This window comes from Ceratotherium simum, chromosome 29, assembly GCF_057802395.1.
Source record: "Ceratotherium simum simum isolate JZ-2026a chromosome 29, ASM5780239v1, whole genome shotgun sequence".
In the NCBI taxonomy this organism is placed as follows: Eukaryota; Metazoa; Chordata; class Mammalia; order Perissodactyla; family Rhinocerotidae; genus Ceratotherium; species Ceratotherium simum.
The window spans coordinates 1,008,449-1,072,244 of NC_141928.1; the positions used below are offsets into that span (position 1 = coordinate 1,008,449).

The window sequence follows — 63,796 nt, forward strand, 5'->3', positions numbered from 1 at the left end:
ATTGGGGCGGGGAGTCAGAGCCGACAGGCTGGGAGCCAGCCCAGCACCTACTTGTAAACATTTGTAATAAAGAGTTTTTCCTACAGCAGTGGAGAGAATGTTCACGGGATGGGGCCTCTTTGCTGTTGCCTGCCTGCCCTCCCCACAGTTGTGCTGGCCACGCAGGCCCACTCCAGGTCCCAAGGGTGGACCCGGGCTCTTCCTACTTCCTTCCTCTCTGGTCCCAGACCTGGGGTGGTTCTGCCCCCCTCGCCTGCTCTGCCGTGGTGGCCTGGAACTGCAAGATGCCTGACCTAAGAGTCCTTGAACCCCTGGAGTCTTCTCTGGCTGGCAGAGCCCCGGCAGCACCCCAAGATCTGCATCAGTGACGGAGGCCAGACTGGAGGCTGGGCCCTGGCCTAGAGCTGGCCTGGGGATGGGGGCACAGAGGTGGCAGAGGGGGGAGGCAGTGCGCAAGGCAGCTGCCTAGGGTGCAGTCTGTGCTCAAAGAGACTGGGGGAGGGGGCAAGCCCTCAACAGGCCCTCAACAGGAGGTGGTGTGGGGGGGATGCCGAGATCAGGGCCAGGAGGGAGCAAGGCCCATTGCTCAGAGATGAACCTTGCAGAGCCTGGCTCTAGAGCCAAGCCATGCCATCGCGCGGGGACGCCACTCCCCTCCTACTTCGGTGCTGTTTTCTGCATCCCCAAGAGACATCAGTCTCCCCCCACCACCACCTGCGGCTCCTGCAGCCCCTCCCCTAAGCACTGTTTCCTCCAGGGCGTGAGGAGTGGTATTGGTTGCATCTTCCCCACCCCCCACCTTTCTGGAAAGTGAGCTCAGACGCTATTACTGTCTGGCCAGTGCCCCACGGGGGAGGATGGCAGTCCTTGTTCTCCTCACCCCCTGCCCCCTTCTGCGGGTTTCTGAGCCATTTCACAAACCTGAGGACACCCAGCCCTATCTTCCGAGTTCTGAGACACAGAGAGCTGAGAGGAAGCACCGGATTGGGAGCCTCATCCATGTTCTCGCGATGACGTGAGCCAGAGGGAGGTTTCCAGGTGGGATGGGGTTGGTGTGCTCTCAGGAGGCAACAGGTCGGGCGTAAGGGGGTGCATGGTAGGTGCTTGTTGTTTTGGCGCCCCAGGGAGCTAAAAGGGGGACACCTGGGGACCGTGGACAGCTCCCAGCTGGCTCTCCTCAGCAGCTCCAGGTCCCTCTTGCCCCCTGGTGGCCTCCCTGAGAGCGGCCGCCCCATTCCAGCCACAGAGGCCACCAGCACCGGCCGAGTTCTGTGCGTGTGTTTTTATCCCAGTGCCTCGGAGTGCCCAGTGGGTCTTTGGGCACACCTGTGTCTCCCTGCGCACCTGCCCATCTGTGTGTGCCTGGTCTCCCTGTGTTCCTGGGTGCTCGCGGAGGGGCCCAGGCAGGTCCCCTGCTCCAGTGCGGTGGGGGGTGGGGTGGGAGTTGGCAGCCCGACGGGGAGCGGGCCCTGGGGAAGCGCATCCCGGGGAAGCCCACCCCCGGCCAGTCCCTACCCAAATTTATGGAAACAGAGAAAGTCCCCAGCTGCACAGGCCGCAGAGGTTCAGGCACCCTGAGGCCTGGAGAGGGGGTGATCAGCACTAGAGGGAGGGGGAGGGGGCGTAGCCTGGGGACGCCGGCCCGCCCCCGCAGGAGGAGCGCGCAGGCGCACTCCCCGTGTGCGCGCCTCTCGCCGCCGCGCTTCCATCCCGGATCCTTTGCCGCAGCGTCAGCGTAGCTCCCGCCGCCTCTTTCCCTCCTCCTCCTCCTCGGCCTACGCCTCCTCTTCCTCCTCCGCCTTTTCCGCCCGCTCCTCCTCCTCCGCCTCCCCAACACTACGCCCGCAGCCCGCGCCGAGCCCCGGGCCGCGCGGTGCCATGCTGCCCCGGCGGCGGCGCTGAAGGATGGCGACGCCCGTCCCTCCGCCCTCCCCGCGGCACCTGCGGCTGCTGCGGCTGCTGCTCTCCGGCCTCGTCCTCGGCGCAGCCCTGCGCGGTGCCGCCGCCGGCCGCCCGGGTGAGCGAGGGTGCTCGGCGCAGGCCGCGGGGCGCCCCGGGGCCGGGGATCGCCGGGCGGGGGTCGGGCTGCGCGGCGCCGCCGTCACCCTCCCCGCTGGCCCCGCCTCGCTGGAGATGGGATAAACAGGCCCGGCCCGGAGGGCGTGGGAAGGGCTCCGCTGGAAGGGTCTTCTCCCAGGTTCTTGGGGGCGAACCTGAAGTTCATGCGCTTCTTGCCTTTGTCTCTGGCTCCGTGAGCTTGTCTGTGTCTGTGTCTCTGGAGCGCTCTGCGTGGGCCCGCCGCCGGGAGTCTGTGCGCCTGTGTGCGCGCGGGTGCGGGCCTGGCCCTAGGCGCCTGCCGGCCTTGCTGCCCGAGTCTGTCCCTCTGTCCCAGAGTGGGAGTCACAGTGCTGGTCTGCCTGTCCCCATGCCTCCGGTGGTGTTGGGCACGCGCCTCGCTTTGCTGCCATGGCGGGGTCTGCAAGTTCCGGGGGCATTTGACGGCTTGTCTCGGGCTTAGGGGCTTGTTCTGGCTTCAGTGGGGGCAGGACCAGTCTCAGAGCTCCCTCCCTCACCGTCTGCCCTGGAGGATGCTGCCATTCTGTCTTTTGTGCTAGGGGCCGAGGGGCATCCCCAGGATAGACTCCGGCAGAGTGCAATGAGCCCAGGGTCCTGGGAGACCCTTCCTGCCTCCTACCTGGGTACTGAGGCTCCAGGCAGCGAAGGTCTACAGCAACCCAGGATCCAAAACGCACCCCCCCCCCCAGGGGAGACTTGGTGCCCATACCTCACTCACTTCTCCTGGCAGCCCCATAGGAGAGGTGCTATTCTTAGCCCATTTTACAGACGAGGAAACTGAGGCACAGAGAGGTTAAGTGAGTGGTACGTAGTGCTGCTGGGATGCCAACCTGGGCTATGTGGTTCCGTGTGTGTGGCCTGGAGAGGCCAGAGCAGGGCAGGCTTCCGCCTGGGCAAGCATCCCTGGGCAGGAGGCTGGCATGACCAGGGGAGTCTCCTGAAGAGGCCTGAGGGCCTAAGCATGGCTGGTCAGGGATGGTGGAGACTGCCTACTGAGAGCCTTGCTCCAGGGCATGCAGGGTGGGGCCTCCTGACGAAATGGGCTGGAGGGCTGTGCTGAGCCCCTGGCGTGGGCAGGTGCCATCCCAGCTGCTCATCGGCTTTATGCTCATCCAGATGCAGGGTGGGGTGCCAGTCACTCTCCAGCTGCCATTGTTCCTGGGCCCTCTTCCTGCACCCTGAGGCTGGAGTGCGCGCTTTCCTCGAACTAAACAGGCAGCAGCACTTCCCCCTGGGCAGGGGGGCTGGGGGTGCAGAGAGGCCCCTGGAACCCAGACCCCCCCCTTGGCCTGGGGCACTCTGGGTTCTCAGCACCAGGGGTGGGGACTGCCTGGCTCCCCAGGCGCCCAGCTGATGGGTGGGGTCCAGACTGACCTGCTGGCACAGGCTTAATGTTTAACTAGCCCCAGCCCCAGGCCCAGCTCACTGATACCAGTGTCTGCTGACCCAGATTGTGCAGGATGGGCGTCCCCGGGATGGGGCCACTGGAGCTTGCTCACAGGGGTGCTTATAGCCAGGAGACTGTGAGGGTCAGGTTACTAAGGAAACCAAGCCAGGCCAGCCAAGGTCCAGAGAAGGACAGAGCCATGCATTCCCTGACCCCCCATGTCACCCTGGGCCCCAGTGGCCCTCCTGCAGTGTTGGGTGGGGGCTGGGCTGAGAGGAAGGGTCCCAGTTCTGCAGAGACACCCTCCTCCCAGCCTCCCTAAGCAGTACGGGTGGTCCTGCTGGGTATCCTCCTGGCTCCGCTGGCTCTGCTGCCCCGTAACTGGGGCCAGCATCCCAGGCCTCAGGACATTCCCTAGCTTTGAAGCAACTCACCTTCTGCATCCCAGAGGGGAAACTGAGGCAGAGAGGGCCACTGTCCTCCATTCCCCAGCATCAGGATGGGACACCACATTCTGGGCCCCAAATCAGGAACCGGGCCACCCTGGCACTCCCTGGTCCCTGGCACTGTGGCTGTGGGAGTGACCCCAGCCTGCGTTCTGTATCTGAGGCAAATGAGACCGGCGGACTCCATCCCAGGTCTCCCCAAGCTCAGCAGCACCTCTGTGCCCAGGGGACAAGTGGAAGTCAGACATGGGGAGTGGCTATCTTCCTGGCCGGCACATGTTTTGTCATCTTCAGCTCAGCTCTCTAGGGCTGTAGGATGGCATGATGGGGTTGGGGGCACAGCCCTGATATAGTGGGAGGGGTGGGTGGCCAGCATCCTTTGCTGCCCCTGAGCCAGAGAGCAAGACCTGGGCCCCACCCTCTGGGGCTCCCAGTGTGGACAGAGGCTTGCTCTGGGGCATGCTGAGACCAAAGGGCAGACTTGGAGGGCTGCAGGCTCTGCCCAGGAGAGCTTGGTGCTATCTGGACAGTGAGGGATAGTTTCAGCTCAGAGGGCTGGCTCAGGCCTGGAAAGTAGACTCTGGGGAGTGGGTGGGGCAGAGGAGTTCCGATAAATCTTGGGACTGTTTGTCTTCCTGGTTTTGACCCTTGGCAGTAGGGAGGAAGGGCCTGCCCAGAACAATGGCCTGAGCCAGGCCTAGCCAGCTCTGTGGGGGAGGGATCGAGGTGGCCGGCAGTACTGCCGCTGTGCAGGGGCTGAGTCAGGCAGGGACCTGACCCTGCACTGCCTCTGCTTCCTTCCCAGATGTGGCCGCCTGTCCTGGGAGCCTGGACTGCGCCCTGAAGAGGCGGGCACGGTGCCCCCCGGGTGCACATGTCTGTGGGCCCTGCCTTCAGCCCTTCCAGGAGGACCAGCAAGGGCTCTGCGTGCCCAGGATACGCCAACCTCCGGGTACGGGAGAGCAGGATGTCCTTCCTCCATCCCCTGCCTGATAATTTATCCCAGAGCCTCAGCTCCCAGGTCCCCTGAGCTTTGTGGGGTGCCAGGGACTCTCCTGTCACCCTCCGAGTGGCCCGGTGATCCTTTCCAGATGGCACGGGCCCAGAGCCTGGCAGCGGCTGAGGCCTGGGGCACTTAGCCCCTCCCAGGGCAAGGGGTATCCAGTGTGGAATGCTGGGGTGATCTTGGGAGAGGCGGGTCCTGGGTCCTCGCAGGGTCTGCCTTAAACCCCTCGGGCACCCACTTCCCCACCCCTGGGGCCACTCCTGCTCTTTGCCCAGCACACCCTCTCTTTCCATCGCTCCCTCATCCTGTCCACTCCATGTGCACTGGGGGTGCCCCACCCACTGACCTAGGCCCAGAGTCTGTGGGGACAGCCAGCCAGATGCTGAGTGACTTCAGATGTGATGGGGCATTACAGAGGGGTGCTGAAGAGTCTGGTGGGGCGGGAGAGGCTTCCTGGAGGAGCATGTTCCTGGCAGTGAGTGAGGGGGGGGGACTGAAGAGTGGGCCTGCTGTAGAGGGCAGTGGGCTCTGCCCTTTTGATGTTGTGCGGGGCTGTCTACTTGGAGCCTCTGTCTGGCCTGTGGAGCCCATGGCAGGGACAAAGGGGGCCCAGCCCATAGCCCCCCACCCAGACAGCTGCTCTTCCTTCCTCCTGATGGCCTGAGGGAGGTGGGGGGACAGCAGAGAAGGTGCTGGGCAGGGTGATGCTCTGCCCACCCCTTTGTGGGTAATGGGTGGGATAAGGGGCACCGCTGCCCTCCTGCCTGGCCTCTGCACATTCCCTTAGCACCTCTGCCTCCTTGCCCCCATCCCTACTCTTCCTGGGAAGGCTGGGTTCACAGGGAGCTCCCTCAGTTGTCACCATGGCAACCCTGGGGTGGCCAGGGGCCACAGGCTGGTACCTGGTCCTCAGGCCACCAGTGTGTGGAAGAAGCCTGGAGGGAGAAGGAGGCCTGGGGACTGGCTCCAGGGTGGGCCCCTCCCTCTCGGGAGGCCACCTGCAGCTGGTGTTGCCAGGGAGGGGCTGGTGGCCTCTCCAACTGAGGGCCCCTCACTCTTCTCAGCGGGGGGCCCACCCCAGCCCAGACTGGAAGATGAGATCGACTTCCTGGCCGGGGAGCTAGCCCGGCAAGAGGTGGGGCCCTCGAGGCTCACGGCCCCGCCCCAGCCTGGGGCGCGACAGCGGCTCCTGGAGCCTGGTGAGATCCCCCGGCCCATTCCCCCGCCCCCTCCCCACAGCCCTGGACCCCAGCCTGGTCCTGCTGCTCTGATAACCTGCCTTCTCTCTGCTGCAGCCGCCTTGGGGCTCTCAGAGCGCGGCCAGGGCTCCGACCTGGACCTCCCTTCCACTCTGGGAGTCCCCGGGCCCACGCCCCACACCTCTTTGGGCTCCCCCGTGTCGTCTGGGCCAGTGCACATGTCCCCCCTGGAGCCCCGGGGCGGGCGCGGTGACGGCCTCGCCCTCGGTAGGTTTCGGCGGGTGGGCAGGGAGGCAGGGCCCCGAAGGAAGGCTGCCCTCACCGCGCCCCTCCTCGCAGTGCTGGTCGTGGTGTGCTCCGTGGCTGGCGCGGCCGCCCTCGCCGTGGCCGCTCTCTGCTGGTGCAGGTGAGCGCGGGGCTGGGCGTGCGTGCGGGCGGGCAGCGGCGACCCCGCGGGTCTCACGCTCCACTTCCCGCAGGCTGCAGCGGGACGCCCGCCTGACCCAGAAGGCCGACTACGCGGCGCCGCCGGCGCCCAGCTCCCCGTCAGCGCCAGGGACCTCGGTGCGTGGCCCGCCCCGCCCCCGCCGCGCCGCACCGTACCGCCCTCTCCCGCCACCGCGACCTGACCCTCCCTCCCCACTGCCCCTGCAGCCCGGGGACCAGCGGCTGGCACACAGCGCCGAGATGTACCACTACCAGCACCAGAGGCAGCAGATGCGGTGCCTGGAGCGGTGAGAGGCCCTGCCCCGGGCAGGCCTACCTGCCCCAGAGCCCCCGCCCCCCGGCGGCCCACCCACCGCGGGCCCCCCGCCACCCCCACCCCAGAGCTTACCGCCCCAACCCCGGGCTGGGGCCGAGGTGCGCTGGGCGCCCACTTGGAGTCTGGGCCCCTGGCACCTGGAGGGTGTGGGAGGACGCAGCCATCCCGCCCCCCGCCCAGGCATAAAGAGCCGCCCAAGGAGGTGGACTTGGCCTCGTCGGACGAGGAGGACGAAGATGGCGACTTCACGGTGTACGAGTGCCCGGGCCTGGCCCCGGTGAGTGCCCCGGGGTAGGGGGCTTACCAGCTCCTGGGGATCCCTCCCGGGAGGGTGCCCCTTTGCCGCTGCGCCGCGCGCCCCTCCCTCCCCCCGGGCCCGCATAACGCCCGCCTTCACAGACCGGAGAGATGGAGGTGCGGAACCCGCTGTTCAACCACTCCTCCCTGTCGGCGCCCCCGCCCTCGCTGTCTGAGCCCCCGCCGCAGTGACCCGAAGGCTGGCACCCACCCTCTTGGACCACGGGGCCCACCGGTGGGGAGGGGCAGGGCCCGGCGTTTACCATTAAAGAGAGCGCGTTCTGACACTCGCGTGCTTGTGGCTGGGCCCGGGGCCCTTGCTGGGGAGACCTCCCCCTTCCTGTCCCGCGCGGGGACCTTCTGTCTCCCTTGCACCAGTCCTTTGAGTCCAGGTCCCCAAGTGAGGGCGTGGGGGAACCTGAGAGACCAGGCATGGATGGTGAAGCCTGGAGACAAGCCAATTCAAGTGTGTTTCAAACCCCCGCGGTGGTGCTGGAGGCTGCCCCCCACCACTACCACTTGGAGCCATGATGAATAGATTCCTGAGTGAGGGCCTGGGGTTTCCTCCCAACACCCCCGAGAGAGGTGGCATTTCTGTCCCCTGCTTGAGGAGACCTCCCCCTACCGCCGCTGGGGAAGAGAGGCTTGAGTTATCACAGACACAGAGGACCTCCCTCTCCAGACCTCACCCCACACACTTCTGTCCCCCGTGGGGGAGGGGAGGGGTGCAGTGCCTGCCCAGGCCCCTGTGGAGTTGGTGCCGCTCCCTGAAAGACCCCATCCCAAGGCTAAGAAAAAGGGCTGGGGAGCAGGCAACCGCCGACACGCGGCAGTGGGCACCCAACGCCTCCATTCCTGCCCATTGTCCACCTGGGCTGCAACGTTGGGAGGAACAGGATGCAGGCCCTGCGCGTGGGTTACAGAGACCACACAGTTCCCTGGGCCCCTGAAACACATATGTGGGAGCAGGGGTGGGCATGCCAGGCAGAGGAGCCTGAGGGACACAGGCTACACACAGGTGGGTAGACCCAGGGGGCCCGGTGCGGGCAGAGGTGGTAGGGACCCTGCATGTTATGAGCTGGGTCTTGGCCCACCCCCAGGGAGCAAGGAGGCAGGGGGAGGGGGAGGTTGACCTTCAGCTGAAGGCCCAAAGCAGCCGCCCTGCATTGTCACAGGCGCCAAGACTGGGCCGGGGAGAGGGGTTTCTGGGGCTCGGAGCAGTGGGGCCTGGTGCAGACGGGGGTGGAGGAATCGGCCCTGCCTGCCCCACTGAGGCTGGGGAGGGGGAAAGGGTTGGGTTTAGAAGCTCCTTGGTGGTTTCTGAGGTTGGGGGTTCTAAAGAATACTGGACTTCTGGCTCCTGGATGGATGGAGACAGCCCTGAGAGGGGAAGACAAGGCCTGTTTGGAACGGATGGGTCCCTGAAGAGACGCGGGTGGGCGGGGCTGGGGGTGACGGCATTGCCCTGCTTGGAGTTAATGGCTTGTCCTAAAGCAGTATGTTCCTGGGGCTAGAGCTCACCCAGGCTGGGAAGTCCCTCCCCCCAACTCCTGTGCTGTGGCCTTGGGCTGGCCATCAGCTGGCAGCCTCAGTTTCCCTTCTGTGCGCTGATGTGAGAGACAGAAGAGGCGGGTGCAGGGAGCTGGGTGCCTGTGGGATGAGGGCAGGGTGATGAGGATTGCCTGTCCACTGTCATTTAATCTGTCATTAGGGGAGAGAGCCACAGAGAAAACGGGAGTAGAGAGATTAAGGCCTAACTCAAGGGCAGAGGCGGTCTGGTGCAGGCCAGTCTGTCTCGCTGGCTGGACCCTGCAGACCCAGTGCCAGGAGGCTCCCATGGAGCTCTGGGGGCCATTCCTGGGGCCACCACACTTGCCTGTCCCACCTCTTGCTGGCCTGACCTGGGCAGAGAGCAGCCACGTGGTGTGCCCTATCTTCTCTCGGGGGTCCCCAACCTGTCTCCAGGGTCCCCACTGCCCATTCCCCAGGGCCCCGGTGAGAAGGGTCCCCTTCCAGTGGCAGCTGCAATGAGATAGGGGCCGGCAGGTCTGGGCCAGGGAAGGGTGGGCAGGCGGCTGGAGTCCTCCAGGCAATGGGGCCTCCCTTGGCCCACTTACCTGGCAGGGGACCCTGAGCAGTGAGCACTCCACTCCCCACCTGCCTTTTATAGCTTCTGTTGGCCCCAGTCTAGCTCAGACAGAGCCAGCCCCTGCTTTTGTCCAAACTCCTACAACCACTCTTCGCCCATAGGCCCTGGGGGTGCAGTGGGCTGCCCAGGGCTTAGGGCCCACAGAGGGCCTGGCTCCACAGGGACTCTGGAGACCCCAGTCCTGGGCGAGGGGCCCATTACTCTCCTCTGCTCCCCTGCAGCCTCAGAGCCCCAGGCAGCTGCCCCTGTCCCCACTCCAGGGCCCTGCCCATGAGCACCTTTCCTGGTGTAAAAGGCTGGTCTTGCCTCTGCCCTCTGGCCAGACCCCCCCAGAGCCCCAAGCCCAGCTGTGCTTCAGCTCCTTAGCAAGCTTCCCCAGCCTGGTGTCCTCCCCAAGCATAGGTGACAGATGGTGACACCCCCACACCCCAGCACGGACCCTGAGGTGACACCTCGCTGTTTGGAGATGCCCCCACCCCAGCCAGACCGTGGGGTAAGACCACACTTGGCACAGAACGTGGAGTGGTGTGGTCCCCTAGCCGAGACCCTATAAGGGGGAACCTCCCCAGCTGCAGACCCCAAGAGATAACGTCCTCCCACTCAGTTCAGACCCACGCCTCCTGTCAGCACGGGTGGCTGGCTGGGCTGGTCCAGATTCCCAGTCCCCCAGCTGAACCCCCGGCCCAGGTGCACAGCTCAGAGGAGCAGGTCTCGGAACAGAACAGAAAGGGATGAGCCAAACGGGTGCAGTGCACAGCTTCCTGGCGGAGCCCTGGCAGATCCTGGAGCTCTTCCTGGACAAGAAGGTGGTTCCCCCCAGAAGGTGGGAAGGGAAGGAGTAGAGGGAGAGGGGCTGGCCAGCGCTGGACTGCACCTGTGCCCTCTAGGTGGTCCAGGGCCCCTCCTGCCGCTGCTGCATCCAGCTCCCGGCTTCCACTCCACCTGCCTCGGCTGTGCCCCCAACCTGGGGACCCCCTTGGCCACCTGCCAGCCTCTGTGCACCCACCTTCCCAAAGGGGTTCCCTGACCCCCCCCCCCCTTGAGAATAAAGTGTGCCCTGGCTCCCCTCTGCTGCCTTCACTGACTCGGAGCCAGGTGGCTTTGGAGCACGGCCACCAGGGGGCCTGCTGGGCACGTGTCTCAACTCTCCCCTGCTCAGGCCAAGCCTTGGGGCGGGCAGGTGGGCAGCTAGGCTCTGCCCTTCTCTCCTTGGGGTGTCCCTCAGGCTGGAGCTGGATGACTCCCCTGCTGCCCTGGCTGTTGTCTGCCAGGCCTGCCCTCTGGCAGGGGCACGGCTCCCCAGGTTGCAGCTTCTTCAGTTGGTGCCCACCGAGGGGTTGGCCTTGGAGCAGGCCTGGGGCTCAGCTGCGGGAGTGACAGTGTGCGCCTGGTTCCTAGGGCTGTTGAGCTGGAGTTGGGTGCCCGCCGGCGGCCCAGCGAGTCACAAGGCCTGGGGGGAGTCAGCAGGATGAGGCCCCGCTTTCTCTTTGACTCATGCTCTCTCACCTTCTTCTCTTTCCTCTGAGAGCCTCTCGTTCTGACCCATTTCTCGGCCAAACCTCGGAGTCCCATTTCCCAGCCGGCAGGTTCCCACGACAGGGGCCCGGTGGCTGCCAACCTGAGCTGGCAGCTGTGATGGGGAGCAGCCAACCGAGGGCAGAGGGTGTGAGAGGCTCCTTCGAAGGAAGGGAGCAGGTCCCGGGGATGGGCGAGGCCTGTGGTGAGGGCCCCGGCCAGCCTGGCAGTGCAAACAGGAAGGGCAGAGGTGCTGGCAGACAGAAGCCAGGTCGCTAGCAGGCTGTGGCACGATCACTCCTTCCTGCGTGACCCCCACCGCCCACGGGGTGCCTGTCGTGAGGAGAAGGGTGGACTGAAGCGAGGTCCAAAGCCAGGGTGTGGCTCCTCTGGGGTGCCCCTGCCCAGGAAGAAATGCTGGGGTGGAACCAAAGGCCCAGTGCCACCGTGGTCATTTCCCTAAACACTGGGGCAGCTGGAAGGGCGGGGGCTGGTGGCAGCCACCGGCTCTGGTCAGGCCCTGAGGAGCCAAGCCTGGCTGCTGCACCCACCTTGGACCCGCCAGATGGTTTCCGACAGATCCCACAGCCCTCCCTCCCCTTCCTTGATATTGCACAAGGCCCCACCGCAGCTCGGAGGTTATGCAGGGGGTGAGGAGCCCCAGAGGGGCCAAACGGCCCCCCTCTCCTGGACTTGCCTCTGCTCCCCCATGGGTCTGCTGCCAGCTCCCTGGTTTCACCTCGATGGCAGTCTGGTTCTCACTGGGGGCAAGAGCTGGGGGAGGCCAGCAGCCCTGGGAGCTGAGAACGTAGGCCAGGGATGGTGGGGCCGTGGGAGGCTCTCAGGATGGTGCAGGGCGACAGACCCAGCAACGGTTGCTGGTTGCTGTTCCTTCCATGACACCCTGTTCATGGCCTCCAAGAACCTGGCCAGCCCGAGGCCTCCAGGATGCTAAGCATGAGGCCTGGGCCTTGCCGTGCAACATCCAGGACCAAGCCAGGGTCCAGCTGGGGTGAAGGAAGCTGATGGGGAACTCCTTCGAGTGAGAGTGGGTTGAGGGCTGGAGGTCAGGGAAGTCTGACCTGCTGGCTTGCTGCATCAGGGGAACCAGAGCGAAAGGGGAAGGAACTGGACCTCCAGGCCAGGGCCCCCAGGCTGGCCGGAGGGCGGGGAGGAGAGGGACTCGGACATCAGCCTTCCTTTTCCTGGAGCGGGGGCCAGCCCCCTGCCCGCCCGCGTCAGGGACACGACGACTGCTTCCCTTTCCAGCCTGGAAAGCCCCCTCCTTACCCCACCCCCATCCTGGACTGTGGGGCTGGAGAAAGAGACCTGGAGCCCCCAAAGGCAGCCCTCCCACCCCACATTCCTGCTGCCTGGCCAGGACCCTGGGCCCACCCACAGCTTGGGGCTTATACGACACATGTCCTTAGACCGGGAGAGAAGGCGCAGTGGCCATACAGTCCACCCCGGGGGTCTGCCCATTGTGGGCATGTGCCAGGGTCTCGTGTGGGCAGACTCTCCTAGGACCCCAGACTGACTCCCCTCTCTGGGAATCTGGGTTCTGGGATAAGGTGTCCTAGAGGCAGTAGGGGTGGGGTGGGGTGGGGTGGGTGGCAGGGGTAGGGTGGGGTGGGGTGGCCCAATCAGAAGCAATGGGAGAAACCTCAGCCTCCTGGCAAGCAGCTGAGCACAGCAGGTCTGCGGCGCAAGGGTCTGGGAGCCCACAGCGGAGCGAAGCAGAGGTGAGCAGGGGAAGTGAGAGATGCCACGGTGGCAGGGGGTGGCGCTAGCCCGGATGGCGGACAGTGACTCTGGGGTGCCCTTCCGGGGAGGCAGCTGTCTTGGCTCAGGATGGTCTCCCCTTCCCTGAGGCCGAGCAGGCCCCCTCCTGCTCCTGCCTCCTGTGCTTGCGAAGAAGGTCATCTCCAGGGCTCTCCAGAGGCCGGCCGGGGTGGGGAGGTGGTCCTGGGCCCTGGTTTGGCGCCCCTCCTATAACCGGAGGACTCCTGCAGCCAGAGGACTAGAGAGGGAGGCGAGGTGAGGATGGTGGTTGATGCCAAAGGTCACCTCCAGGGCGGGGGCAGGGGCGGGGCAGGAGCGGGAGGGTACCTTGGTTTCCCTCATCTCAGGCAGATGAAAGCAGAGCACTTCCAGGTGGGGTGAGCGCGGGGCGCCGCTGTGATTTAGGGTGGCTCTGCCCAGCGGCTGCTGTGATTTGAGAACCTGGGGTTTCTTGGGTGACAGATTCCGGGAGCTGTGGATGAATAATGCTGGTGAGCGTCTGGTCTTCAGGGAAGCCCCGGCTGGGAAGATGGGGCCGGTGGTGGAACCCCAGGAGACAGCATCTCTTTGCAGGGCACGGCCCTGCTCGGAGGCTTCGGGCCTTGGGGAGCCTGGCGGGGACGGCCCTGCTTGCAGCCCTCTGGCTCCTGTGGCTACTCTGGTCCACCCCTGGGGAAGCCCCGGCACCGCAGCCCACGCTCACCATCCTCATCTGGCACTGGCCCTTCACCAACCGGCCCCCAGAGCTGCCCAGCAACACCTGTACCAGCTACGGCGTGGCCCACTGCCGCCTGAGCACCAACCGCAGCCTGCTGGCCACCGCTGACGCCGTGGTCTTCCACCACCGCGAGCTGCAGACCCGGCGGGTCCACCTGCCCCTGGCCGAGCGTCCACGTGGACAGCCCTGGGTGTGGGCCTCCATGGAGTCTCCCAGCCATACCCACGGCCTCAGTCGCCTCCGCGGCGTCTTCAACTGGGTGCTGAGTTACCGGCGGGACTCGGACATCTTTGTGCCCTATGGCCGCCTGGAGCCCCGAGAGGGCCCTGCCCCACCGCTGCCAGCCAAGGACAGGGTGGCTGCCTGGGTGGTAAGCAACTTCCATGAGCGGCAGCGGCGTGTGCAGCTGTACCGCCAGCTGGCACCTCATCTGCGGGTGGACGTGTTTGGCCGCGCCACCAGGCGGCCGCTGTGCACCAACTGCCTGCTGCCCACTGTGGCCCGGTACCTCTTCTACCTGTCCTTCGAGAACTCCCAGCACCGAGACTACATCACCGAGAAGTTCTGGCGCAATGCGCTGGCGGCCGGTGCCTTGCCAGTGGTGCTGGGGCCCCCGAGGGCCTCCTACGAGGCCTTTGTGCCACCTGATGCCTTCGTGCACGTGGACGATTTCGGCTCGGCCCGCGAGCTGGCTGCCTTCCTCGCCGGCATGAATGAGAGCTGCTATCGGCGCTTCTTTGCCTGGCGAGACCGGCTCCGTGTGCGGCTGTTCAGCGACTGGCGGGAGCGCTTCTGTGCCATCTGTGGCCGCTACCCCCATCTGCCCCGTGACCAGGTCTACCAGGACCTCAAGGGCTGGTTCCAGGCCTGAGCGGAGGGCAGCTGGGGGGGAAGGTGGCTGGGAGCTGGCAGTGTGGGTGTAAGGCTGGGTGTTGAAATCAAACCACCGGGCATCCGGCCCCCACAGCAACCATCAGGCTAATTTGGAGGCTGGGGTTGGAGGCCTGGAAGCAAGGGTGAGGGAAGAGTGGGCGGTCTGGGCAGGCTGCCTGGAGGAGGAGGCTGGTGGCATTGGAGGAGGCATTTGGGGGTGGAGGTGAGAGCAGGGAGAGAGTAATGGGGGTGCATGTTGCTAGCCGATCAAAGATAAGAGGCTATTGAGGACCTCCCTCCCCAGCTTGGTCAAATCTTGGGGGGGAGTCCAAGGCTTTCTCTGGATGTGGGGCTGAGAGGCTGGAGGCAGGGCCCTTGGTGCCAAGAACATGCCACCCTGCGGTTGGTGGGGGCAAAACCTGAGCCCCCCGAACCTCCTCTGTAACCGAGGTCCCCTGACCAGGACGCACAACCAGGTCGCCCTGCTCCATCCACAGTGCTGGAGCCCCTGCGTGCAGACTGGTGCGGGGCCCTGGGAGACTGTGACGGGCCAGCCAGGTTATTCGGCTTTTTGCAGCCTGCAGTCCACTCGGGGAGGAGGCCTCAGTCAATAAAGAAACGAAGGATGAGAACGGCACGTGCCAAGTCTGATGGTGCAGGGCCCCACATATCTGCCCTCCCCCTGCCATCCCGGCCACACAGGCCTCCTTGTCCTGACGGGACCGCCCACTCCACCTCAAGGCCTTGGCGCTCCCTCTGCCGGAGACGTCCCCCTCTGCACCGCTCTGCCCGCTCCCTGGGGCTTCCTTCAGTGCCTGCTAAATGGCACCACATCTCTGACCCCCAAAAGGCCAAGGTAGGTGGAGAGCAGGGGGCGAAGTCAGAAACCCGGCTGGGGGATCGCAGATACCCCATCTTGGAGGCCCTGGGGTTTCGTTCTCAGGCTGCAGGGATGTCCCAGGTGTGACAGGATCTGGTTTGTGACTGGGGTTCCCCCTGGCTGCTGGCTGGTGGCGCGTGGGCAGCGGGAAGCATGGAGATTTCTGCTGCAGCCAGGGGAGCCCCTCGTGGGGGGCCGTGGGGGGGGGCGGAGAAAAGAGACTGGCGGTGAGTCTCTGGGTAGCACTGACAGGGGCCCTAATAGGCCACGCCCTTGGGGCAGGGGCACCGACTTGTCCTGCCCCCGGGTGGGGGTGGGCAGCAGGTAGAGGCAGGAAGCTGCCCTCCCCCTTGGCAGTGGCTCATGGGAAAGACCTGCCAGTGACTTCCTGCCCTGACCTAGCCACATGTGCTGACCGGGGAGAAGGAAGTGACCTGAGGCTGAGGGGTGGGGGGTTGGGGAGGGGGTGGAGTGGGATGGTGCCCTGCCCACCTGCCAGGGCTGTCCCTCCTCCCACTGCCAAGGAGCTGGGAGGGGGTGGGGAGCTGCGGCCCCCAGGTCCACCATTCAGGTTAGGGTGTGCCCTCTATGTGCACCGGACACTGTACATCAGGAGGCCCACCTCTCCCATTCACAAGTGGGGAAACTGAGGCTGGGGAGGAGCCATCGGAGCCACCCACTTGGCCTCCCCTCCCTGCAGGTGCCAGCTTGCCCTCCGCTGCCCTCTGCTGGCCACCCCAGGAATCTACCCTGCCACCTCCCCACCCGGCTCAGGCCGTGCCTGGGTCTGTCCAGCCGCAGCCTCGCTCCAGCAGGCACCAAACCACTTTGCGGAATTCACTCAAACCCAAACTCCCTGTGCAGAGGCCAGACGCGCCCTCTGATGTGGGGAGAAAAACGAGCCACTCACAGAGGGGGCAGCCTCAGTCTCCCCAAGCACCCGGCCTACCCTGTCTGCAGGGGCCAGTTCCCACACAGCGGGTTCCTTCCTCCTAATGCCCAGAGAGCTGCAGCCCCCGCAGAGCCCAGCCAGGCCCATCCCCCCACTTGGTCACCAAGTGGCTCATGGCTCATTCACAAGGGACACAGGAAACTCTCACAGGAGTGGGACAGCCCATCTGCAGCCCCTCTCACGAGCCCCCTGGTTAAGGGGAGTGGGTTAGGAAGCGCCGGGTTGGGAGGGAACGTTCACTCTGGAAGGCTTGAGGGCAGTGCCCGCCCTGCACAGGTTCGGGATCTCCAGCCAGGGGCTGAGCTCTTCCCTCCCCAAGTGTGGGCGGCTGCCCCCTCCAGCCCGGCAGTGCCCCTGGGGACTGGGACCTGGCTCTTACGCCCAGATGAAATTCCTGCCATCAGCACTTCCGTGAGGACGGTGGGTGGAGATGGTGACCTGGTGGGGGTCGAGCCTCTCCCAGCATTCCCCTCAGGGCACCGTCGGAGCCGGTGACCACCTTGGGGGCCTCTGCGGGAGGATACCAACGGGGAGGGGGAGTGCTGCGCACAGGCCTGGTGCCCCTGGGAAAGGAGGGCCCTGGAAGAGGGTGAGTCGGGGGTCTCGGTTTAGATGCGGGCTCTGGGCACGTCACTTCCACGCCTGGCGAGATGGGGGCGACAAGGAAGCCCCTGGTGGCGGGGTCGAGCTCCAGGAGCGGCCGGGGCGGATCCCGGGCGGGGGTCAGGGCGGCGGGCGCCCCCTGGCGGGCGCGGCGGGCACAGTGCGGCGCCTTTAAGCACGGGCGGTGCGCGCCGGGCGCGGGCGGGGCGCGGCGCGAGTGGCTGTCGCCGCGGCCGCCGGGGCGGAGCCGGTCCCGACGCCCGAGACCCCGCCCCCGCGCGAGCGCTGCCGAGCGGCGCGGCGAGCGGCGGGTCCGGCGGGGCGCGCAGAGGAGCGGGCCGCGGCGCGGAGGCGGCCGGAGCGCGGCCCCGCCATGGGCTTCCTGCACCAGCTGCAGCTGCTGCTCTGGAAGAACGTGACGCTGAAGCGCCGGAGCCCGGTGAGCGACCCCGCGCCGCGGGCCTGCCGGGAGCCGGAGGCCGCGCGCACCGGGGCCAGCGGCGCGCTCCCCGCGCGCACGTGCGGCCGGCCGGCCCGGGCGCGCGCAGACCCCGGACGGCGCGGGAGGCGGGCCGGCGCCCCCTCCCCGCCGGGACCCGCCCGCGCTCCCGCCTCCGGGGAGGGGGCTCGGCGGTTCCCAGCCCGCTTTCCGCGCCCGCTGACATTCGCGGTGCTCGGCTGAGTCACGGGACGGGCGCTCTCCGCAACGCGCTCTCCGCTTTCTGGGGCCAGCTGCGGGGGTGGGGGTGGGGGCGGCCCTGGGGACCCTGGGGTCGCGGGAGGCCCTGGTTCCCCGGACAGAGGGATGGCCTGGGGGACTCGATCCAGCTCAGAAGCTCTGTGGTCTCTGGGCCCAGCCCCCCTGGAGCCCCTGCAGGGACCCTGTACCTTCCCTCCCTGCACCACCCGTCTGCCCTTGGTCAGGCACTCCCCCATCGTCCTCCCCCCTTTCCCCTCCTCCTCCCCCTTCCCCTCCTCCCCCTCCTCCTCCTCCACACCCCACGGCAGGTCCACGAGCCCTCACTGGTGCTTTCTCACCATCAGGAATGTCCTTGCTGTGCCAACCCCCCGCCAGCCCAAGTCCCTGCACCCTTTTGTCCTTTGGTGCTGTCCTCCCTGAGGCTGATCTCCTGATTCCCCCCTCCAGGATCCTCTGGGGGCCGGGTCCTATTGCTTGGAGCTGTGACCACGAGGCTCCCCACCTCTGTGCCTGGGGCAGCCAGGGTCCTGAGGGCATGGGGCACAGCAGCTGTCAGGGACAGAAGCCCTGGTGAGGAGAGGGGCTGGGGCAGTAAGCATGTCGTCAATGCTGGCCCTCACCGACCCAGCCCTAGGAAGGACAGGGGCGTCTCCTGTTGACCTGCCCAGCCGGCAGCAGCGCACGCACCAGAAAGGCCTGGGCAGCTTTGGTTTCTGAACAGGCCCCGGGGGATTTTACAGGATGACGCCCAGAAGGGGCTGGGACCTGGAGTGGGGGCTTGAGAAGGAGGCATCCTCTTGCCCACTTGGGGCCTGGGAGGCTCCTGTCTCACCTGGCCCTGGGACCCCTTGGGCTGACCAGCTCCATTCTGGGTCCCCCCTTGAGAAGGGCTTCCAAGTGCACAGTGGGAACCCCAGGGCTGCGGACAGGGCAAGGTGGCCGTCATCACCATAGCCTGGCAGGATTCCCCTGGGCACCTGGCCCTGGCGGGGAGCCAGGGTTGGGTACACTCCCTGCCCAGGGCGCCTGGGGCTGGCTGGCACTGGGTCCCGTGGATCAGGCCTGCAGCCCCAGGTGGCCTCTGGTGCGGCTTCTTCTGCCTCAGGTTCTGGGTCCCTGGGGACAGCAGGGTGGGGGGAGGGGGGAGGGGGATTGGGATAGGGTGTACATTTGTATCAGCCCAGGGGTTCTTGGCAGGAAAGGTCCCCTGGGGCTGGGAGCAGAAGCTAGAATGATGACCTCTGCGTCCACTGGGGACCCCAAGGCTCAAGGCAGGGAGCAGTGGCTTGTGGGGCAGCTGTCAAGCAGGTAGGAGGTGCCCACTGTCCTGTATCTGGGAGTGGCCCCCACTTGCTAGGTTGGGCCTCCCCAGAATCTCCCTGTGCCCCTGCCCCATGGTGTTGCATGGGCTGGTTAGGCCACCTGGAGGTCCTTGGCCTGTGGCTGCACTGAACCAGAAATTCTTCCTCCAGGGTGGCTGAGGCCTTTCCGGGCTCTTGACATGGGGCTGGGGATGGCCAGATGCTGGGCACGCTCCTTCCAGACCCCTACTTTCCCGGGAGGGTGTTGGGCTTCAGAGGTGGTCTCCTGGGCTTGGCCAGCAGAGGTTTTGCCTGCATGCTTGGGTGGGGGAGGTGCACCTGGTCTGGAGGGGAGGGACCAAGGACCTCTGTGGCCCGCTTGCTCCCTCTTCCCAAGCTCTGTGCCTTGGTTTCTCCATCCGTGAGTGTGGCCTATCCCCTCCTAGTTAGCTGGGTATGGGTGTACCCTGGGGCCACAGGCTGCTCCTGGTGGAGGGACCAGATCGCTGTCTCCAAGTCGCTGGGGTGGGAGGCAAACTCCCTTCTCAGGTCTCACGTGCTCTTCCCTTGACACAGCAGGAGGCGGGCACAGGCCCGGCGTGGATGCCCAGGCCCCAGGGACAAGGTGGGGGCACTGGGCTGGTCCCAAGAGACAGGATGTGAGCATCTTGTAGGCCCCTGGGTGGGGCGCCCAGGTGGGGCTGAACTTGTGTTGCCTGTCTGTAACCAGATGCCCCTCTGGCCGCCTGCCTGCCGCCCAGCAGGCCTCTCCTCCCCCTCCCCGAGGCTGGTGCGTGGCTGTTGCTGTAGCAATGAGGAGGCAGCTGTGGCCTGTTGCTGCAGTTACACGGTGGAGGTGCCTGGTGGCAGGGCGGGTGTGGGTGGGGCTGGCACCATAGCCACGACCCCGGCTTCCCGCGTCGCCGCTCGCACGCAGTCACTGTTGCCCTGTGTGCATGGTGTGGCGTGCGCCTGTCCCCACCCCGGTGGGTGCCCATGGTGTCTCCTTGGCCAGCTCTGGGCTGGACCCTGGCTCGGGGAGGCGGTGGAGACTGGCACGGGCTGGGGCGGGCATGGGGTGTGGACACACAGCGGGGTGTTCCACACCACAGAGCACTATTGTCAAAGCACAGTAAACACTGCGGCGGCTGCCCCACCCCAGGGGACCGAGGGCCCAGGCCCTGGGCCAGACGGAGTGCCGCTGGGATGGGGGCTCTGAAGTCCGTACTGGGGAGGTTGAGAATGAAGAAAACTTGGTGTGTTTGAGAAGACTTGGTCGGGGTGGGGGTCGGGGCACACCCTCAGCTGTCCAGGGGGCTCCCCAAAGAGCAGCTGGCTTGAGGGCCTCCTCCCTCCACGCCTCCCTTGCCGAGCTGGGGGGCGGGGGCAAGAACAGTGAAGTTCTTCCCTTTTCCAGGTGAAACAGAGGGAAGCCTGGGCCCCCGGAGCCTCCGGCATCTCTGCCCCACTCAGAGCAGGTCCCACCAGGGCTCACCTTGGTGCCAGGTGGCAGGAGCCATCCTGGGAACACTGAGCAGAGGCCCAGGGCGGGCAGGGCTGCCACATCCACCTGAGCCATCTGGGGTGAGGGAGAGGGGCCAGGGCAGAAGGAGGTGCCTGTGCTAGGGACTGGGAGCTGTCAGACCCCTGACCAGGTCTTCCCGGAGGCTCAGGTGGGTTAGAGTCAGGCCTCCCCAGTACCAGGCCTCATCTCCCTAGGCCCTTGCATGGGGGCATAATGGCCCTGCAGGGGTGGGGAGGAGGGCTGACGCCAGGGGAGAGTGGGAGCTACAGGCAGGGCCAGAGACCGCCTCCAAGATCTGCCCAGGCGGCCCTGTGGCAGAGAAGGCGTTGAGCTAGGAAGATGCATGGATCAGAGTGGTCACAAGGTGGCTGATTTGTCCCTGCTGGCCCTCAGTGTGGCAAGCAGAACCTGGGCTGCGGGGCAGGAGACCCGATTCACTTGGGCCAGACAACACTCACCCTCTCGCCCTTCGAAAAAACCCTCAAAGGAAGGGGCTGCAACCTCCATTGGCCCTGGAGGGCCTGTGTTGACCTCTGGCCCCTGGGGGGCACGTGGGGTCCGGGTGGGGCTGGCCCTTCCGGGAGGGCGTCTGTCTGTCTGGCAGGGAGAGGAAGGCTCAGGTCTGTCCTGTCCAGCCCTGGGCAGCGGCATGGGAGGCCAGGCTGCCCCGCGCAGGTGGCCTCACTCAGCCCGCCCTCTCCAGTGGGTCTTGGCCTTCGAGATCTTCATCCCTCTGGTCCTCTTCTTCATCCTGCTGGGCCTTCGGCAGAAGAAACCAACCATCTCTGTGAAGGAAGGTGAGGGTCCTCAGGGGTGGGCCCAGGACACAGTGGGGTGGGCGAGGTGGGGCAGGCCGCCCTCGCGGCATCACACACGTCCTGTGTGCACGTGACCACACTGTGTCGCAGCTCCCAGGGCTCCCCGCCCACACTGGTGCAGGCCGTGTGCCTGTTCCTGGCCTGGTCCCTGGCCATGCCTCCTGGCTGGGTTGGAGGCCGTGGCCAGCCGTGGTGGCCATTCCTCACTGCTCTCCTCTGTTCTGTTTTGCCCCTCCCCCGCATGGTCTCTTGTCCTCCTCTGCGGGCCGCATGCAGTCTGTAAGTGAGCGGCCGCCTCCTTCTTGCTGGCCCAGGCGCCCGAGGGGCCTCTTGGTGCAGCTTGAGCACCCCCTCCCGCCCCCGCTTGCATTAACAGCCTTTCCCAGGCCAGCTGGGTCCTGCAGCGCCCCCTGCCCACTGTGAGGAACAGCTGGCTGTTGGTGGGGGGTGGGGGGTGATGCGTGGTGAAGGGCCCGCTCCTGGATTAGCCTCCCAGAGTGTTTCCCTCCCTCTGTGGGGTCGCCTGGCCCTGCCTGGCAGGGCTGGGGCTCCTGGGCTAGCCTGGGCTGGGTCGTCACCTAGCTGCTCTCCCCTCAGACCCTTGGGGGCTCCTGCATTCACTCCACTAACCAGCTGGCCAGAGAGGTCAGAGGTCGCTGCCCAGTGGGGGCCCCATATGCTCCCCTGGGTTCCGTGGGCAGTGCCACAACTGAATTCTTGGGGGAGGTGTCGGGGCATTTTGGCCTTGTTTGACTGAGGGAAGAGGGACTCTGGGAGTTATGGGAAAGGGATGGCAAGATGCCCTTCGACCTCTGACCTGCTGGGGTCACTTGCACCAGAACACTTGGCCTTGTCTGCTGTCTGCTGCCTAAAGCTGCTTTTTCTTCCTGACTTTCTCTAAATTTCTCGGCCTCTGTCTCCCTCCCCCTTCTTGATTCCTCCGTCTCTCCCGCCCTCCTGTCTCCCCTGCCCTGCCCCCACAGCCTTCTACACGGCCTCGCCCCTCACCTCCGCGGGCATCCTGCCCGTCATGCAGTCGCTATGCCCAGATGGCCAGCGGGACGAGTTCGGTTTCCTGCAGTACGCCAACTCCACGTGAGTGACCCCTCCCCTGGAGCCCCGCCCCCCCATCCTAGGGCCTGGTGGCCAGCGGGTGACGTCCGATGGTGATGCAGGGTCACTCAGCTGCTGGAGCGCCTCAACCGCGTGGTGGAGGAGGGCAACCTGTTTGACCCAGCGCGGCCCAGCCTGGGCTCGGAGCTCGAGGCCCTGCGCCAGCACTTGGAGGCCCTCAGCTCGGGCCCGGACACCTGGGAGAGCCACTTGGACAGACCTGCAGGTGCACCCTGGGTGGGCTGGGCAGTACTTGTGCTAGGGGCCGCGGCCCGAGCTCTGGTGTCCACTGGCTTTGAACCCAGCTTGGTCACTTCCTGTCCCCGGCCTGTGTCTGTGCCTCAGGCCCTCGGCCTAAACTGCTGCTTTGAGCTCCCAGGGCACACGAGCTTGGCGGGCCCGGCTGAGCTGCCCGCCACAGTGGCTGAGCTGTGGTGCCGGAAGCTCGGCTCTGAGCCTGTGCCGGGCACCTTGGCCCAGGGCAGAGCTGGTCTTCAGCCCTGTCCTTCTGCCTGTCCAGTGTCCTCCCTCTCTCTGGACTTGGTGGCCAGGGACCCGCGGGAGCTCTGGCGTTTCCTGACGCAGAACCTATCACTGCCTAACAGCACGGCCCATGCCCTCCTGGCTGCCCAGGTGGACCTGCCCGAGGTGAGGTGGGGCAGGCATCAGCAATGAGCGAGCGCGGGTCTGCTCTCCGGGGCAGCTCCCAGCGCTGGTCACTCAGCTCTGCCCTCCTCTGATGGGGGAGTGGGGGACCCCCCCACCTGAGACATGTCTCCCTTGCGCCCAGGTCTATCGCCTGATTTTTGGGCCTTCGCCTGCCCTGGATGCGGAGTCAGGGCTTCCTGGGGGTCAAGAGCCCTGGAGCAGCCTGGGTAGCTTCCGGATGGAGGTGAGGGGGACTGTTGGTGGGACGGGAGGCAGGCTGCCTGTCTCTGGGTGGGGGTTTCTATCCGGGTGGGTGAGGAAAGGGCCCTCTTGATAATTCCAAGCTCCCCCTGGGGGTGAGGGAGGGTCCCTGGGTGTTTGTGTCTGGCATGGTGGGGGGAGACAGGATGGTAATCTGTGTCCGTCCGTGCCCATCCCCCACTGCAGGACCTGGGTGGTCTCAGACCTGGCACGGGGTGGGGGGGGGCAGGGTGAGGTCAGGGCCTCGGTTTCCTCTTGGTTGGGGCTCCTTCCCAGGCATCCCCCTGTACCCTGTCCCCAGGAGCTGCTGTTGGCCCCTGCCCTCCTAGAGCAGCTCACATGCATGCCAGGCTCCGGGGAGCTGGGCCGGATCCTCACTGCGCCCCAGGGTCAGGAGGCAGTGCTGCGGGGCTACCGGGACACTGTCTGCCGTGGGCAGGCCGCAGCCCGTGCCCGGCGCTTTTCAGGGCTGGCCGCTGAGCTCCGGAACCAGCTGGACATGGCCAAGATTGCCCAGCAGGTGAGACCCTGCCTGCCAGCTGGCCTGCAGGTCTGCTGCCGGGCTGGAGGAGGTGCTGAGGCCCCATGGCCTCCTAGGGGACTCCTGGGCCCGAGGCTGTGCATGGGCTGTGCCTGTGGTGGGTGTCCTGCACCCCCAATGGTGTCATGCGTCCTGCCGCTGCCCCGCCACATGCCCTCACCCCAGTCTGTCTCCCAGCCCCTGGCTGGTGCTCCCCTTTCCCCCAGGCTACAGACTCTGCCTTGGCCCCCGCCTCCCATTCTGTGCTCCCGTGCTGGCGTTCTCCCTGTCCCACCCCTGGCCTGCAGATCGGGGCCCTAGTCCCTGCTCCCTCCCTTGGGCCCGCCTTGCCCCACCTGCCCCATTTCCCCTCAGCTGGGCCTGGAGGCCCCCAACGGATCGGCCCCCCAGCAGCAGCCACCGCCCCCACAGCGGCTGCAGGCGCTGCTAGAGGACCTGCTGGACGCCCAAAAAGTTCTGCAGGACGTGGACGTCCTCTCGGCCCTGGCCCTGCTGCTGCCCCAGGGTGCTTGCACCGACCGGGCTCCCGGGCCACCAGCCAGCAGCCCTGGTGGGGCAGCCAACGGCACTGGCGCCGGGGCGAGCGCGGGCTCCAACACCACGGCCGAGGAGGGTGCCCCATCCAGTGCGGCCCCAGCCTCCTCAGACGCGCCGCAGGGCCAGTGCTCGGCCTTCGTGCAGCTCTGGGCCGGCCTGCAGCCCATCCTGTGTGGCAACAACCGGTAGGTGCGCGGCAGGGGGTGGCCAGGGAAGACAGATGGGGCGGGGCCTGAACCTAAGGCCTGTCTCTGATCCCCCTCTCCCACACCGGTGCGCTTGCGTCTCACCCCTCACCATCCCCCTCGCCACCTGATGCACTGCCCCCACCCCGAGTCTCTCCCCCGTCTGGGGCGCCCCACTCTGAAGCCGTGCTCCCACCCTTGAGGCCCTGCCCCATCTCTCGCCCACCCCTGAAGCCTCGCCTCAGCGTCTGTGCTCTGCTGCATTCTGACTACCCCACCCCTAACGCCCCGCCCCCCACCGCAGCACCATCGAGCCTGAGGCGCTGCGGCGAGGTAACATGAGCTCCCTGGGCTTCACGAGCAAGGAGCAGCGGAACCTGGGCCTGCTCGTGCACCTCATGACAAGCAACCCCAAGATCCTGTACGCGCCGGCGGGCTCCGAGGCGGACCGCGTCATCCTCAAGGTACGCGAGTCTGGCGCGTTGGGACCTCAAGCTGGGCGGAGGATTCTGCAGGCCGGGGAACCCTGAGCAGAGGGGAGTCGGTAGAATTGGTGTGGGAAGGGTGCAGCCCTGGCCCTCCAGCTCCGACTTGGCTCTGCGGGTGGGGGATCCGTGGGCGGGTTCAAGGTGCAGGGCCACTTGATTCTCCGGGGATGATCTGGACAGGCTGGTGTAGTGCAGGGTCGGCCTGGCTGGCGGTGGCCAGGCCCAGGCAGCGCTAGTGAGGATGAAGGAGAGGCTGCATGCAGAAGCCTTCCAGAGCAGCGTCTAGTGGGCGAGATTTGCGCGGGGCAGCTGGGCAGTTTGGGGACTGGCGAGGGCAAGATGTCCGTGGCCATTCCAGGGGAGAGGTCCAGTGTGGAACAAAGAGAAATATGGCTGGCTCTGGTCCAGGGTAGGGGAGAGGCTGTGGAGGGGTTCCTAGGATGAGCGTGGCAGGGATGAGGGCCAAGTGTCAGGGCTGCTCAAGGGACACGTGGAGAAAGGTCACGAGGAGCTGGGAAGGAACAGCTGGTGAGGTAGGGGAGCCGGGAGGCCATGCTTTGCTTCGGACTGCAGTGAGTTTCAGAGAAGGGGGTAGGCGGGGAGGGGGAGGGCTTGGAGCTCCCTGATGGAAGCTTGGCCAGAGCAAGACTGGTTGTTGGTGGGGACAAGCCAGTGGCTTGTGCCCAGCCATTGGGGAGGCGAGGGGGTGGAGAGCCCCCTCGCTGGCTGGGGTCCCTCTGTGAGCCCCACGCCCCATGCGTTCACCCTCTGCAGGCCAACGAGACCTTTGCCTTTGTAGGCAACGTGACGCACCACGCCCGGGTCTGGCTCAACATCTCAGCCGAGATCCGCAGCTTCCTGGAGCACGGCAGGCTGCAGCAACACCTGCACTGGCTGCAGCAGGTGCTGGGGGGACCGGGCTGGGGGTGGGGGCACGGGGAGCCCACTGTGTCCTGGACCTCTGAGCCGGCCTTCCATCCCCAGTATGTGGCAGAGCTGCAGCTGCACCCCGAAGCGCTGAACCTGTCGCTGGAGGAGCTGCCGCCTGCCCTGCGCCAGGACAACTTCTCGCTGCCCAATGGCTCGGCCCTCCTGCAGCAGCTGGACACGATTGACAATGCAGCCTGCGGCTGGATTCAGTTCATGTCCAAGGTGGGGTGGGCGAGCGCCCCGGGCCCCGCAGGTGCCAGGGCCGGCTCCGACGATGCCCCTCCCCGCAGGTGAGCGTGGACATCTTCAAGGGTTTTCCTGATGAGGAGAGCATCGTCAACTACACCCTCAACCAGGCCTACCAGGACAACGTCACTGTGTTCGCCAGTGAGCCAGTCCCCTCTTCGGCCGGTCCCCAGCCCATGCTCCTCCGCCTCTCCCCTCCTCCAGCCCCACCTCTGCCAGCCCCACCCTGCTCCTCCCTCCTCCAGTCCCTCCCCATCACCGCTCCACCCCTTACCCTTGACCCCCCTGGCCCCGCCCCACGCTGCCCCTTCCTCCCCAGCTCCGCCCCTGGCCCCCTCCTGTGCATCTCCAGCTCCGCCCCCTTCCCCTGGGCCCGCCCCTCGCTCCCCATCGCCACTCCTGGTCCCGCCCCCTCCTGCTCCTCTCCAGCAGTCTGCACCCCACTCCGCTGCCCTCTCACACCCTGCGCCCCACACCCTGACCCCGCCCCGGCCGGCCTTCCACCCGCCCCTCATGCCCTTCCTCCCGTCCCAGGCGTGATCTTCCAGACCCGCAAGGACGGCTCCCTGCCACCCCACGTGCACTACAAGATCCGCCAGAACTCCAGCTTCACCGAGAAAACCAACGAGATCCGCCGGGCCTACTGGCGGCCGGGGCCCAACACAGGCGGCCGCTTCTACTTCCTGTACGGCTTCGTCTGGATCCAGGGTGAGGGCCGCCCCGGGGGGCGGTGGGGGACGGGTCCGGCTGCGTGCGCTGACGCGGACGCCGCCCGCAGACATGATGGAGCGCGCCATCATCAACACCTTCGTGGGGCACGACGTGGTGGAGCCGGGCAACTACGTGCAGATGTTCCCCTACCCCTGCTACACGCGGGACGAGTGAGTGCGGGGCGCAGGGCAGGGGGTGGGGTGCGGGCTGAGCACCCCCTCACGCTCCTGCCCCCCCCCAGCTTCCTGTTTGTCATTGAGCACATGATGCCGCTGTGCATGGTGATTTCCTGGGTCTACTCGGTGGCCATGACCATCCAGCACATTGTGGCCGAGAAGGAGCACCGGCTGAAGGAGGTGGGGGGCGGGGGGGGGGGGGGGGGGTGGAGGCCCCGGGGGCCTGGAAGGGGAAGGGTGGAGGTGGAGGGAGGCAGGGGGATAGAGAAAGTGGATGATGGTGGGAGAAGAGAGGAGGGGGGGCAGCCGCGGGCACCCCTCCATCCCCGGGCCTGGGCTGGCAGGGCAGGGGCAGGGCATTCCTTCCTGGTGCCCCTGCCCCAAGGCCCGCCCGCCCACAGGTGATGAAGACCATGGGCCTGAACAACGCCGTGCACTGGGTGGCCTGGTTCATCACAGGCTTCGTGCAGCTCTCCATCTCGGTGACCGCGCTCACCGCTATCCTCAAGTACGGCCAAGTCCTCATGCACAGCCACGTGCTCATCATCTGGCTCTTCTTGGCAGTCTATGCTGTGGCCACCATCATGTTCTGGTGAGCACTGTGTTGCTGGTGGTGGGCGGGGAGGGAGGGCTTCGGGTGTGGTGCTGAGGGTCTGGTGTGGCTCATGGCCCGTGGCCCCACCTGCCCCCAGCTTCCTGGTGTCCGTGCTGTACTCCAAGGCCAAGCTGGCCTCTGCCTGTGGTGGTATCATCTATTTTCTGAGCTACGTGCCCTACATGTATGTGGCAATTCGCGAGGAGGTGGCACACGATAAGATCACTGCTTTCGAGAAGTGCATCGCGGTGAGCGGCATGGGCAGGCGTCGGTGGGCCCTGCGTGGGGGGTATCTAGCCACCTCCCCCACTGACACTGCTGTCTCCTCAGTCCCTGATGTCCACAACAGCCTTTGGCTTGGGCTCCAAGTACTTCGCTCTGTACGAGGTAGCAGGTGTGGGCATCCAGTGGCACACATTCAGCCAGTCGCCTGTGGAAGGGGACGACTTCAACCTGCTCCTGGCTGTCACCATGCTGATGGTGGATGCGGCTGTCTATGGCGTGCTCACGTGGTACATCGAGGCAGTGCACCCAGGTACAGGCTGACCCTTTGGAGGGGGAGGGGAGGGAATGGGGGGACAGCTCCCTGGTGGGGGGCGCACGGCCTGGGGTGGACACTGACTCCAGCCCTGGGTCAGCCTCCCCTTCCCTCCCCAACCCCCAGGCATGTACGGGCTGCCCCGGCCCTGGTACTTCCCACTGCAGAAGTCCTACTGGCTGGGCAGCGGGCGGACGGAGGCGTGGGAGTGGAGCTGGCCGTGGGCTCGAGCCCCTCGGCTCAGTGTCATGGAGGAGGACCAGGCCTGTGCCATGGAGAGCCGGCGCTTGGGTGAGGCGGGCACCAGGGTGATGGCTGGGGCAGTTGCTGGGTTTTGGGGGCCTGGGGCAGCCTTAGCGCTGACCCGCAGCCCTGGTGCAGAGGAGATGCGGGGCATGGAGGAAGAGCCTACCCACCTGCCACTGGTGGTCTGCGTGGACAAGCTCACCAAGGTCTACAAGAATGACAAGAAGCTGGCCTTGAACAAGCTGAGCCTGAATCTCTATGAGAACCAGGTGGTGTCGTTCCTGGGCCACAATGGAGCCGGCAAGACCACTACCATGTGAGTGTCGGGCAGAGCCTGCTCGGTGGCCGGGGGATGGGCCCAGAGTCCCTGACCAAGCGGGCGGCAGGGCGGGCTCCCTGCAGGAGGTGGCGGCCATGACCCTGCCCACCCGCCCAGGTCTATCCTCACTGGCCTGTTCCCGCCCACGTCGGGTTCGGCCACCATCTACGGACGCGACATCCGCACGGAAATGGACGAGATCCGCAAGAACCTGGGCATGTGTCCACAGCACAACGTGCTCTTTGACCGGCTCACGGTGGAGGAGCACCTGTGGTTCTACTCGAGGCTCAAGAGCATGGCCCAGGAAGAGATCCGCAAGGAGATGGACAAGTGGGTGGGGTGGGGGCAGAGTGAGGTGGGGTGGGGCGTGGCCCAGGCAGGGCGGGGGCGGGGGGGGGGGTCGGAGCTGGAACAGAGGGGGAGGGGGCCGGGCAGGGGAGGAGGGCAGGGGGCGGGCCGGCTCCCAAAGTCCTGGTCCCATCCCTGCTGCCTCACCCTCAGGATGATCGAAGACCTGGAGCTCTCCAACAAGCGGCACTCGCTGGTTCAGACGCTGTCGGGTGGCATGAAACGCAAACTCTCCGTGGCCATCGCCTTCGTGGGTGGCTCCCGCGCCATCATCCTGGATGAGCCCACGGCGGGCGTGGACCCCTACGCGCGCCGGGCCATCTGGGACCTAATCCTGAAGTACAAACCCGGTGAGCAGGGCGCGGGACGGGTGTGGACGGCCCCCTTCCTGTCCCAGCCGGCCCAGCCGCCTGACCCTGCTCTGGTCTCCTCCAGGCCGCACCATCCTCCTGTCCACCCACCACATGGATGAGGCCGACCTGCTCGGGGATCGCATCGCCATCATCTCCCACGGGAAGCTGAAGTGCTGCGGTTCCCCGCTCTTCCTCAAGGGTGCCTACGGGGACGGCTACCGCCTCACGCTGGTCAAGCGGCCTGCCGAGCCAGGAGGCCCCCAAGGTCTGTGCCGACTTGGGGCATCGCTTCCCCAGGACCCCCTCCCCAAGACGGTTGAGGTTGAGGGGCTGGGCCCCCACCGTTGCTGCAGCGGGCCCAGGATGCTGGTCAGGCCTGCTTGCTCTCTCCCCAGGCCCCCATCTTGACCTCGCTGGGCTCCCGTAGAGGATCCCTTTCCCCCAGCCCCTGAGCGAAGCCCCTCCTTACTGTCTTATCCTCCTAGAGCCAGAGCTGACGGCTAGCCCCCCAGGTCGGGCCCAGCTGAGCAGCTGCTCGGAGCCCCAGGTTTCCCAGTTCATCCGAAAGCACGTGGCTTCCTGCCTGCTGGTCTCGGACACGAGCACCGAGCTCTCTTACATCCTGCCCAGCGAGGCCGCTAGGAAGGGGGCCTTCGAGCGCCTCTTCCAGGTGTGGGGGCGGGGCCTTACGAGGTGGAGGGGTGTGGTTCGGGGCAGGGCTGCAGAGGGGCAGGGGTCTGAGGAGGTGGGGGCGTGGCTTGGGGGCGAGGCCGAAGAGGGGGCTGGGTGGGTCGCACCTGCCCCGTTGGCCTCACCCAGCCTTTTCGCAGCACCTGGAGCACAGTCTGGACACGCTGCACCTGAGCAGCTTTGGGCTGATGGACACGACGCTGGAGGAGGTGTTTCTCAAGGTGTCCGAGGAGGACCAGTCTTTGGAGAACAGTGAAGCGGGTGAGAGGACCCAGAGCAGCTAATGAGTTTTGCCCCATCCTAGCTCACCCCACCTCACCCCACCCCACCTCACCAAGCCTGAACTTGGGTCTGGGGCTGCTCACTCTTCTGTCTCTGGGAACCAAGGATCCTGGGTGGGAACAATGGGCCAGAATTTCTCAGGGTCACTGTGGGGCGGGAGCTCCTGGGTGGGTGGGTGAGCATGGGGGCTAGGGTCCTGGGCAGGCTTGGAGGTGGCAGGTGGCCCTGAGCCCCCTCCCCACTTCCCTGGCTTGCTGCCACGGCAGATGTGAAGGAGTCTGGGAAAGACGTGCTGCCTGGGGCCGAGGGCCTAGCGTCAGGGGAGGCTCACCCTGGCAACCTGGCCTGGTGCGCGGAGCTGGCCCAGTCACAGGCGTCGCTGCAGTCCGCGTCCTCTGTGGGCTCTGCCCGTGGTGACGAGGGAGCCGGCTATGCTGACGTCTGCGGTGACTACCGTCCCCTCTTCAACAACCCGCAGGACCCTGACAATGTCAGCCTGCAAGGTGGGGGGCAGCGGCGTGGGGCCGGGGAGGGTCCCTGGAAGGTGGTGTGGGGCTGCCGCTCAGGCCCTGCCTCCGTGTGCAGAGGTGGAGGTGGAGGCTCTCGCGAGGGTCGGCCAAGGCAGCCGCAAGCTGGAGGGCTGGTGGCTGAAGGTGCGCCAGTTCCATGGGCTCCTGGTGAAGCGTTTCCACTGTGCCCGGCGCAACTCCAAGGCGCTGTCCTCCCAGATCCTGCTGCCTGCCTTCTTCGTCTGCGTGGCCATGACCGTGGCCCTCTCCGTTCCCGAGATCGGTACAGCTGCCTGGCCAGGCAGGAGGGAATTGGGAGCTGGCGTCCCACTCTAGGGGGACTGTGGCTCCACCCTGCCTCTGAGCCATTTGGGGACCCTCGTGCGCTCCGGGCCTGGGCACTGCTTCTGAGGCTGGCGGGCTCACTTAGGGGTCTGCGGGGGCTCATGCTTCCTGGAGGCCCCGAGGTTGGACCCCATGTGTATTGGGGAAGAGGGGACCCAGGCCTGGGGGCCACTGGCAGGTGGTCAGAACCTGCTCAGGCCTCCCCGTGTGTCCCACCAGGTGACCTGCCCCCGCTAGTCCTGTCACCCTCCCAGTACCACAACTACACGCAGCCCCGTGGCAATTTCATCCCCTATGCCAATGAGGAGCGCCAGGAGTACCGGTGAGGCAGCACACCTGCCAGGCAGCCGGGGCGGGCAGGGGTGGGTGCAGGGCTGAGCTGGGTGGGCGCCCAGCCCCCACCCGACACACCCCGTGGGTTCCCCTAGATTGCGGCTGTCTCCGGACGCTAGCCCCCAGCAACTTGTGAGCACGTTCCGGCTGCCCTCAGGCGTGGGCGCCACCTGTGTGCTGAAGTCTCCGGCAAACGGCTCACTGGGGCTCACGCTGAATCTGAGCAGTGGCGAGTCGCGCCTGCTGGCCGCGCGGTTCTTCGACAGCATGTGCCTGGAGTCCTTCACGCAGGGGCTACCGCTGTCCAACTTCGTGCCGCCCCCACCCTCGCCTGCCCCTTCCGACTCCCCTGTGTCCCAAGATGAGGACCCGCTGCAGGCCTGGAACGTCTCCCTGCTGCCCACCTCTGGGCCAGGTACTGGCTCGTGGGGCTGCCTGGGGGCGTGGGGCAGCGAGGGCGGGGCTGACTGTGCCCGCTGTGCCCACAGAGAACTGGACATCAGCACCCTCCCTGCCACACCTGGTGCGGGAGCCTGTCCGCTGCACCTGCTCTGCGCAGGGCACCGGCTTCTCCTGCCCGGGTGGCGTGGGCGGGCGCCCGCCCCAGATGCGGGTGGTCACGGGTGACATCCTCACCGACATCACCGGCCACAATGTGTCCGAGTACCTGCTCTTCACCTCCGACCGCTTCCGGCTGCACCGGTGAGCTGGGTGGGAGAGGCGCGTGCCGGCGGTGGGCCAGGGGCAGCCGCCCACTGCCCTGGCCTCACTGTCCTTCAACCTGCCTGCCCAGGTATGGGGCCCTCACCTTCGGCAACATCCAGAAATCCATCCCAGCCTCGTTTGGCGCCCGGGCCCCGGCTATGGTGCGGAAGATCGCAGTGCGCAGGGCAGCCCAGGTGAGCGCTGCCCGGCCCTGGGCCCTGTGGCGTCCGGCCCTCGCCTGAGCGCTGCAGGGACCTACAGGGTTCTCGGGGTCTTTCTGTGTCCCCCAGGTTTTCTACAACAACAAGGGTTACCACAGCATGCCCACCTACCTCAACACTCTCAACAATGCTATCCTACGCGCCAACCTGCCCAAGAGCAAGGGCAACCCTGCAGCTTACGGTGAGCGGAGTGGGGGTGGCTGGGCCAGGTGGGTGGGCACAGAGCAGGCCCCTGATGCTGCCCTTTTCTGTGTCTCAGGCATCACTGTCACCAACCACCCCATGAACAAGACGAGCGCCAGCCTCTCCCTGGATTACCTGTATGTGGGGGTGGGTGGGCAGGGGCGCTGTCGCGGGCCTGAGCGCCGGGCAGGGCTGAGGGCCGCCTCGCCCCCAGGCTGCAGGGCACAGACGTGGTCATCGCCATCTTCATCATCGTGGCCATGTCCTTCGTGCCGGCTAGCTTTGTGGTCTTCCTGGTGGCCGAGAAGTCCACCAAAGCCAAGCACCTGCAGTTCGTCAGTGGCTGCAACCCCATCATCTACTGGCTGGCCAACTACGTGTGGGACATGGTGTGCCCCTCCAGTCATCCCCAGACTCCTGGCCATCCCACCACCCTGTCCTTGCCAGGCCTGCCAGTTCTGTCCCAGAATCCCTCACTTCTGCCCCTGAGTCCCTCACCCCTGCCCCTCTGTCCCTCACCCCTGCCCCTGGGTCCCTCACCCCTGCCCCTCAGTCCCTCACCCCTGCCCCTGGGTCCCTCACCCTTGCTCCTGGGCCCTCACCTCTGCCCCCAGGCTTTCACCCCTGCTCCAGGGTCCCTCACCTCTGCCCCTGAATCCTTCACCCCTGCCTCCAGACTTTCACCCCTGCTCCTGGCCCCTCACCTGTCACCCCTGCTCTGGTAGCTCAACTATCTGGTCCCGGCCACTTGCTGCGTCATCATTCTGTTTGTATTCGACCTGCCAGCCTACACCTCACCCACCAACTTCCCGGCCGTGCTCTCCCTCTTCCTGCTCTACGGGTAAGGGGCAGCAGCAACGGGAGTGGGCACAGGGTGGGGTCAGGCCGCCCGGTGACTGCCCCCCCCACCCACAGGTGGTCTATCACCCCCATCATGTACCCGGCCTCCTTCTGGTTCGAGGTCCCTAGCTCAGCCTACGTGTTTCTCATCGTCATCAACCTCTTCATTGGCATCACAGCCACTGTGGCCACCTTCCTGCTGCAGCTCTTCGAGCACGACAAGGTGGGGCAGCAGGGCATGGTGGGGATTGGTGGGGCGTGGCAGGCAGCAGCGCTGAGGCTGTGCCTGTGACCCCTTGTGACGCTCCAGGATCTGAAGGTCGTCAACAGTTACCTGAAAAGCTGCTTTCTCATCTTCCCCAACTACAATCTGGGCCATGGGCTCATGGAGATGGCCTATAACGAGTACATCAACGAGTACTACGCCAAGATTGGTGAGGCGGGCGGAGGGCGGGGCCCTGGGTGGGGAGCCCAAGGGGGTCATGCTTGGCCCCAGAGACTGGGGAGTTCCAGGCTGGGGGGCAAATGGGGGCTCCCAAGATCCCGGCACAGGCCCTGAGCCGACTGCCCCACAGGCCAGTTTGACAAGATGAAGTCCCCGTTCGAGTGGGACATTGTCACCAGGGGGCTGGTGGCCATGACGGTGGAGGGCTTCGTGGGTTTCTTCCTCACCATCATGTGCCAGTACAACTTCCTGCGGCAGCCACAGTGAGTGGGCGAGCACTGGGTGATGTGGGGCGGCTGCCGGGTTGGGAATTGCCCACCTTCCTGGGTGGCCACAGCCAGTGGGGGAACACCAGGTGATGGTGGGTGGCCCAGCTGGACACTGCCCACCGGGTCCCCCCAGGCGCATGCCTGTGTCGACCAAGCCTGTGGAAGATGACGTGGACGTGGCCAGTGAGCGGCAGCGAGTGCTGCGGGGGGACGCTGACAATGACATGGTCAAGATCGAGAACCTGACCAAGGTGGGCCCTGGGCATGTGCAAGAGTGGCCAGGTGGAGGCAAGCCCCACTGGGCACATGGTCAGGGTTGGGGCGTGGCTTGGGGGCGGGGCCCGCCTGCCCTGTTGTCCCACTGAGGGGCGGCCCCTCACCTCTGCTAGGTGTACAAGTCTCGGAAGATCGGCCGCATCCTGGCTGTGGACCGCCTGTGCCTGGGTGTGCGCCCTGGCGAGTGCTTCGGCCTCCTGGGTGTCAACGGCGCCGGCAAGACCAGCACCTTCAAGATGCTGACGGGCGACGAGAGCACAACGGGGGGCGAGGCCTTCGTCAATGGGCACAGGTGCGGGTGTGGGTGCTGGGGGCAGGGTGTCGCGGCGCCCGCCGGTGCTGACGGCGCTCTGTCCCTAGTGTGCTCAAGGAGCTGCTCCAGGTGCAGCAGAGCCTGGGCTACTGCCCGCAGTTCGACGCCCTGTTCGATGAGCTCACAGCCCGGGAGCACCTGCAGCTGTACACGCGGCTCCGTGGCATCCCCTGGAAGGATGAGACCCGGGTGAGGGTCGCCCAGGCCAGGGAGGGGCCCGCAGAAAGGGCCAGCCCTGACAGCTACTTTCGCCTCAGGTGGTGAAGTGGGCTCTGGAGAAGCTGGAACTGACCAAATATGCCGACAAGCCAGCTGGCACATACAGCGGAGGTAACAAGCGGAAGCTGTCCACAGCCATTGCCCTCATCGGGTACCCCGCCTTCATCTTTCTGGTGAGCCTGGGAGGGATGGAGGGTTGGTCCCATCTTTCTCTTCCGGCTGGGCCTGGGAGGGATGGGGGGTCGGTCCCATCTTCCTCTTCCTGCTGGACCTGAGGGATGGGCGGTCAGGTCCAGCCTTCATCTTCCTGCTGGGTCTTGGAGGGATGGGGGGTTGGGTCCTGCCTTCGTCTTCCTGCTGGGCCTGGGCAGGAGGCGGCTGGTGGGGCCAGCTACGATGAGCAGGGATACAGTAGCTGAGCCTGGCACCACCTCCAGGACGAGCCCACAACAGGCATGGACCCCAAGGCCCGGCGCTTCCTGTGGAACCTCATTCTGGATCTTATCAAGACGGGGCGCTCAGTGGTGCTGACGTCGCACAGGTACAGCCCCCTCCCCCTCCCCCTGCACGATGTCCCCCCAGGCTCCCCCACCCATGCCAGCCTTTGCGTCTCTGCCTACAGCATGGAGGAGTGTGAGGCGCTGTGCACGCGGCTGGCCATCATGGTGAACGGGCGCCTGCGCTGTCTGGGCAGCATCCAGCACCTGAAGAACCGGTGAGCCGGGGGTGCTGGTGCGGGGGCCTCTGGGGGCTGTGGCAGGTGGGGGCTGGGCTCGCCTGGGCGGCCAGGGCTCCAGGCCATCGGCCTGTCCCGTAGGTTTGGAGATGGCTACATGATCACTGTGAGGACCAAGAGCAGCCAGAACGTGAAGGACGTGGTGCGGTTCTTCAACCGGAACTTCCCGGAGGCCATGCTCAAGGTGGGCAGAGCCCCCGGGTGGGAAGTCGGGGGCCCTGGCCGAGTGGCCTCTGACCTCCGTGCCCCCACCAGGAGCGGCACCACACGAAGGTGCAGTACCAGCTCAAGTCGGAGCACATCTCGCTGGCGCAGGTGTTCAGCAAGATGGAACAGGTAGTGGGCGTGCTGGGCATCGAGGACTACTCGGTCAGCCAGACCACCCTGGACAACGTGAGTGCCCTGGGCCAGGGGTGCTTGGCCGCCTGGGCCGGCCCCCGCCTACCCGCCTGCCCTTGGCCACCAGGTGTTCGTGAACTTCGCCAAGAAGCAGAGCGACAACCTGGAGCAGCAGGAGACAGAGCCGCCCTCGGCCCTGCAGTCCCCCCTGGGCCGCCTGCTCAGCCTGTTCCGGCCACGGCCCGCCCCCACCGAGCTGCGGGCACTTGTGGCTGACGAGCCCGAGGACCTGGACACAGAGGACGAGGGCCTCATCAGCTTCGAGGAGGAGCGGGTGAGCAAGGCCCACAGGGTCAGGGCAGCCGGGCTAGCCAGAGGGCTCAGGCTCTGGGTGGGGGGGAGTGGCCCCAGCGACTCTGCTGTCCCACTTCAAGGGAACAGAGAGGCCTACCTGATGCTCAGGACTAGAGTGGACAGGGGAGGCCTGGGCACAGGCAGAGGTGGGGAGAGCAGAGCGGCCACAGGAGGAGCTCCCTTGTGAGACAGAACTCAGTTGGGGGATGGAAATGAGTGTGGGGGCACGGTGGGTGCCAGATGAGGCCTCCCAAGCCCGGCTGACCCACTGTCTACCAGGCCCAGCTCTCCTTCAACACGGACACGCTCTGCTGACCACCAGGAGCTGGCTCAAGGACACGCTGTGGGGACAGAAGTTAGGCGGTGGCCAAGGCCCCACCCCGCAACCCCAGTGCCCACCCGCCAGGCCCTGGAGTGGGAGGTCCAGGACCAATGGCTTCATGCCCCTTCTGTCCCCCGCCTGTCCTCGGCCCTGCCCATGGCCCCACACTGCCTCCCCTGATTGTGCCAAAGGTTGGCCCGGCCCTGGGCTGCACACACCCTCACCCTGCTCTGCCTTAAAGCCTCGGGGTCTGGCCGGCCCTTTGCCTCTGCCCCTGCCCAGCTCTGCCCGCCACCCCCAGGGTCACGGGGGTGACATGGGCTGCCAGGAACCACCCGACCACCGGAACACACTTTTCTCTCACACCTGACCCAGATGGCAGCAGCCACAGGCCTGGGGCAGGGTGGGGGCCAGGTTAGGGCCCCCCTCAGGCACCTATTTATTTTGGTTTAGGAAGAGGCTCCCTCACCCAGCTTTCATGCAGGGGGGGTCACCACCGGAGGGAAGCCATTGGAATGGGCCAGGGAGGGGGCTGCCTTGGGGTGGTGGGCCGGGTAGCAGGCACAGAGAAGTGGCCCCACTGGCCAGGTGAGGGGCCAGACCCCCTCCCCACCCCCTCCGGCTGCCATTGCTCTCCCACCCAGCTTGGCCCCCTGCTCCCCACCTACCCGGGAGCCGGACTTGTACATAGCTCACAGATGTTTGTTTTAAATAAATAAACAGAAAAGCCCTCGTAAGCCTGTGTATGTGGGGTGGGGCGCGGGGGAAGATGGGCCCGCTGGACACCAAGGTTGTGGCCCCTGTCCCTGAGGCACATCTGCAGTGTCCGGGAGCATTGGGCCCGGTGGAGGGGGTGGCTGGGTCAGCCTGGAGGAGAGGTGGGGCTCCTCACCCCTGTGACGCCCTGGTGCTGTGGGGGGGAGGCTGAGGTAAGGGCTGCCCATCACTCCCCTCCCCCACCCACACAGCCTGGGTTCCTTGCCTGGGGGCAGGTCCTGAGTGGGCTTTGCTGTACCAGCATCGCCCAACCTGCAGGCCTGTGCTTTCTGCCACCTCCCAGGGTCCTGGGCCTGGTGCCCATGTGGGGGGCCCTTGGAAGGCATGTGCTGGGCTGTCTCCATCTCATCCAGGCCGTGGGAGGGCTTCCAGGAGGAGGTGATCTCTAGGGTGAGACCCAAGTCGAGGTAGGAGTAGATGCAAAGGTTGGAGGCGGTGTGGAGGCTCCTAGAAACTGGAGGGTTCAGTGGCGATGGAGCCTGGTGCGCTCGAGGCTGGAGACAGGGCGGCCCCGAGGAAGAATGCAGAGCCCGCACCCCTCCAGCTCGGCCGTATTCAGTCTCCCACCTTAGATCGCATCAAGGGGACTGGAGGGGACATAAAGATCCCCAGGAGAGTAGAGGGCCATGTGAGGGGCCAGACCCCCTCCTCACCCCCTCCGGCTGCCATGGCTCTCCCACCTAGCTTGGACCCCTGCCCCCCACCTACCCAGGAGCTGGACTTGTACATAGTGCAAGCTTGTACAAACTTGTTCCCCAAAACACTTTGACCCCTGATGGTGGCTGCAAAATGGTGATTTTCTAATTATTTCATTCTTTCTGCATTTATCGGCTGGCATTTTTCTTTCACAAAGAGCTCCTCGCTTTTAGAAATATATCACTGTGGACTTGTGGGTTTAAAAAAAATCAACATGTTATTCCTTATTGTTATCTTAAAACTTTTTGGGGGGGCCAGCCCCATGATGTAGCGGTTAAGTGCGCGCGTTCCGCTGCTGGCGGCCCGGGTTCGGATCCCGGGCGCGCACCGATGCACTGCTTGTCAGGCCACGCTGTGGCTGCGTCCCATATCAAGTGGAGGAAGATGGGCACAGATGTTAGCCCAGAGCTAGTCTTCTTCAGCAAAGAAAAGAGGAGTATTGGCGTGGATGTTAGCTCTGGGTTGATCTTACAAAAAAAAAAAAAAAATTTATTGTGGTAAAATATATTTACTGTTTTAACCATTTGTAAGTGTACAATTCTGTCATCTTGTTTATGCTCAAACTGCCCCAGATTTGGCCAGTGGGAGCCCCTCCACGGTGCATCTGTGTGCTTTCGACTTGTCCCAGACAATTTTTGGAGCGCTTCCTTACGTTCTGTTACAATTTCCACTTCCCTCTGTGCCTCCCTGCCCCAAGCCCGATTCAGCCATTTCTCCAAGGAGCTCTGCTTCCTTTGGGGGCGTATTTGGAGCTCCCATCTGGGCTCTGGGTGTGCCCACTGCTTCTCAGTCCTCTCAGTGGCCAGAGCTGGGAAGAACCCGTGCACGTTCCTGCTAAGACCCCAACGCCGCCCCGTCCCCCACTGTCCAAGTCTGTGTCTCCCTTCAGAACAGAGCTGTTAAAATGTCGCTGGAAGGGGCCCACCAAGAGGGGCTTGGGAGGGGAGAGGTTGTAACACATCCACGAGGTGGGGGCTGCTACCCCTGGGACAGAGAAGGGAGAAGGACATGGACCCAGGCCCCAGGGCTCCCAGGGCTGCTCTGTGGGTGCGGCAGGGGAGGGGCAGGGAGCTGAGCGACAACCCCTTGGGCTGGGTAGGTTGTGGGTCAGGTTAAGGTTGTTGACTGTGAGTTTCTGGTCTCACTTCTTTAAAAACATTTACTAGGAAAATATGGTAGAAAATTCCAACAGTGCAGAAGTTGGATATCTGTGTTTCTTCCTGTCAGAGGCCATCCTGTAGGTGATCCTTCCATCATTTTTTTGCGTATATATAAGCATAGACTCAAAATGATATATACTAATGCTTAGATTTTTTTTTTTTGCAGGGGACGACTCACCATGAGCTAACATCTGTTGCCAATCTTCCTGTTTTTTTTTTTTTTTTGCTTCCCACAGCCCCAGTACGTGGTTGTATATCCTAGTTATAAGTTGTTCTAATTGTTCTATGTGAGCCGCTGCCACAGCATGGCACCTGACAGACAGGTGGTGTGGTTCTGTGACTGGGAAGTGAAGCCGGCCCACCGAAGCAGTGAGAGCTGAACTTTAACCAGTAGGTCATCAGGGCTGGCTCTAATGCTTAGATTTTTTTCACTTTGCTGGGTTTTTCCCTCCCACTTGTATCAGTTCGCTAGAGCTACCATAACAGAGCACCTCCAACGGAAGGGATTCTCTCCCAGTTCTGGAGGCCAGAAGTCCAAGATCAAGGAGGTGTGGGCAGGGCCAGTTCCTTCAGGCTATGAGGGAGCATCTGTCCCATGCTCCCTCCCAGCTGCTGGTGGCCTGCGGGCCGTCGTTGGTGCTCCTCAGTTTGTAGAAGTACTACCCCATCTCTGCCTCCGTCTTCACGGGGCGGTCTCCCTCTGTGTGTGTCTGCGTCCACATCTCCTCTTTTTGTCAACACAGAGTCATGTTGGGGTAGGGCCCATCCTAATGACCTCATTTTAACTTGACTACCTCTGTAAAGACCCTGTCTCCTCACAAGGTCACATTCTGAGGTGCCGGGGGCTAGGACTTCCACACATGAACTGGGGGGACACAGTTCAGCCACAGCACAACTAAACCGCAGACTAGTGAGACCCACCTCCCCACCCTCTCCTGTGGACACACCAGGACTCCACAGACAGCCGTTTAGATGTCCCTCCAGTATTTACAAGGACACCTGGGGGACATTCCCAGGTGGGTGACCCGTCTCAATGGCTGCTGCCGTCTTGCCAGCTGACTCCACGTCCCCAGTAGTGCGTTTCTTCGCGTCCTCATGGAGAAGATGGTTACCAGGTTTCAGCCCGTGAACTGTGAACCATCTCCTGTTCTGGTTTATTTCCTGAACCGTGTGAGGTGGAACACACTCTCCTATCTTACACCCATGTCTCTATCTCCTTGTCTCTGAACCACCTGTTCGTTGTCTGTTTCACCATTTTTTCTTATGGACTTGTAAGGGTATTTTTATACACAGAGAAGTACACCCGGGACATCTGGTGAACGTGTGCAGGTGTGGAGGGGCACTTCTCCATGGCAGTGGTTTGTGGGCCCGGAAGCAGGAAACGAGTGGGGGTGAGCCCCCCCATGTTGCTGAGGGGCAGCTGAAATACCGGTGGTGCAATGGCAGGTGAAGGGGACGCCAGGGCCCCAGCGGGGCGCTGGTGTGAACTCCACAGTTTATGAAGGTCAGCCCCCAGGCTCACAGGGTGGCCCGTGCCCGGAGGCCCTGCCGGTGTGGGGTCTAGGAAGGGGCTGCGAGGCTGGAGGCCCCAGGGGAGGAGGCAAAGGCGCCGGGCAGATCCCACTCTTGGCCACTGGGTGTCATGGGGCCTCTTTGGGGCACCCCCTGGAGCAACGCCCCCGCATCAGGTGCCCGGGCTGAGTGGGGGAGGTGCGGTGGGCGAACCCGACAGGGGCAAGGTAGGTTGTGGGTTCCAGTCAAGTGGGGGGCTGGGCAGGGCGGGCGCACACCTGCGGGGCCGAAGGCTTCCCATCTCCCCTGGTTTTTTCCTTTCAGCAGAGGGCGGTGTGGGCGGACCCTGTGGTTCCAAGCACCTCCTGGTGCTTCCTTTTAAAGGTTAAAGAGGGGGGAGAAGCCTGCCCTGAGCCTGCGTGAGGGAGACAGGGGTGTGGGGTGGGCTGGGAAGAGACAACTGAGCCAGGCCTATCCCCTACCCGTCCTGTGGGCAGGTCTGGAATGTGGGCCCCGCCCTGGGGGGTGCTCTGCCTGATGGAGCTCTGTCAGCTCCGTCCCTGGGAAGGAGCGTCCCTTCCAAGCAGGCTGATCACACTTGTAATGCCCTCTTTGGCAGATGGGGAAACTGAGGCTAGGGGCAGGCTGTTCATTGCTCCTACCCACTCCCCGGCTTTCTGGGCTGGGGTCCCAGACAAGGTGTTCACTGCAGGGAGGGCTGTGGGTTTCATGGTGGTGGTGATGCAATCCCAGGCTGGCGCCCCTCTCTCCCTGCCTCCCAGTCCACTGGTCTCAGCCTTCATCACCCCTGCCATGGGGCGCTCAGGTCCCCGGCGAGCTCCGCCTGCACCAGGTAGACTGGTCTCAGCCCGTCAGCCTCACACGCCCAAGGCCAGGCTGCCCCATGGTCACACCCTCACATGCAGACACGGAGCCCCGCCAGCCTCGTCCGCCTGCCTAGGTGACTCTGAGAGGCGGGCCCTGGGCTGGGGAAGGCGGGGCGCCCAGGAGCCTTAAAGAGCTCCCCAGGTCCCCGCCCGAGCGCCGCCACTGCTGCTCCCCACCATGGCCGAAACCGCAAAGCTGCAACTGTTTGTCAAGGTGCCGGGCAGGCTGGGCTGGGGGAGACCTCGGGGTGGGGGGGTGGTGTTCTGCAGGTTCTGCTTTCTGGGACAGGCTGAGGGGTGGGTCTCTGAGGCAGTGTCTGCGCCCCTTCCCCTGTGATGGCTGAGTAAGGTGGGGGCAGCCTGGGGGAGAAGGGGCCAGTGAGCTGTCCACAAAGGGGTGGGGGTGCCGACTCCAGCCTTGGCTCCTAGGCCCAGCCCAGCCCTCTTGGAGAAAAACCCCCTGGATGGGGAGGTGCCAATGAGGCAGCCAGCAGCCGAGGCACAAGCCGAGAAGCAGAGCCTGGGGTCAATGCAGCAGGAGAGTGGGGCTGGGCCGGGCAGCACCATCAGTGCTCACATCAGGGCCCAGATCCGTGGGTGCCTGTGTGGGGGCTGCCAGGCCCTGGCCCCCTCCCGACCCTTAGGGTGCAGGGCAGCAAGTGTGTTGCCAGCCACGGCACCCAGTCTGGCGGGTGAATCGCTCAGAAAACAGCTCGCTCGTCCCACCCCACCCTTGCGACCAGCCTGCAGGGCCTGGGGCCCAGGGCCCTGGCCTCTGCCCACGCTCGGAAGATAAGGGTTGAGGGGCCAGGCCCCAGAGCCCGGGTCCCGCCCCCACACCCCTGTGCCCTCACCCAGCCTCCAGGCTCCCAGCAGCTCTGCTCCCCTCTCCAACTCCCAGGGACCAAGTCAAGGGCCCTCACCGTCCACTTGTAGAGGCCGTGCCAAACCAAGCCCGAGCGCTGGAGTCGCTCCAGCCTCTTGGCAGTGGGAGGCCAGGTTCCACCCAGCCTGGTGGCAGAATTCCTGGGTCTGCTCCCTGCCCTGACACCCCTCTACTCCACCCACACCAGGCGAGCGAGGACGGCGAAAGCGTGGGGCACTGCCCTTCTTGTCAGCGGCTCTTCATGATCCTGCTCCTCAAGGGTGTGCCCTTCACGCTCACCACCGTGGACATGCGCAGGTGAGACCCTGCCCCCAGGGGACCCCTCCCTGGCCTCTGCCTCCCTCAGGCCTGCCGCCTGCTCCCCTGCCTCTGCCCACAGGTCCCCGGATGTGCTGAAGGACTTCGCCCCCGGCTCGCAGCTGCCCATCCTGCTCTATGACGGCGACGCCAAAACGGACACGATGCAGATCGAGGAGTTTCTGGAGGAGACACTGGGGCCCCCCGAGTGAGGGCCCAGGCGCGGCGCGAGGGGCAAGATGGGGCCCCCAGGGAGGACACCCCCAGGACAGAGCCCAGGAAGGGCGCTGTGGGGCCTGGCGGGAGGCAGGGCGGCGGCGCAAGGGTATGACCCGAGTCCTTCCCCCCACCCGACCGCCCCGCAGATTCCCCAGCCTGACGCCCCGCTACAGGGAGTCCACCACGGCGGGCAACGACGTCTTCCACAAGTTCTCCGCGTTCATCAAGAACCCGGTGCCCGCGCAGGACGATGGTGAGGAGGGTCGGGGGCCGCGGCGAGGGTGGGGGGAGCTGCGCCCTAGGCCGTGTCCTCACTGCGCCCCCGCCCTCAGCCCTGTACCAGCTGCTGCTGCGCGCCCTCGCCAGGCTGGACAGCTACCTGCACGCGCCCCTGGAGCACGAGCTGGCGCTGGAGCCGCAGCTGCGCGAGTCGCGCCGCCGCTTCCTGGACGGCGACCAGCTCACCCTCGCCGACTGCGGCCTGCTGCCCAAGCTGCACATCGTGGACGTGAGCGCGGGCCGGGCGCCGGGGCGGGTGGGGCGGGGCCTCGAGGAGACCCTGACCGCGCCGCGCCCCTCGCCCGCAGACGGTGTGCGCGCACTTCCGCCAGGCGCCCATCCCCGCCGAGCTGCGCGGCGTCCGCCGCTACCTGGACAGCGCGCTGCAGGAGAAGGAGTTCAAGTACACGTGTCCGCACAGCGCCGAGATCCTGGCGGCCTACCGGCCGGCCGTGCGCCCCCGCTAGCGCCCCCGCCGTCCCCCTGCCCACTCCTCCGCAGCCACATAAAGTCGTCTGCCCCAGTGAGCATGCCTTGACATGCGAGGGACCAGAAGCCCCGCGATTTCTGCCACCCCCAAAACCCCACCGTGGGGCGCTCAGCTTCAGATGACAGCCCAGAACAACAGGAGCAGAGTCTGGTGGGCGGGGCGCGGCCCCTCCCCCCACTAGGCAGGGATGGCAGGGACTGGATTGGGTTCCCAAACCAGTCAGGCCAGGGCGGGGTGCAGGGTGGCCGAGGAGGGTGGGGAGCAGAGCCCACAGCCTGGACACCTTGGGGCTCCGGGACAGTGGGTGGTGCTGGCCCACATTCCTCAGCTCTGCCTCAGGCCACCTCCCAGGTCCGACAGGACCTACTGTGTAGCTCTTGTAAGGGACTCATGCAAGACTGATGTGTGTGCCTGGTTGCGGGGGAGCAGCGTTCTAGCTTAGGGATCCCTGGTCGTGCCGAGCACAACCCTCTCAGCTCCTGGGCTGGCCAGGCAGGGACAGCTGGCCAGTGGGGAGAGCTCAGCGGTTCCTCCACCAGGGAACACGGAGCCTGGAACATCTGTTTCCATCTCTTTCTCAGGCCCAGGTGGCAAACCCCATGGGATCCCTGATCCTTCTGCCCCAGCCAGCCCCCAGGAGCCAGAGCCTGGCCAGGATCTCCACCTGAGAAAGCCATTTATTTGCTGGGGGATGGGCCCCGAGGAGCACTCTGGTTCCTGCTAGGCAGCAGGACAGGCAGGTGGAGGTGGTGGGTCTCCAGTGGTGTTCCAGGGGCTGCCTCTCTCCGCACAGGTGGACTCCTGGCAGGGTCACGCTTTTTGCTGAACCTTCAGGGGTCGTCAAAGTCTACACCACTGGCTGGTTTCTTACTGGGAGAGAAAAGGGGGTGACACTATGGGGGTGTGGAGGGAGGGGCAGGTGTCCAGGGATGGACCCTGGGCAGAGGAGGGAGGAGCAGGTGGGTGAGTACCTCTTGAAGCCGGGGTTGATGAGGGACTCTCCCGGACACCGCCTCCTGACTCCAGGTCCAGCGCCACCTCTCTGAGGATCTGGATCTGGGGGAAACAGGATCGGGGTGGGGGGGACTCCTGAACCCAGCAGGATCACAGGGTCACAACCCCCTCTCCACAAAGACAGATCCTCTCTCTGAAGCTTGAGGCTTGTTCTGGGGAAACTGAGTCCCAGAGGAAAAAGGACAGCCCCAGCACAAGTCAGAGGTGACAGGCCTTACCTGGTAAGAAGAGCTGAGGCCCCAGCAGCCTGGGGCTCTTCCTGGGGCTGGCGGCTGTCTCCTCCGCAGCTGAGGAAGAAAGCCAGGAATGGAGGCACAGGCAGGGGACCCTAGAGAGGGTGTGGGGTGCCCACCGCCTACCCTACCTGCCAGCCGCCGCTCCAAGCTGCAGACGCGCTCTGCCAGGCCCAGTGTCAGTGCCTGCAACCTGGAGGCTGCCTCCTGGCCCGGCACCTTGGAGAGGTCAAAGTCCAGCGCCAAGGGCCCCCCTGAAAGGGTCAGGGATCCTCTGTCCTCCTGCAGGGTGAAAGTCACAGCTTGCTGCTCACAGGCTGCCCTGGGAAAGGAGGGGTGCTGAGTGCTGCGGCCAGACGCCCCCGCTCCCCACCCACCCTTCATTCTGTTCAGGGGCTCACCTGAACCGCGGGATGATGTCCTCAGCCGCACTCAGGCCGAAACGGGCTTTCTACAGGGCACAGGTGCTGGTCACCAGCTGCCCGAGACCCTAGAACCACTGGGGACACCACAAACCTGCCCGACCCAGAGCCACCCGGGACCCCAGGCCGATCTTAGGACTACGGCTACAGAGCCGGGGAAGGTGTCCAGACCCCTCCGGGAAATCCCAGACCGCCCCGTTCGGCCCCAGAGGTGGTCCGGGCTGCAGATACGGGGTGCCGCTGGCTGTCAGGCCCCCCAGGAGCCCCGTTACCCACGAGGGCCGCCAGGCTGTCCGGCGTGAAGCAGGTGCTCCAGAGCTCCGCGGCGTCCGTCACACTGCGGGGAGGGGAGGTCAGGCGGGACGAGCAGGGCGGCCCGCGCCCCACCGCCCCGCGGACCCCGCCGCTCACCAGAGGTTGAAGCCGGCCCCGCTCCCGTCCTCCTCGTAGTAGCACACGAAGCGCGGGGGCCCGGGGCCGGGCGGCAGCGTGCAGAGCGGCGGTGACAGCGGCGGCGGCACCATAGCACCTCGGCGAGCGGAAAAGCCGGGACAGGCCTAGCTCGGCTGCGGGCCTAGGGCGCCTGCGCGGCGGACGGCTTCCGGGGCCGGGGGTGGGGCCTGCACCAGTGGGCGGGCTCGGGGGGGCGGGGCGGGGCCGAGTGATGCCCACGGGGCCTGCGCGGGGCGGGGCTTAGGGCCCTGGCCGGGTAGGGCGGACCAGTGCGGAGCTTGCGGAGCCGGGTGGGCGGAGCTTAGGGCGGGGCGAGGCCTGCCGTGGGCCGTGGCCTGCCCGTGGGGTGGAGCAGGACCGCGGTGGTGGGCGGGGCTAGATGGGCGGGGCTGACTCGGGCGGGGTCTGCGGGGGCGGAGCTTGGCGCGCAGCGGCGGGGCTCCCGGGAGGGCCTGAGCGTAGCGCTGTCCCTGCACCACGTGGGCTGCACAGGGCGGTCCCGGGCTCCTAGCCCTCGCGCCCGTGTGGAGGTGTCTTCGGGCCTTACCCGCTCTGCGTACTTGCCATCCCCGCTGAGTCCGAGGTTCCCTCCTTTGCGCGCAAGTCCCTGCCCTGGGTCCAGCCCCCCTGCTGGCCACCGCTCAGGCCGCCTCGCGCCCTCGCTGGTCCCAGTGGCCTCCCGCTGGCCTCCCCGCCCAGTGTCGACCTCCGCGGTATATTTCTCACGTCGTCTTCAGATACAAACGCAAAGCTTCTTGACGCCAAATGAAAGTATTTTATGAATAAAGTACGGTAACCAGCGCAGAAGGCTCCCGTCCCTCCAGCCGTTCCACAGCATTTCCCAGCGCCTCTTCTGTGCCCCCAGCTGTCCTTGAGCGCATTTTGATCGCGGCCTCTGATCCGGCGCTTGTGAGAGCTAATGGGAGCGACAAATGATACACAGCGAAACATGACACTCTCAGGCCGTGCACACTTCGCATGGGGAGCAGGTGCCGTTGGAGCCGTGACCTTGGGGAAAAGAAAGATGGAGAACACCAGGATAGCGGGATCCCAGGCAGAGGGGCAGCCACTGCAGAGGCCCCACAGTGAGCACAGAACAGTTCTGCTCAAGGCTTTGCAAGAAGGCCAGGGTGACCACGTAGTGGCCAGGGGGAGGGTGGCCAGGGGGTTTGTAGGCTATGCTAACATATTTCAAGTATGCCTGCAGCCAAGCCTGCCTCATCTCCTACTTTCTCCTGGTTCACAATCCTGCCCCCCCCCCCAGGATCCTGCCTCAGGGCTTTTGCACATGCTATTGTCAGTGCCTGGCACACCCTTTCCCCAGACTCACACACTTTCTTCATGTCTTTCCTCAAAAGTCACCTTCTCAGTGAGGCCTTCCCTAGTCACTTTATATAAAATGTCAACGCACTGCCCAACATCTCACGTCCTCTTTCCTGTTGTGTTTACTTGTTTTCCACACTTGTCACTAAATAAAGCACATTCTGGTTTACTTATTGTGGCAGCAGATTCTGAGATGTCCCCCAACCATGCCTGCCTCCTGCATTTACACTTTTGTGTACCCCCCAAGTGTGAGTTAGATGGAGTAACTCTCTTCTAGCCAATAGAGTACAGCAGCAAGGATGGGCTGTCACTTCTCTCTCCCTCTGGAATTGCTCACCATGACATGAGGCAGCCCTGTGGACACACCCACGCAGCAAAGGACCAAGGCCTGCCAACCACCAGAGAGGGAGCTGGGACACAGACCCCTTGGCTGAGCCTTCTGATGAGAACACAGCCCCAGCCGGCAGCTTGACTGAAGCCTCGTGAGAGATCTTGTGCCAGGGGGCCCAAAGCACCTGGGACCAGATTCTGACTCTCAGAAACTGGGAGATAATACATGCTCGTTGTTTTAAGCCACTAAGTTTTGGGGTAATTTGTTATTTAGCCATAGGTCACTAACACACTTATTTATCCTGTTTGTTGCCCATTTCCCCCATGAGGTCCACAAGGAGAGGACCGTCTGTCTGTTTATTTGCCACTGTGTCCTCAGTGCTTAAACAGTGCCTGGCACATAGAGATATTCAATAAACACTGTGAATGCATGAACCCCGAGTGGGAGGTGCTGGGGGGGTTAAGCAGGGGTGGGTAGGGAGGGCCACGCGGACATACGTGTGTGGAGCCCACAGTGAGTGCTGGGAGGAAAGAGGCCCGAGGGCTGCAGTTATGGAGGTGAGGGGGGCAGGGAGAATAGCTGCTGTGCCCCTCAGGGCAGAGCGGATGCAGGCCGGGCCAGGGCTGAGACCGGAAGTGGAGAGAGGTGGAGAGAGGTGGAGGGGAGGGATCATGATGACCCCTCCTCTTGGGGAGAGGGCAAATGCCCTTCCCCAGGACGACTGGGCTGGGGCAGGGTTGTAGGGGGTCTCTCCTTTGTCACGTGAACTCCGGGATGCAGCTAGATGTCTGATGGAGGTGAGTGAAGGCTGCTGTGAACACAAGACTCTAGTCTGGAGGAAGAGTCAGGCCTGAGATGTTAATGTGGAGTAGCCAGCCTCAAGGACTGTCTTAAACATTAGTCCCTCTAGGCATGTGTTCAGGGCCTAGGAAAATGTTTCTAGGTAGACTGTGGTGGGCTGAACAAGGACCCCTGGGAATATCAGGTCCTAATCCCTGGAACCCGTGGTAGAGACCTTGTATGGAAAAGGGGTTTTTTGCAGAAGCAGATAAGTTAAAGATCTTGAGATGGGGAGACATTCCTGGCTTATTGAAATGAGCCCTAAATGCCATCCCAAGTGTCCTTATAAGAGAGAGGCAAAAGAAGATTTCACAAAGAAGAAGAGGAGAATCAGTGTGGCCGTGGGGGCAGAGATGGGAGTGGTGCAGTCTTCAGCACATCAGCTTTTCCATTGTGAGCAATCTGATTTAATGTGGGATGTGGGTGCATGGTAGGTGGAGGGCAACATCTAGGTACAGGGTAGGTGGGGCCTCAAACACAGAGCGGGGGAGGGTCTAAGAAGGGCTCCGAGCAGCCCGGGCACCGAGTCAGGGTATGAAGGAGAGCAGGGAAGAGAAGGGGCCGACCTCTCACCCCAGGGCATGGAGCAGTGTAGGCTGAGCAGCAGAGAGGAGCACAGAGCACAGAGAAGGAGCAGCTAGAGTGGTCCCAGAGATCTAAGGAAGGACCAAGCAAGTGGCATTTCAGCAAAAGATTTCAGAGGAGGGAGCGAGTGAGCCAAGCAGAGAGCTGGGAGAAGAGCATTCCTGGGGCCGGGGTGTGGGAAGTAGCCTGTGCAAAGGCCCTGTGGCAGGCACTGGGCTGGCATGTTCAAGGGACATGAAGGGGTTAGGTGGGCTGGAGTGAAGGGGGATAGGTGGTGGGGTCAGAGGAAGGCCCATCAAAAGGGCTCTTGTTGGCCACCTAAAGACTTTGGCCTTTACTCTGGGTGGGACGGAACCCCCGTAGGGTGCTTCTGAGCAGAGGAGGGCATGAGCTGAGGGATCTTGAACACATAGCCCCTCGGCTTCTGGGTGGAGAACTGGCTGAGGGCTGCCCCCGTGTGGCATGAGCAGGGTGGTGCAGCACAAGACAAGCCGCGGGCTGACGGATTGCCGGACTTGAGCTCAGAACGCATCTCAGCAGACACGTCTCTAGGCCGGCAAGCAGCCCCTAGCAGAAGCATCGGGAGAAAAGGTGGAAGGGAGAGCTCCCCGATCACACGTGTGGGAGGGGGCTGGCTCTCTGGGCTTTCCCCACCCCCGCCAGGCCTTCAGTTCCAGACTGGTGTCAGGCTGGGGGCAGGGGGGACACCTGGGCAGGACCCTGCCCTTGTAGTGTCCACAGGTGGGGCAGAGGCCAGCATGCAGGCCGAGGCAGCAGAGGTGCCGGCTGGGCGCCCAGGTGTTGGGTGCAAGTGTGGAGGGCTGTCTGGGGCCCCGGGAGAGTGGGGGCTCTTTATCCCTCTGACCTCCCCGCCGGGGCCTGGATCAAGGAAGTAAGTCTGGCAGGACAGGGCTGGTTTTTTTTTAATGAAAAGATGTCTAACCAACTGACAAGCAGGAATAATTACCCAGATGGAACAATTATCAACATTTTGACATATTTACATCCGGAATTATTTTTTGCCTGAGCTATTTACACGACAGAAAGCATGCCATTTTACCCTCACATTCTTCAGGACGTGTCTTTAAAGAACAGCGACATTGTCCCGCACAAACACAATGGCAGGGCAGAGTTTGCCCCCCCTCCTCCCATGCCTCCTCTCCCCGACTCTGGGCGGGGAGGGCCTGGCTCAGAGTGTGAACCGCCCGCACTTCGCAGCCGGGGGTCGGGGAGAAGTGGGGGATGGAAGGCGCCCCTGGGGAGAGAGCAGCCCAGATACCACCTCCCGGCCGCGGTTTGGGAGGACCCTAAAGGCCGAGCCGGCCAGCTGCGTCCCCAGGAGCCCAGGCGCGCCCTTGGCGTCGGTCCGCGCGGCCGGCACTGCGCGCTCTCGGTGCGCGCGCTCTGCGGCTGCGCGCAGGTCTGGGCCGCGGAGCCGAGCCTCAGCCGCTCCCAGGCCAGACGGCTGCCGGGCCGGCAGAGCAGGGCCGCGCCTAGCAAGGGTTACCGTAGAGGAACCGTCCTGCGCGGTCGCAGCCCGAGCTCCGCGCTGTCCCTCTCTGGGCACCCAGGCCTTAGGGGGTGGGGCCGGGCCCTCTCCCAGGACACCTCTACCCCCGCGCCACCCCCCCATCCCCTATTCTCTCCCCACGAGAAACACGCAGGCTTGGCTTTCGGAGACTGTTTATTGTGCTGGGGGCGGGGTGGAGAGAAGCGGGGCACTCTTTGGGGAGGGCTTGGTACGCGGAGCAGCACGCAGCACGGCCGCCCTGCCGGCACTCCTTGATCACTCCCTGCAAACAAGCAGACTGGTGGGGGGTGGGCAGTATCCTCGGCCCTCCCTGGGCCCGGCCTGGGCCCCACTCTGTCCCTCCCCAACACTGCCTGCTGTCCCGTCTTGATCCTGTCGTGCCACCCCACCCCTGCCCCAAGACAAGGACCCCCACAGTGCAGCCCTCCGGTCAGGGGGTCCTTCATCTGTCAGCAGGGTGCTGGGCACTGCACAATAGAGGAGGGGTGCCCAGGCCGGCCCCTGCGTACTCACCTACGAGAAGGCGCCAGCACACTGGTCTGTGGGAGAGAGTAGGGCCTGAGCAACCACCCAGCGCCCCTTCCGCTAGGGCGGAGCCCCCCCCATCTCCTCCTGAGGGGGCACTGTCCCACCCTCCCCTGCCCAGGTAGGCCAGGGCTGCCCCTGTACTTCTGTCCACGCCTGAGGTCCAAGCAGTGAGCCTCCCGGCCTGCCCCTCCGGGTCGGGGTCTGGGGTCTCCTGCAGCCCTGAGCCGGGATGGGGGCAGCACTCACCCGACTTGGGCAGCAGGGCGCCCTGGCTGGGGTTCAGGCCCAGTAGGGGAGCCAGCTGCTGCATCTTCTGCGCACCTTCGGGAAACAGCTCTGGGGCTCGGGCTGAGGGCAGGGAGGGCGGTGAGCAAAGAGGGCAAGGCTGGGAAGAGGGGGGGATGGAGGAGGCAGGGAGAGGCGGGGAGGAGAGGCGGGGAGGAGAGACGGGGAGGGGAGGGGTCCGGACTCCCTCTGCCACACACACACGGTCCCAAGGAGACCCTGGGAGACAGCGGTCCCACCTGCCGAGGAGGTGGAACTTGCTGGAAAGTGCATAGGGCAACAGTCCAGACCAGAGCTCGGGCAAATGGCCCCTAGGAGGAGAGGCCTGTGGCTGGGGCCGGGGTGGGGGTGTCAGGAGCACCTCCACCCACCATAGAGCTGCAGCCAGACGTTCCTGACGCCCTCCTTCTGGGTCTCAAGGTACACCACGGCAAAATGCTCGTAGTCGGTGGACACCACCCGGACGTTGGTCTGCGCCATGGCTGCGGGAGCGAGAACCCGCTGAGCCCACGCCCCGCCCAGGATGCCAACTGGCAGCCAGCACGGCCCCACCCCCCCGGCCGCCGCCCGCCTCACCTGCGTTGCTGAACTGCCCGTCCATGGCACCCTTGCTGAGGGTTGCGTCCACCTTCTGGCAGCTGCCGTCGGGCCTGGGGAGGAGGAGCCACGCCACCCTGAGCAGCGGCCCCCGCCCGTGTCCTGAGGATGCTGCCCGCCCACGACACAAACGGCCACCACTTAGGGGCTGCTGACCACCACTCAGGGGGTGGGCCAGTGCCCAGCCTGCCTGGCGTCCACTTGCCCCGCTCAGAGGACACGGGTGCTCACGACTGTCTTACAGGTGAGGAGACAGCTGGGGGGCAGGGAGCAAGGACCTGGTCAGGGGCACACAGCCAGGGGATGTGGGTCTCCCTCCAGACTTGCACACAGACAGGGACTCTGCTCCTCCACGCCCGGGGCCTCAGGCGGAGGCGTCCCCTGCGGGGTTGGCCCCTCGGGCAGCAGGCCAGCTGCTGCTGCTGTTTGCACGGCCCCTGCAGCCCGGCCTGGGCCTGCCTCCCGGATGTGTCAGGGACACCTCTGTTCCCGCTGGCTCGCGTCTGGCCTCACACTGGCCAGGTCTAAGGCCCAGGCCGAGGTGGAGCTCGTGGGGTCACTTACGTGGAGTACCCGAACTTGAGGGCCAGGTCACCGTTGGCCAAGGAGGTCACCAACACCACGGGCATCTTCATGTCGTCCTTGGAGTCCAGGAAGCCCTGGTCGTCCGACACCACCCCGACCACATACCAGGTGCCCTGAAACTGCAGGGAGGGTGCGGGACAGCTGGGGAAGCCCCTGCGCCCACATCAACGCTGACCCAGGATGGGGGCAGCTGCGGCTCGTCCTGGTGTGAGGTCCTGGGCCCACCCCACCCCCAGTCAGGTGGAGCAGATGGATGGGGGCTCTCTACCCCGGCCCCCAGACTCGAGCTGAGCCTGGATCAGAGAGGGTGTGGGCAGGGCCGGGCTGCCCCTGATCCTCTAGCCTCTCTGGGTATAATGCAGCCAGGCTCCTCAGATCAGTGGGGTCGTCCGTGAGGAGGGACGGCTCTGGCCTGGGGACGCCTGGGCGCACCTGGTTGGCATCAAAGTTGGCCTGGATGGGGACCTGGGCCTGGCCTGAGGACGCCCGGAGCAGGGCAAGGATGCAGCCGAGCAGCAGCACCTGCAGCATCGCGGAAGAGGTTCTCGGTGACGGCATGGGGCTCGGGAGCAGGGCAGGGCAGCTGGGGCAGCCTCTCCCGCTCAGCCTTTATGCCCCCAAGATGCCCTGGGGCGGCTGGTCTGAAGCCTGGGACAGGGCCCACTGAGATAGGTCCTGATCGAGTTGCACCCTGCAGCACCTGGCCCAGCTGCCTCTATCCGACCCGCCCAACCCCCGAGTTTCCTCCTGGGGAGGGCGCCAGATGCCCCACAGCAGGGGAGGCGTAGTTCCAGCAGGCCCTCTGGGATGTTGCCCCCAGCCCTCAGCTCGGGCACAGCTCCCGGGTCCCCTCCTCCAGGTAGCCCTGCCAGAAGCTCACAACCCTCGGTACCTCTGCAGGGCCTGGCTGAGGTCTGCCCAGGTGGGGCCCTGGTGGGCAGCTGCAGTGGGTCCTGCAAGTTGTGAGCCAAGAGGGCCCAGGACAGGGCCTGAAAATGGCCACCCAGCCAGGAATCTGGGGGATAGTAGGAGGTGAGGGGCAGGGCCGGGCGGGGTCGGCTTTGGTGCCAGGGGCCTGGTGAATGGGCAGTGCTGTGTGCTCTTGAGGTGCAGGGGACTGGGGGCGCTCAGGTAGCCAGAGGACATGTGAGGGCGGCCTGTCTCCAGCCCATCGGTCAGTCTGTCCCAGTCCGGGGGGCGGGGGGGGCGGGGCACAGATGCTCCAGCCACCTTCCTCTTTCTCTCCCTAAACCCTCATCTCTGCCCAATCCAAGTGTGCTAATTCTGCTTCAAAAACCCACGGATCCAAAGCTCCCTGGGCCTCAGGCCTCTCCTGGCTGGGGGCGGGGCAGGCCATGGGCACGGGCCTGGGGATTAGGAGCTGACTGGGCACCAGCCCAGAACCCACCAGTGAGGTCAGAGCTCCATGTGGGGTAGGTGGGGATGTGATGGCACTTAGCTGTCCTGACTCTGACCCAGCCAACCTCCCCCACCCCACCAAGAGCAAACAATAGCAGGCCCTAGGCCACCCATCGGATGTCATACAGAGCCAGCCTCTGAGATTTTACAGAGGGAGAGGGGAGACCAAGGCCCAGAGTGAGTGGGGGGGGGGTGGCCAGGTCCCCAGGGAGCCGGCCAGAGCCAGGCCCAGGGCCCTAGCAACTGCAGGACACACAGGCAGGAGCCAGGCTACTGACTTGCTTCCAGAGTTTATTCTCAGAGCGAGACAAAGCCCAAGGGGGCAGAGGCAGGGAAGGGAGGAGCCAGGGCTGGAGTCTCGGGGGTCTTGGAAGAAAGAGCAGAGCAGGGTAGGACAGCCAGGTCCTGAGGGCTGGGGTCACCTGGCCGAGAGAGCAGAACCATCAGGTGGGTGGGGCAGGCAACGCCGCCCCTCCTGGCCCCAGTGTCCCCAGGGGAGTGACACACACCCCCCACCCCGACCTTATCCCCTGACCTCCCCTCCCGCCTCCCTCATCCTGTTCGTGTCCCAGCCTCCAGCTCCTCCTATCCCCAGGAACCTCGCTGAACCCCACTGGAGCCCCATCCCCTCGGACCGGCCCCTGCCTGCCTGGGACCACCCTTGCACTTGCACGGCAAGGTGGCTGTTGGTTGGTATGTGTTGACTGAATGACTGAGTGAATGAGTGGGGACTGCCAGGTGGAGCCGCTCTCTGCCCACTGCACTCACCTAACTGTGCTCCTCCGTGCACTTATCTGCCGAGAAAGAAGCCGGGGCCACAGTCAGCACCCCAGGCTGGGGCCGCCTCCCCACCTGGGCTGCCCCCCAACCCCAGCCGCTGTGCTTGAGCCTCTGTGCAGCTGGTGCCCCATGTTCCTGCAGCCTTTGCTCTCCATGGGCACCCCCACCCTGCAGGTTCCATTTCTAGGGCCTGTCCCCCACCAGGCTGGGGATCCCTGTATCCTGGGGGCTGACCCAGGCCGGATACACAGTGGGTGCTGGTGAATCCAAAGATGGGGGCTTCCTGGAGAAGAGCATCTTCCGGTGCCCCTCCCAGGGGCTGCAGCCAAGGTCATGGGGTGAGGACAGACTGCCCCCATGCTGGAGAACTGTGCCTGTCAGTGGGCGGTCTGGGCGGACGAACCCCACCCCCCAGCCTCCCCTGAATCAGGAGACTGCTTGTCTGCCTCTAATCTGACCTTAATCCCCCCGTCAGATTAGTGCCCCCCTCACCGGTCTGCGGCAGGAAGACAATGGCGTCCTCTGTGAAGCCCTGGGCCTTGGCGAAGGCGGTGAATTTCTCCTTCACCTCAGCCCTCGGGCTCTGGGCACGACCTGGGGCAGGAAGGAGAAGCCCCTGCCTCAGTGAAGGGAGATCTCTGCTCTGCCCCCACCCCTGAGGCTTGAGGAGCCCCCGTTGGGTCCTTCTGTGGCTGGGCCTCAGGCCAGGCCATGGGGTGGGGCACGTACTGTAGAGAGTGGCCATGCGGAAGTCCTGGCCGCCCAGGCCTTTGGTGCCCTCGGCGTAGGTGTAGAGCAGAGCATACTCCTCGTAGTCTGTCTCCACCACCGACACCTCGTGGACCATGCCCCAGTCTGGGAACCCATGAGATGACCCAGTCGGGGACCCTGCCCCCACACCTCTGCCCAGCTCTGGGGCTGGCTGTGGGAGGGGGCCCGGGATGGTCCCCCTCTGTGTGGCTGACTTCCTGGGCCCCTCCCCTCTTGGGCAGGCAGCCAGCTCCCTGCTTTCTGCCTGTATAGCCCGTGAACGCTACAGGGTCCAGTGTCCCCAAGCCAGAAATCCTGAGGGGCCAGCAAACACGCAGGCTCAGAAAATCACGGGTTCACGGTGCAGCCACAAACCCTTTAGCCAGAACTGGGAAGAGAAAAGGTTTCCATCCCCAGGGGAGTGAGGAGGCCTGAGTAGTCCCAGGGCCAAGAATTGTGGGGAGGCGTGAGGGGTACTGGGGGGCTGCCTACGTGTGCTCGGCCTGGCCAGCAGAGATCTGGGGAAATTCCATCATGCAGTAGGGAGGGGCCTGGCAGGAGGTGAGCTCCAAAGAGGATCTAGTGCCAAGAGAGAGGGTCCCTGGTTCCCCACACTTGAGCCTGGGGCAGATCCAGGCTGGGCCTTGGACCTGCTGACCCTGGTGGAGCAGCCATCACCCCACCTCGTGTAGTGCTGGGGCAGGAGGTTCCCCCAGAGCAACACCAGCAAGTGTCACCCAGGGCTGGACCCAGGGGTCCCGGGAGGGAGCCCCCACTCACGGGGACTCGTGTAGCTGTAGCAGCCTGGGGGTCCGGCCGGCCGCAGCAGCAGGGTCCGGGTCTCACACTGGTCTTTCCTGTGGGCAGGTCACCTTTGGGGTCAGGGGTCTGGCCCAGGGCGTCCCTAGACCGCGACCACGGGACCGGAAGCTCTCAGCCCCAGCAGCCCGCCCGCCGTCCCACCTGAGGAAGGTAGAGGTGAGGTTGAGGCCGCCGTCCGCGGTCGGGGCCACCACCGACGTGCACACGGACAGCACCTTCTTCTTCTCCCGGAACCAGCTCGAGTTGGAGGCGAGGCCCGAGGTGAACCAGCGCCCCAGGAACTGCGGCGAACGGCCCCCGCCCAGGTCGGCCGGGACCCTCCGGGGCCAACCCGGGTGGGCGCCCCCGCCCCCGCCCCCGCCCCTGCCGCTCACGTCTCCAGTCTGGCCCCTCCCCGTCCCGCCCCTCCGCCATGCCCGGCCCCGTCTGTCGGTGGAGCGGGCGGCAGAGGGCGCCCGGGCCGTTCTTGGCGGGGTCGGGGCGAGCTCGGCTGCCCTCGGTGGGCTGCGGGGCGTCTGCGACGCTCGGGGAGGGGGCGCGGGGCGGCGCGGGCCGAGGCTGGAGACCGGAGATGGCGCGGGGCGGGAGGACCTGCTCCGGCGCGTCCCCTCGCAGCCCCCGAGGGTGTGCGCGCCGCCGGCTGTGTGTGTGCGGGGCCCGACCCGCGCGCGCTCGGGTTTCTCTGGCCACCCGGGGGCGCCACCCTCGTGCGCCATCTCCGTCTTCGCACTCGCACACGGAGATGAGTCCTGGGACCCAGGTGTGGAACGTGTGCCTGTTTCCTCTGGGCGTCGTGAGCTCAGAGGGGTGACTGTGTTTGGATGGCATGGGCACGCAGGTGGCCCGCGTGTCTGCCTGTGCCGTGTGCGCGCTCGCGGACACCGCTGCTTCCCTGCGGGTCGGGGATGCGGGGCTCCGCGCTCTTAATTGGCGAATTGCCGTCGTCCCAGGGGGCTTCCTCCGGCAGGGGCCCAGCCCTCCTTCCACTCAGCTCAGCTCCCCTCTTCCCGGGGAGACAACTTGGCCCCAGGGGGCGCCGCCCTCCCCTGACAGGGTCCTCTCATGCCTTGGGGACCGGGCAGGGGAGCCCCTCACCTTGTCCTGTTGGAAGTTGGGCTGCAGGGAGACCTGGGGCTGAGCCCGAGTCTGCAGGACCCCCAGGTTCCCCAGCAGGACCAGCCCCATCCACAGCGTGTGCAGAGTGGCCATTCTCCGGGAGCTGAGCAGGCGTCAGGAGCCTGGTGCCGGTGGAGAGACCAGAGTGAGGGAGGCAGGCAGGAGGAGCAGAGGCCACTGGGGAGACCCCTATTTATGGGCCTGGCTTGGCCTCCAGCCAGGGCCCAAGGACAGCCCACTGGAGGCTCGTGATGCTGGGGAGAGGACAGGGCAGCCAGCCCAGCTGCAGCCTCGCCCCGCACAGGGCTGCTTATGTAAGAGGCTCCCGCCAGCACAGGCCTGGGCCCTGACACCCAGGGCTGAGTGAGGCGGGGGGCAGGCAGAGGCTCCTGCATGGTGGGTCTCTTCTCCAGGCCCAGAGACCCGCCCCAGCAGCCCGGATGGGTGCAAGGGGCATGGGCCTTGGTGCTGCCCCGCCTCTGGGGCCTCTGGTCACTTCCCACCTGGGGCTGGGACCCCTGTCTCACAAACCTTGCCATCATTCCCTCTCCAAGCCCAGTGACCCTGGGAGGGATTGCAAAGCCCCGTTTGTATTGTGTGAGTTTGGTCCTGAAGGCCTAGTGCTGACGGGAAACTTGGGCCAAGATAAAGAGACCAAATCTGTCCCCAAAGTGGAGCCCAGGGCCAGGGGTGCTGGTCACGGCTCCCCCACAGCCAGCTGTTGGGGCTCCACTGGTGGCCCCTGGGTGTCCTCCTTAGACTGGGGCCCCTCTCGCCTTGGGCACAGCCCATCTCTTGCGTGCGGCCCCAGCTGCACAGGTCTTGCCCCTGAGTCTTCCCCAGCAGCAGCCTGTGGGACTCAGGCCTGTCCTGTTACCTGGGGTGCTGAGGCCGTGACTGCTCACAGCCGTGGTGTTTCCTCCAGCAGAGCACATGGGGCTACCTGTCCCCCTTACAGATAAGGCCGCCTCCCTCCAGAGGCTTCCCTGGGTTGATGGGCTGTCTCTGAGGTCCTGGGTCCTGATCAAATCTGGCTAGTGTCATCTATCCCTTTGCTTCTGCCTGAGGCCACCCCAGGCCACCCAGGACCTCACTTGGGCTGAGTGGGGTCAACAGCTCTGACCAGCGGTGAGCAGGGTGGGTGTGACTGTTCACGGCAGGTGGGGAGCCTGGGCTCTGACCCTGGGAGGGGAGAGGAGGCCAGGGAAGGAGTTCCTGTGTGTGGTGCCAGTCGGGGGACAGGGCTGGTCATCCCCAGACACAGGCCCTAGCCATCGGGGGCAAGCTCCTGTCCCAGGGCCTGGCACCTTCTACCCGGAAGCTGGATTCTTGGCAGTCCCGGCCTCTGGCTTTGGCCCCAGAGCTGGTCCGGAAATGTTCATGGGGAAGGCGTGGGCGCAGGTCAGCTCCCTGAATGGGACCAGCATGGGCACTGCCACCCACCCAGTAGGGGCAGGATGGTGGGCACTAGGCCCACGGGGGTCCTAGTGAGGTCGGAGCGCCTGCACCTCAGCCCCCACCCTGGCCCTGGCTGGGCCCCTGCTGTGGTCCCCAAGAGTGTCCTGGTCCCAGTCCCCTGGGACTGGGAGGGGCGCCCAGTCCCACCAGGACACTCTCAGGGCTGGGAGCTTGGAGGTGCCAGGGGAAGCAGGAGTGAGAGGGTCTTCTGCGGGGAAGGAGGGAGCAGACTGCGGTGAGCGGCTGCTGGCCATGCCGGGTCTGGAGCCTGCCTCTCCTTCCCTTGGCGCCTCACTCTGCAGCCCTGAGATCTGGGTGGTTCTGTGGCCTCCGTGGCTCACTGGGGATGGGAGCCCAGCATGTACTGCCCTTGTCCCCCCTCCCTGGTGGCCCGGGGTTGAGGAGCACAACTCAGGTTTATTTGGCAGCCACCACGGAGCTCCATTGGCAGGGCGGCCGGGGGAGCAGTGGGTGGGCAGCTGTGCCAAGGGTCTCCTGCTTTCTCCCTAATGCCGGGGCTGGCAGGGGACCATGGGCGTCTCAGGCAGAGGCTGACTTGAGGGGTGGGGTGGAGAGAGAGACAGGAGGCACCTGAGAGGGAGACAGGGGATGAGGAGGGTGGAGGTGCAGAGGAGGGGGCAGAGGCAGGCCTGAGACCCCCACCCCTCCGTCCTGGGCTCCTGTCAGCCCCTGCCCCTCAGGCACCGTCCGTGCACTGGGCTGTGGGAGACAGTTCATCAGAACAGGTGGGAGTTGGGGGGTACTGATCCCCTCAGACCCTGCACTGCCCCTGGGCTGCCCCAGGCCACTGCCTGGCCCAGGAACAGATCTGGGGGTTCCTTTCGGGATGGGACAAGGGCAGGAAGAGGAATGTGGGAGGAGGGCCCCGGGGGCACTGGCTGCACACCTGTGTGGGCGCCGGGCCTCCTGCCTGTTCACTGGCTGAGCCCTGGCAGCCCTTTGGCCTTGGGGAGGCTGGTGGCTCTCTGAGTGGCCAGGCCGGAGGTCCCTGCCAAGGCCAGGCTGCCCCCAGAGAAGGGCACTTCTGTAAGTGGTGAGTACGCCCCAGAGCAAGGCAGGGAGGTGACCCAGGACCGTGGGATGGAGAGTGTGGGGGAGAAGGTGACCCAGGATCGTGGGATGAAGAGCGTGTGGGGGAGGAGGTAGCCCAGGACAGCAGGGTTGGGGGCACCAGCAGGGCCCGGGTCGCTGGGCCTGAACATCTCCCATCTGGACAGGCCAGGCTAACCTGCTAGATCCCCAGGGGTCCCGCACACCCTGGTTGGACAAGGTCCTCCTGAGGCCAGAGTGGCTCTCGGGGGGCCCTGGGTGTCTGTCCCTCAGACCCAGCCCCGGGGACCGAGTCCCTCCTCCCCTGTTTCCCTGGTGGGCAGCAGAAGGCCAGTAAGTCCCCACGTCCCCTTCTCCTCCCCTGACTGGCCATTACTGGTTGGGGTGGCGAAGGTGACGAGGTGTGAGTGAGGCCCAGGGACCTGGAGAAGCAGGAACTGCTCCTTTGGCTCAGGATCCAGCTCCTTGGTCTCCCTGTGGCCCGGATGGCAGCCGGTACCCTTCCATAAACATTGTTGAGTGGGGAGCTTGGCCTCAGACCCCTTCCTCATGGAGGGTCTGTGGGAAGACCCCTGGAGAGGACCCTGGGTCTGGGTGGGGGTGGCTGCTACTCTCACTGGTCCCCGAGGGATGGGGCGAGGACCCCTGAGGACCCCGAGGGGTGGTCTTCCAGTGCTCCGGGGTGTTGGAACTTTCTGGGAGAACATCATGGAGAACCACCTGTCGTGGCCTCTGCGCACATTGCAGACCCGCCCCCCAGGGCACCTGCGGGGTGGGCGGCCAGGGCTTGGCCCTGCCTGGGAGGAGGGGGCTCCCCACCCCGCCATCATTAGCTTCTCCCCAAAGAACACCTGTGAACAGGCCAGGGCTGTGTGTGCCCCTTCTGGGAGGACCTCGCCTCCTGCCCTCCGTCCCCCTCCTTGCTCAGCACCCCCCTGCCATGCTGCCCAGGCTGAACTGGCCGGGTGGGAGACTTGAGATGAAAGTTCTCTTCCAGTGGACACAGTGCTTGCCCTGTGGGATGGAGAGGAGGGTGGTGGTGAGAGGGGAGACCACCAGGCTGGATGGGGCCAGAGCTGCAGCTGGAGGGGCCAGGATTCTGACATGCCCGCCCAGCCCAGCCCATGACAGCAGGAGCACCGCACCCCCACCACCCTGGCCTGGTTCAGATGGGCCTGATCTTCCTTCTGTGCCTGGCCCTGGCTGGTCGGCTGCTCTCAGCCACTGGACGAGGCTCAGACCCTCCCTCCTTGGCTACGCCTTCCCACTGTGGCCTTCCCCGCACCCCCAGTGACCTTCCCCGCGTGCCCCATGGCCTTCCTCACACCCCCCCTGACCTTCCCCACAACCCCTGTGACCTTCCCCGCACCCCCGTGACCTTCCCTGCCCCCTCGTGACCTTCCCCCCCCCCCCTTGACCTTCCCTGCACCCCCTGTGGCCTTCCCTGCATCCCAGTGGCCTTCCCCCTTCCCCACACCCCTCCGTGGCCTTCCCCCTTCCCTGCAACCCCGGGCACTGAGACCTCTCCTGTCTCACTGCTTCCCCTTCTCTGCCTCTCCTGGGTGTCTTACCCTGTGAGGTTCCAGTCAGCTCTATGCCAGCAACTGCCCACGTGCTGGGGCCAACCCTGGCCCTCCCCACGCCCCCTCCCCAGTCCCTGGCACCCCAGGCCGGGCTCCCCAAACCTGCCTGCCGTCTTCTGCTCCTTGCTCCCTAGCTGCTGCAGTCGCAGTCCACTCAGTGGCCGGAGCCAGAACCCTCGGGCCGGGTTCTCCATAGCCCGCTCTCCGAGCCCTCATCTGCCCACCCAGCACCGCCCCCTGTGTGACGGAGCAGCCCCACGTTCACTGGTCTCCCACGCTGCACCTCGCCACCTCCCCGCTGCAGCCCCCAGGACCCTGCCAGTATGGCTGCTGCCCCCTCCAGACGGCTCAACAGCTCCTGCTGGGCAGCCACGCTGATGGCAGAAGGAGCAGCTCCTCCAGCCCCCACCGCCAGCACCCCACACCACCCTTTCTGGCCGGTTGGATCCTCTGAGGCTGAGCCCAGACATCACCTCCAGGAAGTGCTCCACAAAAGCTCAGGTGGGGTTCCAGCCAGATCTGGTGTCCCTCCTCCCACTCCAAGACACCCCTCCCTCTCTGTCTTGTTTTACGAGGACCTGTGTCCATTCCCACATGTGTCCTGTGAATGCAGGCACTGGAGGGTCCCGGACACCTTGGTCGAATGGATGAATGAATGAATGAGTGAATGAAGGAATGCACGTACACATGCAGGCACACACGAATCCAGTCTGGAGCGGTGGGGTGAGCGGAGCAGCCCCCGAGTGCTCCCCAGGAGAGATGCTCCTGCCACTGGCAGGCTGGCCTGCAACTTCAGGGGGCTATGGTCTTTCTTCCTAAATACATTTCACGCCAGGCAGAGGCTGGACCATTCCCCTGGCTCTGCAGGAAGGCTGGGGCTGGGCAGAGCCCGGGGTGGCCCAGGAACCCCCTCCCTGCCCTCCCTGTCCCTGCCGTCACCTCTGGGCAGCCCGGGCCGGGAGCAGGGTCTCTGGGGCTGGGTCTGCACCCATACTGTCGGCGGGAACCAGAGGCCACCAGGCTGAAGCAGGGTGACCCCGGTCTGGCAGGGACAGGGGGATCCTGGCCTGTGGCTGGCCTCTCTGAGCCTCAGTTTCCCCATCTGTGCAGAGGGAGTGAGCATGTTCTCACCTCTCAGAGACTCATGGGAATCAAGTAGAGAAGGGGCCTGGGCAGATCTGCATCTGGGAAGCTCTTTGTGGCAAATGGGGGGCTTCTGTCGGCCTGTGGGCAGGGCTGGGCTGAGGCCAGGTCCCCGGACTCCCCCCTCCCCTCTGGTCCGGCCCCTCCCTCAGCTGCTCCTCGGCCCCTTACCCAGTCCTCCTGGAAGTCTGACCGCAGGGGACCCTGAGCACAGGTGGGGTTGGTTGGGGACCTGGGCCCAGCCCAGCCGCAGAGGACCCAGAGCCCAATTTCGGGGCTCAGGAAGTGGGTGCCCGGGCAGCTGCTGGACCCGGCAGGTGGAGGAGGAGGCCCCCTGAGAACCCTGTTTATGGGCACACCTGGGGCTGGCTTTCCTGAGGGCCAGTGGTTCATCTTTCACCAGGTCTTGGTAGGGTCAGTCATTGCCAGCAACTCCCGCGGACACACCTGTGAGATTTCTGCTCCCTTCTCCCCACCCCTGGGGGCTGTGAGGGGGAGGCCTGGGGTGGGGCGGGAGGGGCATCCCCACACCCCGGCACCTAGGCAGCCACCGCGACTCCCTCTGCACTCTCTGCGCCCCTTCGCTCTGCTCTGAGCTCACCTTGTGTGTGATCAGCGCCCCTGACTGGGCCATCTCCACCCTCCAGGGGCCCCTGCTCAGGTCGACGGAGTAGGGGTGGGTATGTGCTGATGGCGGGGCCCCTCCTGATACCCGCTGACAGCAGAGATGCCCGGTCCCAGCAGACCATGTGCTGCTTCCCGGTTCTCAGAGGGACGAGGCAGGTGGAGTGGCCGAGAGTGGACTCCTCACCCAGGAGGGCTGGGCATCTGCTCTGAGCCCTTGAGCCGGATGCTGGCCTCTCAGGAGCCCTCTGCCAGGCCCTGGAGCAGGGAGAGACCCCCAAGAGGCTGACTGGGGAGTCCCCTCCTTAAGTCAGCCCCTTCCTTTCTCCAGGCCCATCGCAGCACCAGACAGCTCTGGACGCAGCTCAGCCCGGGCCTCCCGAGGACCCAGTGGGCAGAGACCCAAGCCAGGCATGTGAGCCGGTGATGTGGCTGCTCAGCAGCCAGGCATTGCTGAGGCTGCAGTTCCCTGGACCCTGGATCCCAGGCTTTGG

At 65.2% G+C, this 63,796-nt stretch overlaps 8 protein-coding genes across 30 annotated transcripts in view; 5 read left to right on the forward strand and 3 right to left on the reverse strand.

Moving 5' to 3' along the window:
• ENTPD2 (ectonucleoside triphosphate diphosphohydrolase 2) overlaps positions 1-85 on the forward strand; it is a 5,955-nt gene extending 5,870 nt beyond the window's left edge. For all 3 annotated transcript variants that reach the window (XM_087418731.1, XM_087418730.1, XM_087418729.1), the window contains one exon: positions 1-85. This exon is cut by the window's left edge and continues 551 nt beyond it. The gene's annotated coding sequence lies outside the window, so the exon portion shown is untranslated.
• A 1,623-nt stretch (positions 86-1,708) lies between these two features.
• On the forward strand, positions 1,709-7,459 carry NPDC1 (neural proliferation, differentiation and control 1). The gene is made up of 9 exons (XM_087418734.1): positions 1,709-2,017; positions 4,715-4,861; positions 5,980-6,114; positions 6,211-6,381; positions 6,454-6,520; positions 6,594-6,678; positions 6,769-6,848; positions 7,058-7,154; positions 7,277-7,459. Exons 1-9 carry the CDS (start codon positions 1,906-1,908, stop codon positions 7,364-7,366), a joined length of 984 nt encoding a protein of 327 aa, XP_087274860.1. The 5' UTR covers positions 1,709-1,905; the 3' UTR covers positions 7,367-7,459.
• A 5,019-nt stretch (positions 7,460-12,478) lies between these two features.
• On the forward strand, positions 12,479-14,835 carry FUT7 (fucosyltransferase 7). Of its 2 annotated transcripts, none has more exons than XM_014782362.2 (2): positions 12,479-12,875; positions 13,083-14,835. In XM_014782362.2, the coding sequence occupies exon 2, from the start codon at positions 13,106-13,108 to the stop codon at positions 14,207-14,209; it is 1,104 nt and encodes a 367-aa protein (XP_014637848.1). In that variant the 5' UTR covers positions 12,479-12,875; positions 13,083-13,105; the 3' UTR covers positions 14,210-14,835. The 2 variants fall into 2 exon arrangements, with proteins under 2 accessions (XP_014637848.1, XP_087275687.1); XM_087419561.1 differs by having other exon boundaries at positions 12,479-12,580.
• A 2,120-nt stretch (positions 14,836-16,955) lies between these two features.
• On the forward strand, positions 16,956-37,336 carry ABCA2 (ATP binding cassette subfamily A member 2). 16 transcript variants are annotated; one of them, XM_087418744.1, is made up of 48 exons: positions 16,956-17,085; positions 20,876-20,969; positions 21,974-22,085; positions 22,166-22,329; positions 22,624-22,751; positions 22,894-22,995; positions 23,314-23,532; positions 23,908-24,275; positions 24,580-24,739; positions 25,538-25,666; positions 25,748-25,915; positions 25,984-26,080; positions 26,474-26,647; positions 26,718-26,820; positions 26,892-27,006; positions 27,228-27,418; positions 27,519-27,669; positions 27,752-27,956; positions 28,086-28,250; positions 28,341-28,521; positions 28,642-28,854; positions 29,026-29,222; positions 29,308-29,490; positions 29,711-29,895; positions 30,056-30,176; positions 30,464-30,700; positions 30,783-31,007; positions 31,271-31,373; positions 31,480-31,799; positions 31,873-32,086; positions 32,178-32,283; positions 32,380-32,491; positions 32,570-32,630; positions 32,708-32,882; positions 33,170-33,334; positions 33,455-33,556; positions 33,644-33,767; positions 33,909-34,041; positions 34,181-34,298; positions 34,437-34,615; positions 34,684-34,825; positions 34,894-35,028; positions 35,293-35,396; positions 35,478-35,570; positions 35,673-35,775; positions 35,847-35,984; positions 36,058-36,264; positions 36,564-37,336. In XM_087418744.1, exons 1-48 carry the CDS (start codon positions 17,020-17,022, stop codon positions 36,597-36,599), a joined length of 7,323 nt encoding a protein of 2,440 aa, XP_087274870.1. In that variant the 5' UTR covers positions 16,956-17,019; the 3' UTR covers positions 36,600-37,336. The 16 variants fall into 16 exon arrangements, 13 of the variants coding, with proteins under 13 accessions (XP_087274870.1, XP_087274867.1, XP_087274871.1 ...); XM_087418745.1 differs by having other exon boundaries at positions 16,957-17,085; positions 30,783-30,989; positions 33,219-33,334; positions 33,409-33,556; XM_087418741.1 differs by having other exon boundaries at positions 22,166-22,751.
• Positions 37,337-42,334: 4,998 nt separating this feature from the next.
• On the forward strand, positions 42,335-44,656 carry CLIC3 (CLIC family member 3; the record flags this gene model as incomplete). The annotated part of the gene is given in 6 exon segments (XM_087419599.1): positions 42,335-42,652; positions 42,712-42,821; positions 42,904-43,029; positions 43,187-43,293; positions 43,373-43,548; positions 43,628-44,656. Coding segments are annotated over 6 exon segments (996 nt in total), but the record flags the coding sequence as incomplete, so codon positions are not given.
• PAXX (PAXX non-homologous end joining factor) lies at positions 44,469-46,038 on the reverse strand. 5 transcript variants are annotated; one of them, XM_087418749.1, is made up of 7 exons: positions 45,890-46,038; positions 45,755-45,815; positions 45,458-45,507; positions 45,188-45,378; positions 45,042-45,110; positions 44,781-44,865; positions 44,469-44,675 (listed from the first exon to the last, which is right to left on the reverse strand). In XM_087418749.1, exons 1-7 carry the CDS (start codon positions 46,000-46,002, stop codon positions 44,657-44,659), a joined length of 588 nt encoding a protein of 195 aa, XP_087274875.1. In that variant the 5' UTR covers positions 46,003-46,038; the 3' UTR covers positions 44,469-44,656. The 5 variants fall into 5 exon arrangements, with proteins under 5 accessions (XP_087274875.1, XP_004423729.1, XP_087274874.1 ...); XM_004423672.3 differs by having other exon boundaries at positions 44,469-44,679; XM_087418748.1 differs by having other exon boundaries at positions 44,469-44,702.
• A 4,637-nt stretch (positions 46,039-50,675) lies between these two features.
• On the reverse strand, positions 50,676-53,538 carry LCNL1 (lipocalin like 1). Its single transcript, XM_014782369.2, has 7 exons — positions 52,969-53,538; positions 52,516-52,655; positions 51,931-52,004; positions 51,726-51,836; positions 51,316-51,417; positions 51,055-51,080; positions 50,676-50,803 (listed from the first exon to the last, which is right to left on the reverse strand). Exons 1-6 carry the CDS (start codon positions 53,092-53,094, stop codon positions 51,055-51,057), a joined length of 579 nt encoding a protein of 192 aa, XP_014637855.2. The 5' UTR covers positions 53,095-53,538; the 3' UTR covers positions 50,676-50,803.
• Positions 53,539-54,226: 688 nt separating this feature from the next.
• PTGDS (prostaglandin D2 synthase) lies at positions 54,227-57,531 on the reverse strand. The gene is made up of 7 exons (XM_004423671.3): positions 57,403-57,531; positions 56,449-56,588; positions 56,266-56,342; positions 55,465-55,590; positions 55,228-55,329; positions 54,724-54,749; positions 54,227-54,377 (listed from the first exon to the last, which is right to left on the reverse strand). Exons 1-6 carry the CDS (start codon positions 57,514-57,516, stop codon positions 54,724-54,726), a joined length of 585 nt encoding a protein of 194 aa, XP_004423728.1. The 5' UTR covers positions 57,517-57,531; the 3' UTR covers positions 54,227-54,377.
• Between the last annotated feature and the right edge of the window lie 6,265 nt (positions 57,532-63,796).

Excerpts from the sequence above, each read along its gene's own strand:
- NPDC1 (XM_087418734.1), top strand. The coding sequence starts at position 1,906 with ATGGCGACGCCCGTCCCTCCGCCCTCCCCGCGGCACCTGCGGCTGCTG. Across the intron at positions 2,018-4,714 it reads TGCCGCCGCCGGCCGCCCGG|ATGTGGCCGCCTGTCCTGGG; the intron begins GTGAGCGAGGGT and ends CTTCCTTCCCAG. Across the intron at positions 7,155-7,276 it reads AGTGCCCGGGCCTGGCCCCG|ACCGGAGAGATGGAGGTGCG; the intron begins GTGAGTGCCCCG and ends CCGCCTTCACAG.
- FUT7 (XM_014782362.2), top strand. The coding sequence starts at position 13,106 with ATGCTGGTGAGCGTCTGGTCTTCAGGGAAGCCCCGGCTGGGAAGATGG.
- ABCA2 (XM_087418735.1), top strand. The coding sequence starts at position 20,516 with ATGGATCAGAGTGGTCACAAGGTGGCTGATTTGTCCCTGCTGGCCCTC. Across the intron at positions 24,276-24,579 it reads ATCCTGTGTGGCAACAACCG|CACCATCGAGCCTGAGGCGC; the intron begins GTAGGTGCGCGG and ends CCCCCACCGCAG. Across the intron at positions 30,701-30,782 it reads TGACAATGTCAGCCTGCAAG|AGGTGGAGGTGGAGGCTCTC; the intron begins GTGGGGGGCAGC and ends CTCCGTGTGCAG.
- PAXX (XM_087418747.1), bottom strand. The coding sequence starts at position 46,002 with ATGGTGCCGCCGCCGCTGTCACCGCCGCTCTGCACGCTGCCGCCCGGC. Across the intron at positions 45,379-45,457 it reads GACATCATCCCGCGGTTCAG|GGCAGCCTGTGAGCAGCAAG; the intron begins GTGAGCCCCTGA and ends CTCCTTTCCCAG. Across the intron at positions 44,866-45,041 it reads GCCTCAGCTCTTCTTACCAG|ATCCAGATCCTCAGAGAGGT; the intron begins GTAAGGCCTGTC and ends TGTTTCCCCCAG.
- LCNL1 (XM_014782369.2), bottom strand. The coding sequence starts at position 53,094 with ATGCCGTCACCGAGAACCTCTTCCGCGATGCTGCAGGTGCTGCTGCTC. Across the intron at positions 52,005-52,515 it reads CTCAAGTTCGGGTACTCCAC|GCCCGACGGCAGCTGCCAGA; the intron begins GTAAGTGACCCC and ends CCTCCTCCCCAG. Across the intron at positions 51,837-51,930 it reads CGGGCAGTTCAGCAACGCAG|CCATGGCGCAGACCAACGTC; the intron begins GTGAGGCGGGCG and ends TCGCTCCCGCAG.
- PTGDS (XM_004423671.3), bottom strand. The coding sequence starts at position 57,516 with ATGGCCACTCTGCACACGCTGTGGATGGGGCTGGTCCTGCTGGGGAAC. Across the intron at positions 55,591-56,265 it reads CTACAGCTACACGAGTCCCC|ACTGGGGCATGGTCCACGAG; the intron begins GTGAGTGGGGGC and ends ATGGGTTCCCAG. Across the intron at positions 54,750-55,227 it reads TGTCTTCCTGCCGCAGACCG|ATAAGTGCACGGAGGAGCAC; the intron begins GTGAGGGGGGCA and ends CTTTCTCGGCAG.